This window comes from Triticum aestivum, chromosome 1B (genome assembly GCF_018294505.1).
Source record: "Triticum aestivum cultivar Chinese Spring chromosome 1B, IWGSC CS RefSeq v2.1, whole genome shotgun sequence".
NCBI classification, from domain to species: domain Eukaryota; kingdom Viridiplantae; phylum Streptophyta; class Magnoliopsida; order Poales; family Poaceae; genus Triticum; species Triticum aestivum.
The window spans coordinates 551,181,229-551,253,317 of NC_057795.1; the positions used below are offsets into that span (position 1 = coordinate 551,181,229).

A 72,089-nucleotide genomic window follows, 5' to 3' on the forward strand; every position below is an offset into this window, starting at 1 on the left:
AACAAACAAAATAATGTTATGCATGTGTAATGAGCCGTTGGAGTGTCTTGCTCATTATTGTTTTGTTCCCTCCTGGAGCTGACACGACCTTCAGGCTCGCCAGAAGCGATATATAGACAAGCTCCCAAAACCATGGTCCGTGGTACTTAGGTCCTCCCATATTGCACCACAAACCAAGGTTTTTTTTTCTTACAAAAATCAGATCAAGCATTTACACCAGGTGAAAATGGCGTTACAAAAGCTCGTATCCTGGAGACTAGTGGAGTGGGTTATTTCATATCCTAGAATCAGCGCGAGCTGGTCCCGTGCACCTTGAGTAGGAGGTTCATGATATCGTTCAATGGAAATTTAATGACTAACCAAAAATTTCGACGACTTCAACATGTAAAGCTCAATTAATGGTGGCAGCTCTAACCTCCATGAATAAGGCAATTGGAAAGCATGGGTATCTCCAAAATATAAAATTCTTCGGTTGGTTTCCAATGTAAAATGGAGTGTAGGCCGTTGTCCGTCTTGAAAAGCAGAGGTTGGTCAAATTGTGGCCTATGCCATCCACGCAAGAGTTGGTCTCATATTGTTAAAAAAAAGTACCGGTATACACTGAGGTTGTAGAGGTTGATAAAGGCATGGCTAGGTTTCGAGTACCTAGATTTGTCTTCATGGGCAACTCAACAATCCATCAAAAATTGGTTGATAAACATGTCGAGTCGAGATGTGATAAATCAAAAAATCAATGTCATCCCTCATTACGATCACCATGGACCACTCGGAATAAATAAAATGCATACTTTTTTTTGGAAGAAGTCAACACCTCCGCCCTTCATATTGTCGACCATCAAGAGCGTTGCCAATGGTTGGGTTATTACGATTGCGAAACACTTGAGTAAGATCATGGGGCAAGAAGGGGGACATTTTTTTGTCGTTGTTTCTTCTTTTGAATAAAATCTTTGTCATTACTATGTTTTGCCTCCATTTTAGAAAGAAAAACAGTGTGAGTCGTCTACCAGTTTGCCTCGTAGGTGATGTCATCTAACTTAGGCACCACCAAGGATTGTGTGGCCCTAGGAACGCTAATACTCCCTCTTTTCCGGTTTATAGGGCTTATCTCAAAATTTTAGTTTTTCCATTTTATAAGGCTCAATTTGGTTGTTTCCCATCATATGTTCAGATTCCAAGGTGCATTAAATCATTGCATGCAAGTATTAAGAAAAAATTGACCAATGCATGTAATTTATGCATGCATGCATTGCTATTAATGCATTGGTAAACATATTTTTTTGAGAAAAACAAGAGCATTAATTGGGTGCTTTTGCAAACTATAAAAAGTATTCCACCACTCACCATCTACCTTGGTTGGTGAGATTTTTGAATTGAGCCTTATAAACCGGAAAGGAGGGAGTATATGTGCAAGTTTCTAACTCAAGCTCGATGCAGTCGATATACCGATATTGGCGCTATATGTTGCAAATATATCAAATACTTTTGTAAATATTGTTTCACATGTACCACCAAAATTTTGTTCAAAAATATTATGTATTTACAACTTTATGAAATTCTCTAAGGCGCGCATAATGTTTTTTAGATACACATATACAACATACTTCTTTTATAGTAGAGTAATGATTTCACGAGTCTTTATTAAAGTTTCTTTCTCTATAAACCATTTAATAAAGTTGAAATAATTTATTTTTCATGTTGAGGCATTGACGTAGTACATTTTTCTTACTAAAAAAGGCTGGTTGAACAAGAATAATATATCTACACATTGTATGATATATTATCAGGTTTTCACCAACTGATACGCCGAAGCCAAAGCGGTACAAATGCGATATCTCATAGTAAAACCTCATATGCGCAACGCGGTGTCTCAAAAGGGCCAAGGGAACAACATTTTCCACAAAAACCAGATATGTTGAAACAACGCATGTTATACGAGGCTAAATTTCATGTTTTAACCCTTTTGGCTAACAAATTCAGGATCTGACCCCCCTCTGAAAATATTTTGGGATCTGACCATTTTTCCTATCGCTAGGGCTCATGGCGGTAGGCTTGCATGTCCTACCGCCATGCTCCCTGGCGGTAGGCCTGTAGGCGTCTGACGGCCGTCTGCTCGCGCTGACGTGGAAAAGGGCCTACCGCCATGGATCATGGCGGTAGGGTACTGAACCCTACCGCCAATGGGGGGATGTTTCTCGCCAAGGTCTGTGGCGGTAGGGTCTGGGCATTTATAAATAGCACAGCCGCCGCCCGCCCCACCCCACCCGCTTATCCCCCACTCAGCCACCTCCTTTCTTTTTCCTCTCGCCCCCTCTCTCATCTGCTTCACTCCCCCCCCCCCCCGGATCTTCTTCATTACTTCACCATTTTTGCGGATCGAGATGCATCTTGCTCCAGAAACGTAAGCTCCTCCCATCCCACCAATTACTTTGAGTCAAATCACTCCCCCTTTTTGTAGCCTAACAATGATTTATGTGTTCATGTTCATGTCAAAAATCATAATGAACCCTCGTTTAGTTGTTATGATGAAACTAGGTGATTGCATCTAGATAATACAAATTAGGTGATGATCCTAGGTGATTGCATCTAGAAAATTGATTTTTTTTTGACCAAATGATGAACCCTAATTCATAGTTTCTAGGTTTAGATTTTTTGTAAGGTGATGAACCCTAATTGATTTTTCTAGATAATACAAGTTAGATTTAGAATTTTTGACCATATGATGAACCCTAGGTTTAGGTTTTTGACCATATGATGAACCTTTAGATTTTTTTTGTACATGGTGAAACTTAGTTTGTGTGATGCATCCATATGTTTAGGTACCCGACCTTCCCCGAGCACACCTCGTCTGCCATGCCGCTGCCGTACGTGTACGAGTCCTTCCCCAAGCTGCTGCAGTCGGTGGGATCTGTCTCAAACGAGGTCCTAGAGGCGACGAGGGCAAGGCGGTGGCAGGATAGGGCATTGCGGATCTTCGACGATGTCAACTGTTGGACGCAGAGTTTGAAGGAGTGGAAGCGTGTGATGGCAGAGATGGAGGCAGATCCAAATATCTCCCGTCTCCGCCGGGAAGAGACCATTGAAGCTGTCAAACAGCACTCCAACTGGGAGCTGCGCAATTTAGGCCGGAGAATCTACTTCGAGAGCACCGCGGAGGAGAGAGCCAGGATGCCGCCCACAAATGTATCGGCTTTCGACATCATCAACTGGGCAAGAGCGGAGGCGAAAACTCGAGCAGGCAAGGCAAGGTGGGAGTGCATGAACGGTCGGATGCCGACCAGCGTTCCGCCTCCGCCTGAACCGGTGGATCCGCTGCCTTATCTGTTTTCACGGCCAGGCCTAACATACGAGGAGATCTAAACTTGTCTAAAGACTTGTTACACTGTTTGTTGGCTATTTGCTACTTATGAAACTAATTGCCATTAGTTGGGGTTGTCAATATGGAAAAGTTTGCTTTTTGCTACTTATTAAACTATGTGGACGTGTTTGCTATCTGGCCCCTTTATTAAATGTGAGCTCATATTTTGGTATCTGTGAAACTTTGTGAAACCTGTGATTTACAAAACAAACAAACAGTAAAACTTGTAAAATACCAAATCCACAAGACCTCCACAGTCAAACTTGTAAAAAACCAAATCCACAGGACCTACCGCCAAGCCATCTGGCGGTAGGATATCAAAACATACCGCCATGACCCATGGCGGTAGGCTCTTTTCCACGTCAACACGAACAGACGGTCGTCAGTCGCCGTTAAGGGACCTACCATCATGCTCTGTGACCGTAGGACGTGCAAGCCTACCGCCACGAGCCATAGCGGTAGGCAAAAAAGTCAGATCCCAAAATATTTCAGGGGGTCAGATCCCGAATTTGTTAGGCAAAAGGGTCAAAACATGAAATTCTGCCGTTATAGGAGTGCCCAGAGCCCCAGAGCAGTTTGTCCGGACAAGAACTGAATCGCAACAGCGATAGCGGAAGCAGCATGGACCTCCAGGCTACAAGTAGCTAGCCAGGCGGCCAGGCCACTGCGCCAGCACGGGACGAGCTGAGGCAAGAGGGGGACCGAGACAGGCGTGCGTGCGCGCGCGTGAGCGTAAAGGCTCCCGGCCGGCCATCTGATCAACCTGTGGAACATCGGGGATCAACACAGCGCAAGTGCTCTTGCACATACTCCTAGTAGTATGCACTTGCATTGCATAGGGTAACTACAAGTTGATGAGATGACACGGAGTGTGATATATACTACAATCATACGACGTACCGGTGGATTTGGATCGCATTCACCATCCTTAGAGGTCAGAGCCAGCTAGAGCAACTTCAATGGGGCGACCCATTTTATCCCCCGCTGTTCGTTTGGATCAGCACGGACAGAAAATGCGGCCCAACGCGCCGACCCAAACGGGCGCGCGTCTGCTTTTCGTCCACGGGCCACCCATTCCCATCCCATTTTTGAGCCGGATTTGCGTCGGCGCAGACACGCGACGGACGCGCGCAGCTCGCCCCTCTTCTCCCCCGGGCCCGCTGATCTGTGTCACATCGCCCTTCCCAATCCAACAGCAACCCTCGCCCTCCTCCTCCGTCGCCGACGCCATCGCCCATTTTTTTGCCGGCGAGTGTGCCAGCTGCCAGGGCCTCCACATCCGCCCAGCTACGCCGCCCACTCCCACGTCGCCCGCCGCCGCCGTCTTGCCGTCGGGAGCCGACTGTTTCCTAACCCCCGCGCCCCTCCCACCACACAGCCGCCCCCGACCAAGAAGCCGCCTCGCCGCCCGGCCAGATCCTCACTGGCACGCTCGTTGGACGCCGACAGGACATCAGCTGGTCCGTGCACGCCGCGACTCCCTTTGCCGGCCTTCTTCTTCGCCGAAGCCCGCAAGCTGTTCGACAGTTTGCCAAGGTACAAAATGGACTCCGCCGACAAGTTCTTTTTTCACAATTTCCTTTGCGACTCTGACGATTCGTCCTCCGATGACGAGGAGTAGACATTGGCTGCCGTTGGTCCATCACCACCTCAACAACCAGCGGCCATTGTTCCATGGCTCCATTCTGGGCCACCTTCCGGCGTTGAATCGCAACCGAGAGAACGGGCATTTCCTTCTTTGGAAGGACTACTTTGATACAACAAACCCGTTGTTCAAACATCAAAAATTCCACTGCCGTTTCCGTATGAGTAGGCATGTCTACAACCGTATTAGAGAGGGGGTGGTCGGCTATGATGACTATTTCGAGTGCAAAGAGGATGCCGTTGGCAAGATTGGTTTGTCCTCTTATCAGAAATGCACTGCCACCACCCGAATGCTTGCATACGGAGTGCCCGGTGATCTCATTGACGAGTACGTCCGTATGAGCGAGTCTACTTGCCTAGAGTCCCTGTATAAGTTCTGCAAGGCTGTATGCTGTGTTTGGCCCTGAGTACTTGAGAGAGCCGACTGCTGAAGATACAACCCGTTTGTTGGCGATGAATGCCAGCATGGGCTTCCCAGGGATGCTTGGTAGTATAGACTGCATGCACTGGGAGTGGAAGAACTGCCCTTCTGCTTGGCAAGGGCAATATAAGGGCCATGCCAGGGCTTGCGCTGTTGTACTTGAGGCCGTGGCTTCTCAAGATCTCTGGATCTGGCACTCTTTCTTTGGCATGGCCGGATCACACAATGATATCAACGTGCTTCAGCGCTCGCCAGTGTTTGCTAGGCTTGCCGAAGGCAACAACCCACCGGTGAACTTTACTGTCAACGACCACTCCTACGACAAAGGTTACTATCTGGGTGACGGTATCTATCCTCAGTGAACCACTATTGTCAAGACAATACCCAACCCTGTCGGAGAGAAGAGGAAAAGATTTTCCCAAGAGCAAGAGAGTGATAGGAAGGATGTCGAGCGTACCTTTGGTGTTTTGCAATCCCGATGGGGCATCGTTCGGTATCCTGCTAATACCTGAAGCATGCAGAAACTGTGGGAGGTGATGACTGCTTGTGTGATCATGCATAATATGATCGTAGAAGACGAGCGCCCGGAACGTCTGTATGATCAAGGCTTTCAGTTTCATGGTGAGAATGTTGTGCCTGAGTATGGAGTAGCGGCAATGTTTGAACAATTCACCCAATTTCATGAAGACATGCGTGATTGGGAAACTCACGTGCAACTACAAAATGATTTGGTTGAGTATATGTGGGCTCATGTTGGCAACCAATAGATGCATCATCTTTTATTCGTTTTGCAAAACTATGTGAGAGCTATGTGAGACCTTTTTATTTTCATTTTGCTTGTAATAAACTATGCTATTTTATTCAGTCCAAAATGATATTTTTTTGAACTATGCAATCATGCAAAAAAATAGGCAGCCACGCCGGCACATATGGGTCGGCGCGTTGGGCGCCCTGCCGACCCATATCTAAAACAGGGCGGATGCCGGCGGGCGGCCGACCCAAACGGACAAAAAGCAGACGAAATCGCCGTCCGTTTGGGTCGCCCCATTGAAGTTGCTCCTATAGCTCGCTCGATCACCACACATTAGGCCAACTCCACTGCGTGACCCCATCCTGTCCGCGCGCGTTCGTTTGGGGGTAAAACGGACGAACCAGACGACCCAGCGCGCGGGAGCAAACAGACTTTTGTCCATTTTATGTTCGCTTTCGACCCATCCCGGCCCAAGTTTGCGCCGCTTTTGGGGTGAAACGAAAACCACGCGGACGCGCCGGCCGTCTGCGCGTGTCCTCCCCTGGCCCGCCCGTCGGTGCCATAGGGACGCCTTTTTCTATCCGCCCCCTCCCTCCCTCCGGCCGCACCCCCCCTCACTCTTCTCCACTCTTCCCCTCGCCGCCTCCGCCGCTGCAATGGCAGCTGTGCAGCTCGGACGCGTGCTCGCCCAACCCCTTCCCCTCGGCGCCGCCGAGCTACCCAACCACGGCCACCTGGTTTGTGCAACCGCCGGCCGGATTTGGGGCGGATCCGGTCGGTCTTGAGCTCGCCCGGCTGCGGGAGGCCGTGTCGCGCCATGGACTGGCCGGGCACATCGCCGGAAGGCCCTGGTAGGGCCGCAAGGCCACATGCAGGCAGTGGCTCCTCCTCTAGCCGCTCGGATCTGCAACATTGATGGTCCGCCGGCAAATACATGAATGGCGGTCGGCGGGGCTCGGTGCTTGCCCAAAAGCTCGTCGGCGCACCGTTTCCACTCATTAAGTGCGATCACTGCCCAAAGAAGGTCGTGCGCTACGTGTCTACAACGCCGGAACATGCCGGATGGGTGTTCATCAAGTGCTTAAACGATGTGGTATGTGCTCTTTTTAGCTTCGGTTCGTTCTAGATTTGACTAGTTGTGCCAACTTCAAATTTTATTGTGTATCATGGATGCTAGTTTTGGTATTAGGAAAAAGAGTACATCGATATATTGATAGAGCGCAATTTAATAGATGTTCGTGCACTTTTAGCTAGCATAGAGACTGTAGCTGAGACAAGTGCACTTGTTGCTAGATTAGAGGCTAGACACGAGACTAGGTGTGAGGAAGCAACATCGACTTCTTTAGACTCGAAGAAGAAAGAAGCATGCAGGATCGAGCCTCCTCCGCAGATCAAAAATGAGTGCATCGAAAAGGCACTAACCCAACTCAAAGGAGCAGTTATGGAATTTGGATATCTTCGAAAATGTATTCTTGTGGTTCTTGTTTTATTTGGTCTTGCTTTTCTAGTCAAAATTTGATGATGTATTCCCATGTACCAAAAATGAATGATAAAAGAAGTTAAGGGCTTGCAAAGAAAAATGTACGCGGGCAGGATGCGGTCGGGATGCGTCCGCGCGCTGGGCGCACGACCACCGTATCCCAGAAACTGCCCGGACATGACCCATTGCCCTACCCAAACGGACAGAATCCGGGAAAAACGGACGTCCGCTTGGGTCGCGCGGTGGGGTCGCGCGGACGTCCGTTTTGCCCGGATTCTGTCCATTTGGGTAGGGCAATGCGGTCGTGTCAGGGCAATTTCCGGGATGCGGTGGCCGTGCGCCCTGCGCGCGGACGCATCGCGGCCGCATCTTGTCCGCGTGCACATTTCTTTGCAAGTCCTTAAACTTTTTTCATCATTCATTTTTGGTATATGACAATACATCATCACATTTTGACTAGTAAAGCAATGCCAAAGAAAACAAGAACCATAAGAATACATTTGAGAAGATACCCAACTTCCATAACTGCTCCCTTGAGTTGGGTTAGGGCCTTCTCGATTCGCTCATTGTTGATCTGTGGAGGAGGCTCGACGTTACACCCTCCTTTCTTCTTCAAGCCAGAAGTCGATGCTGCTTCCTCACACTTAGTATCGTGCCTAGCCTTTAATCTAGCAACAAGTGCACTTGTCTCATCTACATCCTCTAGGCTAGCTAAAAGTGCACGAACATGTACTAAATTTTGCTCTATCAATATATCGATGTACTCTTCTTCCCAATACCAAAACTTGCATCCATTCTACATAATAAAACTTAAAGTTAGCACAACTAGTCTAATCTGATAGCACAAACCAAAGCTAAAAAGAGCACATACCCCATCGTTTAAGCACTTGATGAACACCCATCCGGGATGTTCCGGCATTGTAGACACGCGGCGCACGACCATCCTTGGAGAGTGGTCGCACTTGATGAGGGGCAACGGTGCGCCGATGAGTTTTTGGGCAAGCACCGAGCCCGGCCGGCCGCCATTCGTGTATCTGTCGGCGGACCACTGACGGTGCAGATCCGAGCGGCTAGAGGACGAGCCACTGCCTGCATGTGGCCTTGCGGTGCCCGGCCAGTCCATGGCGCGGCCCGGCCTCCCACAGCCGGGCGAGCTCAAGAGCGACCGGATCTGCCCCAAATCCGGCCGGCGGGTGCGCAAACCAGGTGGTCGTGGTTGGGTAGCTCGATGGCGATGAGGGGAAGGGGATGGGCGAGTGCGCGTCCGAGTTGCGGCTGCAATGGCAGCGACGGCGGCAACGGCAGCGAGGGGAAGGGTGGAGTGGGGTGCGGCCGGAGGGAGGAAGGGGGGCGGATAGAAAGATGCCCGTCCTGTGCCACCGACGGGCGTGCCAGGGGAGGACACGCGCAGACAGCCGCGCGTTCGCGTGGTGTCCGTTTCACCTCAAAAACGGCACAAATTTGGGTTGCGGATGGGTCGAAAGCGGACACAAAACGGACAAAAGTCCGTTTGCTTTCGCGCGCTGGGTCGTCCGGTTTTTTCCGTTTTACCCCAAACGAACGGGCCCGGACAGGATGGGGTCGTGCGGTGGAGTTGACTTTATGGGTTTGAAGATGAAGGGAAAACGAGGAGGAGTGAAATCTAGGCCAGACAGGGCAACCGATGGGAGCCAATTAGGTTAGAGATCGAAGGAAACGATCGTATGCGCTTTGAATACAAGCACTGTTTTCGTCAGCTGGACCACGTTTGTCGATTATATAGCGTACAGTATTCTGGATTTCTGGTGGCTAGGCACGCAGAAGGGCGTCCACGAGAATATGAGCAGGACAGTGGCAAGATCAGCGAGGGGCGCTGTAGTTTTCACCAGAGCGTGATGCGCACCTGCTTTGCGTGAAATGCTCGTGCCAAGTGCCCAGCGCTCCTGGTGTGGTAGGGTAGGCTAGCCTGCAGGCAGGAGACCGCATGCTCAAACTTTCCGCCGGAAAACGCACGCGCGCCGGGCCGTCGCCGTCGGTGTCAGGTCGGTAACTAGTCGACACTGCTAGCTAGCGTTGTTCTGTTCGCTTGACTCTTGTCCAGTGTGCTGCGCGTGTCCGCGACAGGACCTGGATCGCAGGCTGCGGCGCCGCCCGGCCCCCGGCACGGACCTACAGCGGCGGATTGCTAGCCTAGCCTAGCCAAGCCAAGCCAAGCCAGTGCGCCAGCGGGGGCAAGGAGGGGCGGGCCGGTCGAGGAAGCGAGGGGGACCGAGACAGGCTACGGTGTCCGCGCGTGCACGAGAGTCTCGTGCAAGAGCCGGCCGGAGCGCGCGCTCTGGCAGCGGGCGGTTGGGCCGGATCGGAGCCAACGGCCTTTTTACATCGGAGTTGGGCGACGCGTGGACGCGTTTGTACGATTGGGTGCCTCGCAGGCAGAGCAGGGGATGCCGACACGACTTGCTTGGCCGCTGCTGCAGGCAGAGCGCCGCGCGTTTGGCTGGACCGGCGGGTGGCGACTGGATCGTACAGTACTTACTTCTGGCATGACCTCGCTCCAGCCCCACCTGGGTGCCCAGCGTAGGTACGTCCACCCACAAACCCCGATCTGGAGCGGCGGAATACAGGGAAAACGCCGGCTTTTTCACGTCGGCCATGCCACCCGTAGCCTTTTACTATTTCACCGACGTACAAGAGCATCTACAATCCTGCTCGTCTAATTTGGGGCAGACTCGGCCGGGTGCGTCGGCGATCACTCATGGTACACCCCATTTGCCTCTGTCCACAACCGCATCCCGTATGCCCGCATCCAAATCCATACAAAAGCATGCAAGGTACGTAAATCAGCATCCAAAAGCATAAACACATAAATCGGAATCAGATAGGACAATCCAACGTAGATAACTTCATACAACTCGATCCAAAAGGGCCGCTGGAGCTCATCACTTAACTAAAATGCAAGATTAAAAAGTAGTTAAACATAGGGAGCCGAGCAGAGCCACTTCTGTAAAATAGGGTCTAGTTTCAAGGCCGGTCATGAGAGTTTGGGGGCCCGGGGTGAAACTAAAATTTAGGGGCCCTTAATACTAGTAGGAGGTGCATGACTTGCATGCATATAACTATACAATCACTTCTTTGTGTTTAATTCGTGTTTGATTTTGAAAAATATAGGTTTTTGGGAAGGATGGATTCTAAAAGGCAGAAAGACAAAATTAGAAAATGTGTGGTACATATCATAACTTTATTCATTTTACAGGAATCCAAAAATCTTGAATTTGCAATGATGTGAGCGAATGCGCATACGATCACATAAGACAATCCGTAAGACAACTAAACTCAAATGAAGATAAAATGTAGAAGAAGTCCTGCAATGATTCGTATGGGAATATTTCAGTCAAATATAAGAATCCTTTGGGTTTAAAATCTGTACCCCAGTACTATAAACTAAAATCCAATCACATCGATCCAATTAATCTCAAACTCCATTTTCTTAATGAAAATGGGGGTCGTGTAGCCCCTTTGCTTGAATTGATCCAATTAATTATTAGTAATAGACACGGTTGAATTTTTTTAGGATGATGACCATTTTGTATAGCTCAAAGTGGTTGAATTTCGTAATGATAATATGATATACCTTAGATTGGCGTCGGCCGGTCGGTGATCCGGCGCTAGGCGACGGCTGCCTCTCATGGTCGGCGCTCAAAGTTGTAGTCTAGCCACCCGAGCGTGTGTTCATTCAGCGGCTACATACCAGAGAGGGGTTCATCTACGTTGGCCTGGCTCGCGATTCATGAATTCGCGAGATCGGAGTGATAGGTTTGTTGGTTGAGTTGGTTAGGTGGACAGTGGTATCCCCAACCCATCAGGGTTCAAATCCTGATGCTCGCATTATTCTTGGATTTATTTCAGGATTTCCGGCGATGCGCTTTCAGTGGGAGGGACGTTCTCGTCGACGACGAGGCGCCTACAGTGACTTCGTAAATCTCAAGATGATATGCCGGCTCAGTCTCTCGGAGGTGCTCATAAGGGTAGGGTGTGCGTGTGTGCGTTCATAGGATGAGTATATGCGCGTGTATATGAGCGTTTGTGTCTGTACTGATGCTCAAAAAAAACTTGAAATAGCAAAATAGGGAATTGGGGATTGTAAAGATCTTTTGTTAAAAAAGATCATAGCGACCAGAAGGAAAGAACGATCCTGATTCCCCTACAATCGTGGGCTATCTACGTACACGCAGTACTTCCGTTTGAGCAGAGCGATTTGCGTGCATAGCTTTTTTTTTCAAAAACTACTCCGTATTTGCGTGCATAGCTACCTAGCGGCGCAGAGCCTGCTACCTTACGTACATGCAGTAATTTCGTTTCAACGCTAGCTGGGCGTGTTGACATGATCTTTGGGCTACTTCGTACCTGGGTGGGGGCCCCCTCGACTTGGGGGCCAGGGCAGCCCCTCAGATCCGGCCCTGTTTATTTGCATATATTGTATTTGTATGTGTATACGTATGTAATTTAATCATCTATATACTGAGACGTGAGATAGATGTAACCCCACGCAAAATCCTAAACCTATCTGTTCTAACTTGGTATCAGTTAGCCTCCCGGGCCGCCGCACGCATCCCTCCGCCGCCATGATCCATCCGTCGCAACCGCACGCCGCCTCGTTCCGCGCCGCTCTCCAACCCCGTCGGCGCCATCACCTCGCGCGCGGCCGCCTCGGTTTCCGCCGCACTCGCCGTCTCGGTGATCTCCGTCCGTCTTGGCCGCCACAACTTCATGCCGTGGGGGGGCATCGCCGGCACCGTCCTCGCCGGCGCCAACCTCCATGGCTACCTCGACGGCACTACAGCGGCACCCGACAAGACCATCGCCGTGGGAATTGGCGATGCCGCGACGTCCGCGGCCAACCCCGCGTACCACCATTGGTGGACTCAAGATCAGAAGGTCAAGGGCCTTCTCCTCACCTCCATGGATGAGGATATCGCCTTTCGGCTCATTAGCTGCGGGACGGCGCAGGCGGTATGGACGGCCGTCGGTGCCATGTTCGACGCGCAGAGCCGCGCCAACGTTCGTCATATCCGTCGTCAACTCCAGACGCTGAGGAAGGAGGAGATGTCCGCGGCTGAGTACATGAACAAGATGAAGGCCCTCGTCGACACCATGGCAGCCGCCGGCTCTCCGATCCGTGATGATGAGCTCATTGATCACATCCTCACAGGACCCGGCTCCGCCTACAACTCCATCGCCGCCTCCCTGGGTGTAAGTAACGCAACTATGCCCTACTCCAGCTTCTACTTGCCCGTTTTGTCGTTCGAAGCATTGCAGGCTCAGCAGAGTGCGGCGGATGGGTGGTCTCCCTCTGCCAACGCCATGACCCGCTCGGGCTCCTACGTCAACGACGGACGTGCACCCTACTCGGAGCCCTATCCCTCGCATGGTGGGGGTTGCCCGGCCGATGCGAACGGCCTGCCGGGGCAACGCCGCAAAGTCGGCAATGGCGGCCCCAACGGCGGCCGCGATCGCAACCCTGGCTACACCGGCAACGGTCGGCAAGGGGGCGGGGGAAATGACGGCAACAATGGTGGTGGTGGTCGTCGCAACAATTGTTGGCGCCCCAGGTGTCAAATCTGCAAGAACTAGGGTCATGAGGCCGATGAGTGCCGCAAGCGCTATGACCAAGACCACAACACTCGCCCCGCCAACTCCGCATCCACCAACACCATCGACTATCCTTGGGTGATGGATACCGGGGCTACAGATCACCCGACGAGTGATCTTGAGCGTCTCCAGGTTCATGAGCGCTATGATGGCAAGGACCAGGTTCAGGCGGCCAATGGTGTAGGTTTGTCTATTTCACACATTGGTCATCCCCGCTTACCCGGTTCATCCCTAAAACAACACAACATTCTTCATGTTCCACACATCAGCCAACATCTTCTTTCTGTCTATCGCCTTGTTTGTGATAATGACGTGTTTGTTGAGTTTCACCGTCGTTTTTTCTTTGTTAAGGACAAAGCAACCAGGCGCGTCATTCTTCAAGGTAGAAGTCAGGGGAGTCTACCCGATTCCCTTTGCTCGTGCATTGTCCTCATCATCTCTCCATGCATCATCCAGTGTCTGCGTTTCGTCATCGCAATGGCATCAGCGTTTAGGTCACCTACACATAATGTGGTCACCTCCATTGTTCGGACCCATGATCTCCCATGTTCTAGTTCAAATAACTCACCACTAGTGTGTGATGCCTGTCAGCGTGCTAAAAGTCATCAACTACCGTATTCTACGTCTTATCATGTCACTACTGTACCTCTTGAATTAATACACTTAGATGTTTGGGGTCTCAATATTGCTTCTTGGGGGGGGGGGAGGGTACAAGTATTATGTTAGTTTTGTTGATGACTACATGCATTTCACTTGGATTTATTTGCTTAAACACAAGTTTGATGTTGAGCAAGTCTTCTATAATTTTCAGGCTCATGTCGAACGCCTTTTGGATTGTAAAATCAAGGCCGTTCAGTCTGATTGGGGTGGTGAATAGCACAAGCTCCATTGCTATTTTCAACGCACATGCATCTCTCACCGTGTGTCATGTCCACATACGTATCACCAAAACGGTATTGCCGAGCAAACACCGTCATTTGGTCGAGACCGGCCTTGCCTTACTTGCACACTCATCTCTCCCACACCGGTTTTGGGATGAGGCTTTTCTTATGGCATGTTACCTCATCAACCGTATGCCCATTATGGTTCTCAACAAGGACACACCCTTGTTTCGCCTGTTTCATGTTCAGCCCAATTATTCCTCTCCTCGGATTTTTGGGTGTGCTTGCTGGCCTAGTCTTCGCAAGTACAATGCTCGCAAGCTTAAGTTCCACTCCAAGATGTGCATATTCCTTGGCTATAGCCCTCTGCATAAGGGCTATAAGTGTCTTGATCGCACCTCGGGGAGGATCTATATTTCTCGTGACGTTGTTTTCGACGAGACAATTTTTCCTTACTCCAACCATGGTGTTTCGGTTGACATTGCTTCTCTTGAGCATGCCCTCACATTTCCATCTAATGAACCGGTTTCGGATGTCCATGTGCTGAAATACGACATGTCATATTTGTCATTAACTTGTTACCTGCAAGCGATGTTGCTTTGTTGTCTTCTCAGGAAACCGTCGCTACACCTACGCCCGATGGTGTGATCGACATGCATGCCACGCCTCCCGAGGCTGGCCCATCTCCCTCGCCCGCTGGTGAGTCCGCGGCCTCGGCCGGATTGCCGGCTGCGTCCCCTGCAACGCCTGGTTCAGCGCAGCCCACTACTTCGGTCTTGGCTGGGTCGCCGACCGCGTCTCCCGTGCTGTCGTCTCCGCCCGGCTCTCCCGTGTCACCTGGACCGGCCCAGCCCACCGCGTCACCCCGGCCCGTGTCGCCTGTCGCTGAAGAGACTTCAGCCGCGACACCACTGGTCGGGTCTCCGTCGCTGCCACCACCATCTACCGGCGATGCAGCTCATGGGCATACCATGGTGACATGTCACCATGATCATACGCGCAAGGACAAGACATACACCGATGGCATGGTTCGGTATGACTCTCGTCGGTGTGCATTCTTTGCCGTGCCAACTTCTCATCGTGATGCACTTGGCGAACCCGCTTGGCGTGCCGCCATGTCTGAGGAATTTTTCGCTCTTCATCACATGAACACATGGGTGTTGTGTTGGGGAACACAGTAATTTCAAAAAAATCCTACGATCACGCAAGATCTATCTAGGTGATGCATAGCAACGAGAGGGGAGAGTGTGTCTACGTACCCTCGTAGACCGAAAGCGGAAGCGTTTCAATAACACGGTTGATGTAGTCGAACTTCTTCGAGATCCAATCGATCAAGTATCGAACATATGACACCTCCCACTAGTGCAGAACCGGGCCGTATCACAGGTTCATAAGACCCTTTAGTGTCGGTTCTGTAACCGGCACTAAAGGGTGGAGACTAAAGCCCCCCTAGTACCGGTTCAACATGAACCGCCAGTAAAGGGCCCCCACGTGGCACGGGCCAGGGAGACCTTTAGTACCAATTGGTAACACCAACCGGGACTAAATGATTTTTTTTCTGAAATAAAGCAAAAACAGCCCACCTACTGGGCCGGCATGACCTGCATACGACTAGAAACCCAACCTTTAGTTGGGCCAGGATGCAGGCATGTACGGCCCAGTAGGCCCCACAGGAAAGAAGACTTGCAATAGGCCCACAAAGGCCTGCTTAGAGAGGAGCTCGACATGGTAGCCGCAGTGGGGATTATAAAATAGTGCGAGCTCCTCTCAACTAGCAAGGTGGGACTAAACATTGTGCACTGCAGGCAGCGCACCCCTTTAGTACCGGTTGGTGGCACAAACCCATACTAAGGGGGGGGGGGTCTTTAGTATCGGTTGGAGCCACCAACCGTACTAAAGGCCACCACATCTTCAGTACCAGTTCGTGGCACGAACCAGTACTAAAGGTTCGCCACGAACCGGTACTAATGAGCGCCGCCCGCCTAGCCATTGAAACTGGCACTAAAGGTCACATTAGTGCCGGTTCAATTACAAACCAGGACCAATGAGCTTCACATTAGGCCCTTTTTCTACTAGTGTCCGCGTTCAGCACACGTTCAGCTCGATGAAGTCCCTCGTGCTCTTGATCCAGTTGACAATGAGGGTGAGTTCCGTCAGCACGACGGCATGGTGACGGTGATGATGATGCTACCAGCGCAGGGCTTTGCCTAAGCACTACATTGGTATGATCGAGTTGTGTAACTGTGGAGGGGGCACCACACACGGTTGGGAGAGAAACTTGTGTCTTTGGGGCGCCCCCTGCCCACGTATATAAAGGAGGGAGGGAGGGAGGCCGGCCCCTAGGGGTGTGCCTAGAGTATGGAGTCCTACTAGAACTTCCAAGTCCTGAATCCCTTTCCCTTTTGGAGTAGGAGAGAAGGAAAGAGGGAAAGAGAGAGGGAGTAGGAAAGGGCAAGGGGGGCGTCGCCCCCTTCCCTAGTCCAATTCGGACACATGGGGGGGGGGGGGCGCATGCCACCTCCCCTTTGGCCTGCCTCCTCCTTTCTCGTATGGCCCAATAAGGCCCATTACTTCTCCCGGTGAATTCCCGTAACTCCCCGGTACTACGAAAAATACCCGAATCACTCGGAACCTTTCCGATGTCCGAATATAGCCTTTCAATATATGAATCTTTACGTCTCGGCCATTTAGAGACTCCTCGTCACGTCTATGATCTCATCTGGGACTCTGAACAAACTTCAGTCATCAAAACACATAACTCATAATACAAATCGTCATCGAACGTTAAGCATGCAGACCCTACGGGTTCGAGGAGTATGTATCCATGACCGAGACACGTCTCCGGTCAATAACCAATAGAGGAACCTGGATGCTCATATTGGCTCATACATGTCCTACAAAGATCTTTATCGGTCAAACCGCATAAAAATATACATTGTTCCCTTTGTCATCAGTATGCTACTTGCCCGAGATTCGATCGTCGGTATCGTCATACCTAGTTCATCTCGTTACTGGCAAGTCTCTTTACTTGTTCTGTAATGCTTCATCCCGTAACTAACTCATTAGTCACATTGCTTGCAAGGCTTATAGTGATGAGCATTACCGAGAGGGCCCAGAGATACCTCTCCGAAACACGGAGTGACAAATCCTAATCTTGATCTATGCCAACCCAACAAACACCTTCAGAGACACCTACAGAGCATCTTTGTAATCACCCATTTACGTTGTGACGCTTGATAGCACACAAGGTGTTCCTCCAGTATTTGGGAGTTGCATAATCTCATAGTCTGAGGAACATGTATAAGTCATGAAGAAAGCAGTAGGAATGAAACCGTAACGATCATAATGCTAAGCTAACGGATGGGTCTTGTCCATCACATCATTCTCCTAATGATGTGATCCCATTCATCAAATGACAACACATGTCTATGGTTAGGAAACATAATCATATTTGACTAACGTGTGAGTCTAGTATAGGCATACTTGGGACACTATGTTTTGTCTATGTATTCACACATGTACTAAGTTTCCGGTTAATACAATTCTAGCATGAATAATAAACATTTATCATGAAATAAGGAAATAAATAATAACTTTATTATTGCCTCTAGGGCATATTTCCTTCAGTCTCTCAATTGCACTAGAGTCAATAATCTAGTTCACATCACCATGTGATTTAACACCAATAGTTCACATCTATATGTGATTAACATCCATAGTTCACATCACCATGTGACCAACACCCAAAGGGTTTACTAGAGTCAATAATCTAGTTCACATCGTTATGTGATTAACACCCAAAGAGTACTAAGGTGTGATCATGTTTTGCTTATGAGGGAAGTTTAGTCAACGGGTCTGTCACATTCAGAGCCGTATTTTTTTTTGCAATTATTCTATGTCTACAATGCTCTGCATAGAGCTACTCTAGCTAATTGCTCCCACTTTCAATATATATCCAGATTGAGACTTGGAGTCATCTGGATTGGTGTAAAAGCTTGCATCGACATAACTCTTTACGACGAACTCTTTATCACCCCCATCACCGAGAAACATTTCCTTAGTCCTCACTAAGGATAATTTTGACCGTTGTCCAGTGATCTCCTATCAGATCACTATTGTACCCCCTTGTCAAACTCATAGCAAGGTACATAATAGGTCTGGTACACAACACAATATACTTTATAGAACCTATGACTACGGCATAGGGAATGACTTTCATTCTCTTTCTATCTTCTGCCTGGTCGGGTTTTGAGTCTTACTCAACTTTACACCTTGTAATATAGACAAGAAATCCTTCTTTGACTGATCCATTTTGAACTCTTTCAAAAACTTGTCAAGGTATTTACTCATTGAAAAATCTTATCAAGCGTCTTTACCTATCTCTATAGATCTTGATGCCCAATATGTACGCAGCTTCACCGAGGTCTTTCATTGAAAAACTCTTATTCAAGTATCCCTTTACGCTATCCAGAAATTCTATATCATTTCAATCAACAATATGTCATCCACATATAATATTAGAAATTGTACAGAGCTCCCACTCACTTTCTTGTAAATACAGGCTTCTCCAAAATTCTGTATAAAACCATATGCTTTGATCATACTATCAAAGCATTTATTCCAACTCCGAGAGGCTTGCACCAGTCCATAAATGGACCGCTGGAGCTTGCACACTTTGTTAGCACCCTTTGGATTGACAAAACCTTATGGTTGCATCATATACAACTCTTCTTCCAGAAATCCATTCAGGAATGCAGTTTTGACATCCATCTGCCAAATTTCATAATCATAAAATGCAACAATTGCTAACATGATTCAGATAGACTTAAGCATCACTACGGGCGAGAAAGTCTCATCGTAGCCAACTCCTTGAACTTGTCGAAAACCTTTTGCGACAAGTCAAGCATTGTAGATAGTAACACTACTATCAGCGTCCGTATTCCTCTTGAAGATCCATTTATTCTTAATGGCTTGTCGATCATTGGGTAAGTCCACCAAAGTCCACACTTTGTCCTCATACATGGATCCCATCTCAGATTTCATGGCCTCAAGCCATTTCACGGAATCTGGGCTCATCATTGCTTCCTCATAGTTCGTGGGTTCATCATGGTCTAGTAACATGACTTGCAGAATAGGATTCCCGTACCACTCTGGTGCGGATCGTACTCTGGTTGACCTACGAGGTTCGGTAGTAACTTGATCTGAAGTTTCATGATCATCATCATTAGCTTCCTCACTAATTGGTGTAGGAATCACTGGAACTGATTTCTGTGGTGAACTACTTTCCAATTCGGGAGAAGGTACAACTACCTCATCAAGTTCTACTTTCCTCCCACTCACTTCTTTCGAGAGAAAACTCCTTCTCTAGAAAGGATCCATTCTTAGCAACGAATATCTTGCCTTCGGATGTGTGATAGAAGGTGTACCCAACATTTTCTTATGGGTATCCTATGAAGATACATTTCTCCGATTTGGGTTCGAACTTATCAGGTTAAAGCTTTTTCACATAAGCATCGCAACCCCAAACTTTAAGAAATGGAAACTTTGGTTTCTTGCCAAGCCACAGTTCATAAGGCACCGTCTCAACGGATTTTGATGGTGCCCTATTTAATGTGAATGCAGTTGTCTTTAATGCATAACCCCAAAACGATAGTGGTAAATCGGTAAGAGACATCATAGATTGCACCATGTCCAATAAAGTGCGGTTACGATGTTCGGACACACCATTACGCTGTGGTGTTCCAGGTGGCGTGAGCTGTGAAACTATTCCACATTTTTTAAATGAAGGCCAAACTCGTAACTCAAATATTCTCCTCCACGATCAGATCGTAGAAACTTTATTTTCTTGTTACGATGATTCTCCACTTCACTCTGAAATTCTTTGAACTTTTCAAATGTTTCAGACTTGTGTTTCATTAAGTAGATATACCCATATCTGCTCAAATCATCTGTGAAGGTCAGAAAATAACGATACCCACCACGAGCATCAACACTCATTGGACCGCATACATTGGTATGTATTATTTTCAATAAGTCACTAGCTCGTTCCATTGTTCCGGAGAACGGAGTTTTAGTCATCTTGCCCATAAGGCACAGTTCACAAGCCTCAAATGATTCGTAATCAAGTGATTCCAAAAGTCCATCTTTATGGAGTTTCTTTATGCGCTTTACGCCGATATGACCCAAACGGCAGTGCCACAAATAAGTTGCACTATCATTATCAACTTTGCATCTTTTGGCATCAATACTATGAATATGAGTATTACCACGATCGAGATTCAATAAACCATCAACATTGGGTGTATGACCATAGAAGGTTTTATTCATTAAATAGAATAACAAATATTCTCTGTCTTAAATGAATAACCTATTGCAATTAACATGATCTAATTATATTCATGCTCAACGCAAACACCAAATAACATTTATTTAGGTTTAACACTAATCCCGAGAGTATAGGGAGTGCTCAATGATGATCATATCAATCTTGGAACCACTTCCAACACACATCGTCACTTCATCCTCAACTAGTCTCTATTTATTCTGCAACTCCTGTTTCGAGTTACTAATCTTAGCAATCGAACAAGTATCAAATACCCAGGGATTACTATGAGCACTGGTAAGGTACACGTCAATAATATGTATATCAAATATACCTTTGTTCACTTTGTCCTTCTTATCCGCCAAATATTTGGGGTAATTCCACTTCCGGTGACCATTTCCTTTGTAGTAGAAGCACTCAGTTTCAGGCTTAGGTCCAACTTTGGGCTTCTTCACGGGAGTGACAACTTGCTTGCCATTCTTCTTGAAGTTCCCTTTCTTTCCCTTTGCCCTTTTCTTTAAACTAGTGGTCTTGTTTAATCATCAACACTTGAAGCTCTTTCTTGATTTCTACCTTCGTCGATTTCAGCATCACAAAGAGCTCAGGAATCATTTTCGTCATCCCTTGCATACTATAGTTCATCACTAAGTTCCATTAACTTGGTGATGGTGACTAGAGAACTTTGTCAATCACTATCTTATCTGGAAGATTAACTCCCACTTGATTCAAGTGATTGTAGTACCCGTACATTTTGAGCACATGCTCACTAGCTGAGCAATTCTCCTCCATCATTTAGGCAAAATACTTGTCAGAGGTCTCATACCTCTTGACACGGGCATGAGTCTGAAATACAAATTTCAGCTCTTGGAACATCTCATATGCTCCGTGATATTTCAAAAAAGTTTTTGAAGTCCCGGTTCTAAGCCGTAAAGCATGGTGCACTAAACTATCAAGTAGTCATCATATTGAGCTAGCCAAACGTTCATAACGTCTACATCTGCTCCTGCAATAGGACTGTCACCCAGTGGTGCATCAAGGACATAATTCTTCTGTGCAGCAAGCCAACAATGAGGATACACCTCAGATCACGGACCCAGTCTGCATCATTGCTACTATCATCTTTCAACTTAGTTTTCTCTAGGAACATATAAAAAACATAGGGAAGCTATAATGCAAGCTATTGATCTACAACATAATTTGCAAAATACTATCAGGACTAAGTTCATGATAAATTAAAGTTCAATTAATCATATTACTTAAGAACTCCCACTTAGATAGACATCCCTCTAGTCATCTAAATGATCACATGATCCAAATCAACTAAACCATGTCCGATCATCACGTGAGATGGAGTAGTTTACAATTGTGAACATCACTATGTTGATCATATCTACTATATGATTCACGCTCGACCTTTCGGTCTCCAGTGTTTTGAGGCCATATCTGCATATGTTAGGCTCGTCAAGTTTAACCTGAGTATTCTGCGTGTGCAAAACTGGCTTGCAACCGTTTTATGTGAACGTAGAGCCTATCGCACCCGATCATCACATGGTGTCTCGGGACGAAGAACTGTCGCAACAGTGCATACTCAGGGAGAACACTTATACCTTGAAATTTTAGTAAGGGATCATCTTAGAATGCTACTGCCAAACTAAGCAAAATAAGAATATAAAAGATAAACATCACATGCAATCAAAATATATGACATGATATGGCCATCATCATCTTGTGCCTTTGATCTCCATCTCCAAAGTACCATCATGATCTCCATCATCACTGGCATGACACCATGATCTCCATCATCTTGATCTTTATCAATGTGTCATCACATGGTCGTCTCGCCAACTATTGTTTTTGCAACTATTGCTATTGCATAGCGATAAAGTAAAGCAATTATATGGCACTTGCATCTTATGCAATAAAGAGACAACCATAAGGCTCCTGCCAGTTGCCGACAACTTTAACAAAACATGATCATATCATACAACACATCATGTCTTGACCATATCACTCACAACATGCCCTGCAAAAACAAGTTAGACGTCCTCTACTTTGTTGTTGCAAGTTTTACGTGGCTGCTATGGGCTTATAGCAAGAACCATTCTTACCAACGCATCAAAACCACAACGATTTTTCGTCAAGTGTGATATTTTAACCTTCAACAAGGACCGGCCGTAGTCAAACTCAATTCAACTAAAGTTGGAGAAACATACACCCGCCAGCCACCTAAGTGCAAAAGCACGTCGGTAGAACCAGTCCCATGAACGCGGTCATGTAATGTCGGTCCGGGCCGCTTCATCCAACAATACCGCCGAATCAAAGTAAGACGTTGGTGGTAAGCAATATGACTATTATCGCTCATAACTCTTTGTGTTCTACTCGTGCATATGGCATCTACTCAGAGACCTGGCTCGGATGCCACTGTTGGGGAACGCAGTAATTTCAAAAAATCTCCTATGATCACGCAGGATCTATCTAGGTGATGCATAGCAACGACAGGGGAGAGTGTCTCCATGTACCCTCGTAGACCGAAAGCGGAAGCGTTTCAATAACGCGGTTGATGCAGTCAAACTTCTTTGCGATCCAACCGATAAAGTACCGAACGTACGGCACCTCCGCGTTCAACACACGTTCAGCTCGATGAAATCTCTCGTGCTCTTGATCCAGTTAAGGACGAGGGTAAGTTCCGTTAGCATGATGACATGGCAACAATGATGATGATGCTACCGGTGCAGGGCTTCGCCTAAGCACTACGATGATATGATCGAGGTGTGTAACTGTGGAGGGGGCATCGCACCCGGTTGGGAGAGAAACTTGTGTCTTTGGGGTGCCCCCTGCCCACGTATATAAAGGAGGGAGGTAGGGAGACCGGCGCCCTTTACGCCTAGAGTATGGAGTCCTACTAGAACTTCCAAGTCCTAGTAGGAATCCCTTTCCCTTTTGGAGTAGGAGAGAAGGAAAGAGGGAAAGAGAGAGGGAGTAGGAAAGGGCAAGGGGGCGTCGCCCCCTTCCCCTAGTCCAATTTGGACCCATGGGGGGGCACGCACTAGCTCCCCTTTGGCCTTCCTCCTCCTTTCCCGTATGGCCCAATAAGGACCATTACTTCTCCCGGTGAATTCCCGTAACTCCCCGGTACTCCGAAAAATACCCGAATCACTCGGAACCTTTCCGATGTCCGAATATAGCCTTCCAATATATGAATCTTTACGTCTCAACCAATTCGAGACTCCTCGTCACGTCTGTGATCTCACCCGGGACTCCAAACAAACTTTGGTCATCAAAACATATAACTCATAATACAAATCGTCATCGAACGTTAAGCGTGCGGACCCTACGGGTTCGAGAACTATGTAGACATGGCCGAGACACATCTCCGGTCAATAATTAATAGAGGAACCTGGATGCTCATATTGGCTCATACATGTCCTACAAAGATCTTTATCGCTCAAACCGCATAAAAATATACATTGTTCCCTTTGTCATCGGTATGCTACTTGCCCGAGATTCGATCGTCGGTATCGTCATACCTAGTTCATCTCGTTACTGGCAAGTCTCTTTACTTGTTCTGTAATGCTTCTTCCTGTAACTAACTCATTAGTCACATTGCTTGCAAGGCTTATAGTGATGAGCATTACCGAGAGGGCCCAGAGATACCTCTCCGAAACACGGAGTGACAAATCCTAATCTTGATCTATGCCAACCCAACAAGCACCTTCGGAGACACCTATAGAGCATCTTTATAATCACCATTTATGTTGTGACATTTGATAGGACACAAGGTATTCCTCCAGTATTCGGGAGTTGCATAATCTCATAGTCTGAGGAACATGTATAAGTCATGAAGAAAGCAGTAGGAATGAAACCGTAACGATCATAATATTAAGCTAACGGATGGGTCTTGTCCATCACATCATTCTCCTAATGATGTGATCCCGTTCATAAAATGACAACACATGCCTATAGTTAGGAAATATAACCATCTTTGATTAACAAGCTAGTCTAGTAGAGGCATACTAGGGACACTATGTTTTGTCTATCTATTCACACATGTACTAAGTTTCCGGTTAATACAATTCTAGCATGAATAATAAACATTTATCATGAAATAAGGAAATAAATAATAACTTTATTATTGCCTCTAGGGCATATTTCCTTCATGTTGGTGCCTCGGCCTCCCGGTGTTAATGTTGTGGGTTGCAAGTGGATTTTTAAGACCAAGCATCATCCGGATGGTTCTATCGACAAGCACAAAGCTCGCCTTGTTGCTCACGGTTTTACTCAACAACGAGGAATAGACTATGGAGATACTTTCAGTCCAGTGGTGAATGCTGCCACGATTCGTCTGGTCCTCTCTCTTGCAGTGTCCCGCGGGTGGAGCCTTCTACAGAGTGACGTGAGTAATGCCTTTCTCCACGGTTTTTGGCTGAAGATGTCTACATGCAGCAGCCCCCTGGTTTTGAGGATGCTCGTTATCCCTCTCATGTGTGCAAACTCCAGAGGTCCATCTACAGGCTCAAATAGTCGCCTCGTGCCTGGTATGCTCGGTTGAGTAAGCGTCTCTCACAGCTTGGTTTTGTTGCCCCCAAAGCAGATGCGTCCTTGTTCATCTTTTCAGATGGTGCTATTCAGGTATACATGGTGGTGTATGTTGATGATATTGTGATTGCTGGTTCTACACCTGCTGTGGTTGATCGCCTAGTGCAGTCCTTGTCTGCTAGTTTTTCCATCAAAGACTTGGGTCGGCTGGAGTACTTCCTTGGATTGGAAGCGTCCTTTCATTCAGGGGGCATGACATTGACGTAAAAGAAGTATGCGCTGGATCTTCTTCCTCGCGTCAACATGGAGAACTGCAAGTCCACTTCCACTTCACTTCTACATCTGAGAGCCTCTCACATCACAGTGGTGCACTGCTGAGTACTGATGACTCTTTTAGGTATCGCAGTGTAGTTGGAGCACTCTAGTATTTGACACTCACCCGTCCCGATATCACCTTTGCTGCGAACAAAGTGTGTCAGTTTCTTTCTCAGCCTACGGAGATTCATTGGGAAGCAGTCATGCATATCTTGAGGTATGTCAAAGATATGCTAGACACATGACCACACATTCGTAAGTCCCGTTTTACTGGAGTCAGTATATTCTCCGATGCATTCTTGGTAGGCTGTGTTGATGACATGCATTTCACGGGTGGCTTTGTTGTGTTTGTTGGAACCAATCTTATATCTTGGAGTTCAAAGAAGCAGCCTATAGTCTCGAGATCTAGCATCGAGGCAGAGTATAAGGCATTGGCAAATGGCACGGCTGAAGCCATTTGGTTATACTCAGTTCTCACAAAACTTGGAGTTACACAACAGCGCACACCCATATTGTGGTGTGATAATTTAGGGGCAACCTACCTGATGGCAAACCCAGTGTTTCATCCTCGGACCAAACACATTGAGATTGACTTCCATTTTGTTAGGAAACGAGTAGCTGCAGGTGCATTGGAGGTCAGGTTCATTTCAACAGATGATCAGCTAGTGGATGTATTTACTAAACCCACTACTTTCAGATGCTAGACCGCTTCAGAACCAATCTGAATCTTGTATGTAGTTCAGATTGAGGGGGCATGTAATAGTTTGCATATATTGTATTTGTACGTGTATACATATGTAATCTGATCATCTATATATTGAGATGTGAGGTGGATGTAACCCCCCCCCACAAAACCCTAAGCATATCTATTCTAACTACTTCCCTGCCGGCCACTATGGAAGGCGATGCGGAGCACAAGCTCCATCCTGTCTGGTGTGGACAACCTCAAGGTGTCTGTAGTGAGCTTAGACCAGTTGATCGAGTTGGAACGCTGCAAGATCCGCTTTTGTCCATTGGCAGAGGGGAGGGGAGAGGAATGTGGGTGTGGGTGTGTGGGGGGGGGGGTAGTGGAGCGGAGAGGTCGAGAGAGTGCGGTTTTACTAGGGTTCCGTAGTCTGGCTAGGATATTGCTACCTCTTGAGCACTGCGTTGGATTTCCCTGAAGAGGAGAGGATGATAAAGTAAAGTAGCGTAAGTATTTCCCTCAGTTTTTGAGAACCAAGGTATCAATCCAGTAGGAGATCACGCACGAGTCCCTCGTACCTACACAAAACGATAGGTACTCGCAACCAACGCGATTAGGGGTTGTCAATCCCTTCACGGTCACTTACGAGGGTGAGATCTGATAGAGATGATAAATAATATTTTTGGTATTTTTCATATAGAGATGCAAAGTAAAAAAGTAAAAGGCAAAGTAAAAAACAAAGCAAGTAATAAAGTAATGGAGATTGATATGATGAGAATAGACCCCGGGGCCATAGGTTTCACTAGTGGCTTCTCTCAAGAGCATAAGGATTCTATGGTGGGTGAACAAATTACTGTTGAGCAATTGATAGAAAAGAGTATAATTATGAGATTATCTAGGTATGATCATGTATATAGGCATCACGTCCAAAACAAGTAGATCGAAACGATTCTGCATCTACTACTATTACTCCACTCATCGATCGCTATCCAGCATGCATCTAGAGTATTAAGTTAAAAACAGAGTAACGCCTTAAGCAAGATGACATGATGTAGAGGGATAAATTCATGCAATATGATAAAAACCCCATCTTGTTATCCTCGATGGCAACAATACAATACGTGCCTTGCAACCCTTTTTGTCACTGGGTAAGGACACCGCAAGATTGAACCCAATGCTAAACACTTCTCCCATTGCAAGAACTACCAATCTAGTTGGCCAAACCAAACGGATAATTCGAAGAGACTTGCAAAGATAACTCAATCATACATAAAAGAATTCAGAGAAGAATCAAATATTATTCATAGATAAGCTGGATCATAAACCCACCATTCATCGGTCTCAACAAACACACCGGAAAAAACAAGATTACATCGAATAGATCTCCACAAGAGAGGGGGAGAACATTGTATTGAGATCCAAAAAGAGAGAAGAAGCCATCTAGCTACTAGCTATGGACTCGAAGGTCTGAAGTAAACTACTAACACTACATCGGAGAGGCTATGGTGTTGATGTAGAAGCCCTCCGTGGTAGATGCCCTCTCCGGCGGAGCTCCGGAATAGGCCCCAAGATGGGATCTCGCGGATACAGAAAGTTGCGGCGGTGGAATTAGGGTTTTGGCTCCGTATCTGATCTGACGGGGGTACGTAGGTATATATAGGAGGAAGGAGTACCTCGGTGGAGCAACAGGGGGCCCACGAGGTAGGGGGCGCGCCCAGGGGGGGGGCGCCCTCCACCCTCGTGACCGCCTCTGGCACTTCTTGGAGTAGGGTCCAAGTCTCTTGGATCACGTTCGGTGAGAAAATCATGTTCCCGAAGGTTTTATTCCGTTTGGACTCCGTTTGATATTCTGTTTCTTCGAAATACTGAAATAGGCAAAAAACAGCAATTCTGGGCTGGGCCTCCGGTTAACAGGTTAGTCCCAAAAATAATATGAAAGTGGAAAATAAAGCCCAATATAGTCCAAAACAGTAGGTAAAGTAGCATGGAGCAATAAAAAATTATAGATATGTTGGAGACATATCAAGTATCCCCAAGCTTAATTCCTGCTCGTCCTTGAGTAGGTAAATGATAAAAAAGAATTTTTGATGCGGAGTGATACTTTGGCATAATTTCAATGTAAATCTTCTTAATTGTGACATGAATATTCAGATCCGAAAGATTCAAGACAGAAGTTCATATTGACATAAAAGTAATAATACTTCAAGCATACAAATTAAAGCAATCATGTCTTCTCAAAATAGCATGGTTAAAGAAAGTTATCCCTACAAAATCATATAGTCTGGCTAAGCTCTAACTTCATCACACAAAGTATTTAATCATGCACAACCCCGATGATGAGCCAAGCAATTGTTTCATACTTTAGTAATCTCAACCTTTTTCAACTTTCACGCAATACATGAGCGTGAGCCATTGACATAGCACTATAGGTGGAATAGAATGGTGGTTGTGGAGAAGACAAAAAGGAGAAGATAGTCTCACATCAACTAGGCGTATCAACGGGCTATGGAGATGCCCATCAATAGATATCAATGTGAGTGAGTAGGGATTGCCATGCAACGGATGCACTAGAGCTATAAATATGTGAAAGCTCAACAAAAGAAACTAAGTGGGTGTGCATCCAACTTGCTTGCTCACGAATACCTAGGGCACTTTTGAGGAAGCCCATCATTGGAATATACAAGCCAAGTTCTATAATGAAAAATTCCCACTAGTATATGAAAGTGACAACATATGAGACTCTCCATCATGAAGATCGTGGTGCTACTTTGAAGCACAAGTGTGGAAAAAGGATAGTAGCATTGTCCCTTCTCTCTTTTTCTCTCATTTTTTTATTGCCACTCTTTTTTTTCGTCTGGAGTCTCATCCCGACTTATGGGGGAATCATAGTCCCCATCATCCTTTCCTCACTGGGACAATGCTCTAATAATGATGATCATCACACTTTTATTTTTCTTACAACTCAACAATTACAACTTGATACTTAGAACAAAATATGACTCTATATGAATGCCTCCGGCGGTGTACCGGGATATGCAATGAATCATGAGCGACATGTATGAAAATTATGAAGGTGGCCTTGCCACAAATACAATGTCAACTACATGTTCATGCAAAAAGCAATATGACAAAAGTAATGCATGTCATATGAACGGAACGGTGGAGAGTTGCATGGCAATATATCTCGGAATGGCTATGGAAATGCCATGATAGGTAGGTATGGTGGCTGTTTTGAGGAAGGTATATGGTGGGTGTATGATACCGGCGAAAAGTGCGTGGTATTAGAGAGGCTAGCAATGGTGGAAGGGTGAGAGTGCGTATAATCCATGGACTCAACATTAATCAAAAGAACTCATGCACTTGTTGCAAAAATTTAGAATTCATCAAAAACCAAAGCACTAAACGCATACTCCTAGGGGGATAGATTGGTAGGAAAAGACCATCGCTTGTCCCTGACTGCCACTCATAAGGAAGACAATCAATAAATAAAATTGTGCTCCGACTTCATCACAAAGCGGTTCACCATATGTGCATGCTACGGGAATCACAAACTTCAACACAAGCATTCTTTAAATTCATAATCACCCCAACTAGCATTGCTTTGATATTATCACCTCCATATCTCAAAACAATTATAAAGCATCAAACTTATCTTAGTATTCAATGCACTCAAAAGAAAGTTTCACAAATCTTGAATACCAAGTATATTAACATTAAGCAAATTACCATGCTATTATCAACTCTCAAAATAATCTAAGTGAAGTATGAGAGATCAATAGTTTCTTTAAAACAAATCCACCACCGTAATCTAAAAGATCTAGGTGAAGCACTAGAGCAAAAATTATTACGCTCAAAAGATATAAGTGAAGCACTATGAGCAAAACTATCAAGCTCAAAAGATATAAGTGAAGCACATAGAGTATTCTAGCAAATTACAAATCATGTATGGATCTCTCAAAAGGTGTGTACAGCAAGGATGATTGTGGCAAACTAACAAGCAAAGACGCAAATAATACAAGACGCTCCAAGCAAAACACATGACATGTGGTGAATAAAAATATAGCTCCAAGTAAATTACCGATGGATGTAGACGAAAGATGGGATGCCTTCCGGGGCATCCCCAAGCTTTGACTTTTTGGTGTCCTTGGATTATCTTGGGGGTGCCATGGGCATCCCCAAGCTTAGGCTCTTACCACTCTTTGTTCCATAATCCATCAGAAAAATTCACCCAAAACTTGAAAACTTCACAACACAAAACTCAATAGAAATCTCGTGAGCTCCGTTAGTAAAAGAAAACAAAAGACTACTTTAAAGTACTATAATTAACTCATTCTTTATTTATATTGGTGTTAAACCTACTGTATTCCAACTTCCTTATGGTTTATGAACTAGTTTATTAGCCATAGATGCATTGAAATAAGCAAACAACACACAAAAAACAGAATCTGTCAAAAACAGAACAGTCTGTAGTAATCTGTAACTAACGCAAACTTATGGAACTCTAAAAATTCTACCAAAATAGGAAGTACTGGACAATTTATTTATTAATCAGCATCAAAAATAATCAATGCAAAAGCCCGTTACTGTGATTTATTTAATTTTTTCTCCTGAGCGCAAAGTTTCTGTTTTTCAGCAGAATCAAATCAACTATCATCATAGCTTATCCTATAGATTCTACTTGGCACAAACACTAATTAAAACATAAAACCAAATCTAAACAGAAAGTATAAACAAAATTTAACACTAAACAGGAACAAAAACAAAAAACAAAAAATAAAATTGGGTTGCCTCCCAACAAGCGCTATCGTTTTACGCCCCTAGCTAGGCATTGATATTTCAATGATGGTCACAAGAAAGACAAGAATTGAAGCACAAAAGAGCATCATAAAACACGTGATAAACACATCTAAGTCTAACATACTTCCTATGCATAGGAATTTTATAGGCAAACAAATTATCAAGGCAAGCAAAAACTAGCATATGCAAGGAGGCGGAAAGAAACAATAGCAATCTCAACATAACGAGAGGTAATTTATTATCATGAAAATTTCTACGACCATATTTTCCTCTCTCATAATAATTACATGTGGGATCATAAGCAAATTCAACAAAATAGCTATCACATAAAATATTTTCAGCATGATCCACATGCATGCAAAGTTGACACTCTTTCGAAATAGTGGGATTAACATTAACTAAAGTCATGACCTCTCCAAACCCACTTTTATCAAAAATTTCATAAGATTGAATATTCTCCAAATATGTGGGATCTAGAGTTGACACTCTTTCAAACCCACTTTCAATATTATTACAAACAATATTATCAATCTCATATTCATCATGGGGATTAAATAAATTTTCAAAATCTTAAGAAGAATCACCCCAATCATGATCGTTGCAACAAGTAGTAGACATAGCAAAACTAGCATCCCCAAGCTTAGGGTTTTGCATATTATTAGCACAATTGACATCAAGAGAATTTGTAGTAAAATCATTTAAATCATGCTTTTCGTTGAGGGAGCTATCAAGCATGGGTGCAATAGCAATGATCTCATTTTTAACATAAGGAACTATAGCAAATTCATCTTCATAAATATTGGCTTCATGGCCACAAGAATAGCAAGCATCATGTTGATCAAGTGATATTTCAATCAAATCATCGGAATCATCATTATCTATAGATTCATGCATATCATTATTTTCTTCCAAAGCAACAGTCATTCTTTCAATAAATTCTTGGACATAGACATTATGAGCAAGGTTTTCATTGCAATATTTAAGTATGACGGAATTTTCAGATTTGTTGAGAGTAAAATCATACTTTTCAATCAAAGAAGCAACTTCATGAGCACCCTTAAAAACGACAAATTCTTCAATTTGTTCGATATCATAGTAACTATAAACACCCTTTGCATAAGAAGATAAGATTTCATTATCATTGAACTCGCATAGGTAGGGAAGGTGTTTTTAGGGTTCTTAGAGCAACAAGTAAAATCACACATTTCACAAAGATTCCAAGCATAGCATAGCAAACTATTTATATGATTCCATAAGAGTCTCCCTTTTTCAGATAAACGATGACGCACAAAATGAGCATGCCCATCTAAAGATTTCCCATCAACTAGGCTAGTTGGGGTTTCAGCACGAGCGCATAAGGATCGAAGATGATCTAAGTAGAACACTTTAAGTGGATCCATATCAATAGATTTTTAGCAAGCAAAGATGCAAGCATATAGAAGGCACAAGGGAACACAAACAAAGATACATACAGGAAGAAGGCGAACGAAAAAGAGAGGGTGAATAAAACGGCAAGGGTGAAGTGGGGGAGAGGAAAACGAGAGGCAAATAATGTAATGCGAGAGATAGGGATTGTGATGGGTACTTGGTATGGTTGACTTTTGCGCAAACTCCCTGGCAACGGCGCCAGAAATTCTTCTTGCTACCTCTTGAGCACTGCGTTGGATTTCCCTGAAGAGGAGAGGATGATGTAGTAAAGTAGCGTAAGTATTTCCCTCAGTTTTTGAGAACCAAAGTATCAATCCAGTAGGAGATCACGCACGAGTCCCTCGTACCTACACAAAACGATAGCTACTCGCTACCAACGCGATTAGGGGTTGTCAATCCCTTCATGGTCACTTACGAGGGTGAGATCTGATAGAGATGATAAATAATATTTTTGGTATTTTTGATATAGAGATGCAAAGTAAAAAGTAAAAGGCAAAGTAAAAACAAAGCAAGTAATAAAGTAATGGAGATTGATATGATGAGAATAGACCCGGGGCCATAGGTTTCACTAGTGGCTTCTCTCAAGAGCATAAGTATTCTACGGTGGGTGAACAAATTACTGTTGAGCAATTGATAGAAAAGCGAATAATTATGAGATTATCTAGGTATGATCATGTATATAGGCATCACGTCCAAAACAAGTAGATCGAAACGATTCTGCATCTACTACTATTACTCCACTCATCGACCGCTATCCAGCATGCATCTAGAGTATTAAGTTAAAAACAGAGTAACGCCTTAAGCAAGATGACATGATGTAGAGGGATAAATTCATGCAATATGATAAAAACCCCATCTTGTTATCCTCGATGGCAACAATACAATACGTGCCTTGCAACCCTTTCTGTCACTGGGTAAGGACACCGCAAGATTGAACCCAAAGCTAACACTTCTCCCATTGCAAGAACTACCAATCTAGTTGGCCAAACCAAACGGATAATTCGAAGAGACTTGCAAAGATAACTCAATCATACATAAAAGAATTCAGAGAAGAATCAAATATTATTCATAGATAAGCTGGATCATAAACCCACAATTCATCGGTCTCAACAAACACACCGCAAAAAGAAGATTACATCGAATAGATCTCCACAAGAGAGGGGGAGAACATTGTATTGAGATCCAAAAAGAGAGAAGAAGCCATCTAGCTACTAGCTATGGACCCGAAGGTCTGAAGTAAACTACTCACACTTCATCGGAGAGGCTATGGTGTTGATGTAGAAGCCCTCCGTGGTAGATGCCCTCTCCGGCGGAGCTCCGGAACAGGCCCCAAGATGGGATCTCGCGGATACAGAAAGTTGCGGCGGTGGAATTAGGTTTTTGGCTCCGTATCTGATCTGACGGGGGTACTTAGGTATATATAGGAGGAAGGAGTACGTCGGTGGAGCAACAGGGGGCCCATGAGGCAGGGGGCGCGCCCAGGGGGGGGCGCCCTCCACCCTCGTGACCGCCTCTGGCACTTCTTGGAGTAGGGTCCAAGTCTCCTGGATCACGTTCGGTGAGAAAATCATGTTCCCGAAGGTTTTATTCCGTTTGGACTCCGTTTGATATTCTGTTTCTTCGAAATACTGAAATAGGCAAAAAAACAGCAATTCTGGGCTGGGCCTCCGGTTAACAGGTTAGTCCCAAAAATAATATGAAAGTGGAAAATAAAGCCCAATATAGTCCAAAACAGTAGGTAAAGTAGCATGGAGCAATAAAAAATTATAGATATGTTGGAGACGTATCAAGTATCCCCAAGCTTAATTCCTGCTCGTCCTCGAGTAGGTAAATGATAAAAAAGAATTTTTGATGCGGAGTGATACTTTGGCATAATTTCAATGTAAATCTTCTTAATTGTGACATGAATATTCAGATCCGAAAGATTCAAGACAAAGTTCATATTGACATAAAAGTAATAATACTTCAAGCATACAAATTAAAGCAATCATGTCTTCTCAAAATAGCATGGTTAAAGAAAGTTATCCCTACAAAATCATATAGTCTGGCTAAGCTCTAACTTCATCACACAAAGTATTTAATCATGCACAACCCCGATGACGAGCCAAGCAATTGTTTCATACTTTAGTAATCTCAACCTTTTTCAACTTTCACGCAATACATGAGCGTGAGCCATGGACATAGCACTATAGGTGGAATAGAATGGTGGTTGTGGAGAAGACAAAAAGGAGAAGATAGTCTCACATCAACTAGGCGTATCAACGGGCTATGGAGATGCCCATCAATAGATATCAATGTGAGTGAGTAGGGATTGCCATGCAACGGATGCACTAGAGCTATAATATATGAAAGCTCAACAAAAGAAACTAAGTGGGTGTGCATCCAACTTGCTTGCTCACGAAGACCTAGGGCACTTTTGAGGAAGCCCATCATTGGAATATACAAGCCAAGTTCTATAATGAAAAATTCCCACTAGTATATGAAAGTGACAACATATGAGACTCTCCATCATGAAGATCGTGGTGCTACTTTGAAGCACAAGTGTGGAAAAAGGATAGTAGCATTGTCCCTTCTCTCTTTTTCTCTCATTTTTTATTGCCACTCTTTTTTTTTCGTCCGGAGTCTCATCCCGACTTATGGGGGAATCATAGTCCCCATCATCCTTTCCTCACTGGGACAATGCTCTAATAATGATGATCATCACACTTTTATTTTTCTTACAACTCAACAGTTACAACTTGATACTTAGAACAAAATATGACTCTATATGAATGCCTCCGGCGGTGTACCGGGATATGCAATGAATCATGAGCGACATGTATGAAAATTATGAAGGTGGCCTTGCCACAAATACAATGTCAACTACATGTTCATGCAAAAAGCAATATGACAAAAGTAATGCATGTCATATGAACGGAACGGTGGAGAGTTGCATGGCAATATATCTCGGAATGGCTATGGAAATGCCATGATAGGTAGGTATGGTGGCTGTTTTGAGGAAGGTATATGGTGGGTGTATGATACCGGCGAAAAGTGCGTGGTATTAGAGAGGCTAGCAATGGTGGAAGGGTGAGAGTGCGTATAATCCATGGACTCAACATTAATCAAAAGAACTCATGCACTTGTTGCAAAAATTTAGAAGTCATCAAAAACCAAAGCACTAAACGCATACTCCTAGGGGGATAGATTGGTAGGAAAAGACCATCGCTCGTCCCCGACTGCCACTCATAAGGAAGACAATCAATAAATAAATTGTGCTCCGACTTCATCACAAAGCGGTTCACCATATGTGCATGCTACGGGAATCACAAACTTCAACACAAGCATTCTTTAAATTCATAATCACCCCAACTAGCATTGCTTTGATATTATCACCTCCATATCTCAAAACAATTATCAAGCATCAAACTTATCTTAGTATTCAATGCACTCAAAAGAAAGTTTCACAAATCTTGAATACCAAGTATATTAACATTAAGCAAATTACCATGCTATTAACAACTCTCAAAATAATCTAAGTGAAGCATGAGAGATCAATAGTTTCTTTAAAAAAATCCACCACCGTGCTCTAAAAGATCTAAGTGAAGCACTAGAGCAAAAATTATTACGCTCAAAAGATATAAGTGAAGCACTATGAGCAAAACTATCAAGCTCAAAAGATATAAGTGAAGCACATAGAGTATTCTAGCAAATTACAAATCATGTATGGATCTCTCAAAAGGTGTGTACAGCAAGGATGATTGTGGTAAACTAACAAGCAAAGACGCAAATAATACAAGACGCTCCAAGCAAAACACATGACATGTGGTGAATAAAAATATAGCTCCAAGTAAATTACCGATGGAAGTAGACGAAAGATGGGATGCCTTCCGGGGCATCCCCAAGCTTTGACTTTTTGGTGTCCTTGGATTATATTGGGGGTGCCATGGGCATCCCCAAGCTTAGGCTATTACCACTCTTTGTTCCATAATCCATCAGAAAAATTCACCCAAAACTTGAAAACTTCACAACACAAAACTCAATAGAAATCTCGTGAGCTCCGTTAGTGAAAGAAAACAAAAGACTACTTTAAAGTACTATAATTAACTCATTCTTTATTTATATTGGTGTTAAACCTACTGTATTCCAACTTCCTTATGGTTTATGAACTAGTTTATTAGCCATAGATGCATTGAAATAAGCAAACAACACACAAAAACAGAATCTGTCAAAAACAGAACAGTCTGTAGTAATCTGTAACTAACGCAAACTTATGGAACTCTAAAAATTCTACCAAAATAGGAAGTACTGGACAATTTATTTATTAATCAGCATCAAAAATAATCAATGCAAAAGCCCGTTACTGTGATTTATTTAATTTTTTCTCGTGAGCGCAAAGTTTCTGTTTTTCAGCAGAATCAAATCAACTATCATCATAGCTTATCCTATAGATTCTACTTGGCACAAACACTAATTAAAACATAAAACCAAATCTAAACAGAAAGTATAAACAAAATTTAACACTAAACAGGAACAAAAACAAAAAACAAAAAATAAAATTGGGTTGCCTCCCAACAAGCGCTATCGTTTTACGCCTCTAGCTAGGCATTGATATTTCAATGATGCTCACAAGAAAGACAAGAATTGAAGCACAAAAGAGCATCATAAAACACGTGATAAACACATCTAAGTCTAACATACTTCCTATGCATAGGAATTTTATAGGCAAACAAATTATCAAGGCAAGCAAAAACTAGCATATGCAAGGAGGCGGAAAGAAACAATAGCAATCTCAACATAACGAGAGGTAATTTATTATCATGAAAATTTCTACGACCATATTTTCCTCTCTCATAATAATTACATGTGGGATCATAAGCAAATTCAACAAAATAGCTATCACATAAAATATTTTCAGCACGATCCACATGCATGCAAAGTTGACACTCTTCCGAAATAGTGGGATTAACATTAACTAAAGTCATGACCTCTCCAAACCCACTTTTATCAAAAATTTCATAAGATTGAATATTCTCCAAATATGTGGGATCTAGAGTTGACACTCTTCCAAACCCACTTTCAATATTATTGCAAACAATATTATCAATCTCATATTCATCATGGGGATTAAATAAATTTTCAAGATCATAAGAAGAATCACCCCAATCATGATCATTGCAACAAGTAGTAGACATAGCAAAACTAGCATCCCCAAGCTTAGGGTTTTGCATATTATTAGCACAATTGACATCAAGAGAATTTGTAGTAAAATCATTTAAATCATGCTTTTCGTTGAGGGAGCTATCAAGCATGGGTGCAATAGCAACGATCTCATTTTTAACATAAGGAACTATAGCAAATTCATCTTCATAAATATTGGCTTCATGGCCACAAGAATAGCAAGCATCATGTTCATCAAGGGATATTTCAATCAAATCATCGGAATCATCATTATCTATAGATTCATGCATATCATTATTTTCTTCCAAAGCAACAGTCATTCTTTCAATAAATTCTTGGACATAGACATTATGAGCAAGGTTTTCATTGCAATATTTAAGTATGACGGAATTTTCAGATTTGTTGAGAGTAAAATCATACTTTTCAATCAAAGAAGCAACTTCATGAGCACCCTTAAAAACGACAAATTCTTCAATTTGTTCGATATCATAGTAACTATAAACACCCTTTGCATAAGAAGATAAGATTTCATTATCATTGAACTCACATAGGTAGGGAAGGTGTTTTTAGGGTTCTTAGAGCAACAAGTAAAATCACACATTTCACAAAGATTCCAAGCATAGCATAGCAAACTATTTATATGATTCCATAAGAGTCTCCCTTTTTCAGATAAACGATGACGCACAAAATGAGCATGCTCATCTAAAGATTTCCCATCAACTAGGCTAGTTGGGGTTTCAGCACGAGCGCATAAGGATCGAAGATGATCTAAGTAGAACACTTTAAGTGGATCCATATCAATAGATTTTTAGCAAGCAAAGATGCAAGCATATAGAAGGCACAAGGGAACACAAACAAAGATACATACAGGAAGAAGGCGAACGAAAAAGAGAGGGTGAATAAAACGGCAAGGGTGAAGTGGGGGAGAGGAAAACGAGAGGCAAATAATGTAATGCGAGAGATAGGGATTGTGATGGGTACTTGGTATGGTTGACTTTTGCGCAAACTCCCTGGCAACGGCGCCAGAAATTCTTCTTGCTACCTCTTGAGCACTGCGTTGGATTTCCCTGAAGAGGAGAGGATGATGTAGTAAAGTAGCGTAAGTATTTCCCTCAGTTTTTGAGAACCAAAGTATCAATCTAGTAGGAGATCACGCACGAGTCCCTCGTACCTACACAAAACGATAGCTACTCGCTACCAACGCGATTAGGGGTTGTCAATCCCTTCATGGTCACTTATGAGGGTGAGATCTGATAGAGATGATAAATAATATTTTTGGTATTTTTGATATAGAGATGCAAAGTAAAAAGTAAAAGGCAAAGTAAAAACAAAGCAAGTAATAAAGTAATGGAGATTGATATGATGAGAATAGACCCGGGGCCATAGGTTTCACTAGTGGCTTCTCTCAAGAGCATAAGGATTCTACGATGGGTGAACAAATTACTATTGAGCAATTGATAGAAAAGCGAATAATTATGAGATTATCTAGGTATGATCATGTATATAGGCATCACGTCCAAAACAAGTAGATCGAAACGATTCTGCATCTACTACTATTACTCCACTCATCGACCGCTATCCAGCATGCATCTAGAGTATTAAGTTAAAAACAGAGTAACACCTTAAGCAAGATGACATGATGTAGAGGGATAAATTCATGCAATATGATAAAAACCCCATCTTTTTATCCTCGATGGCAACAATACAATACGTGCCTTGCAACCCTTTTGTCATTGGGTAAGGACACCGCAAGATTGAACCCAAAGCTAAGCACTTCTCCCATTGCAAGAACTACCAATCTAGTTGGCCAAACCAAACGGATAATTCGAAGAGACTTGCAAAGATAACTCAATCATACATAAAAGAATTCAGAGAAGAATCAAATATTATTCATAGATAAGTTGGATCATAAACCCACAATTCATCGGTCTCAACAAACACACCACAAAAAGAAGATTACATCGAATAGATCTCCACAAGAGAGGGGGAGAACATTGTATTGAGATCCAAAAAGAGAGAAGAAGCCATCTAGCTACTAGCTATGGACCCGAAGGTCTGAAGTAAACTACTCACACTTCATCGGAGAGGCTATGGTGTTGATGTAGAAGCCTTCCGTGGTAGATGCCCTCTCCGGCGGAGCTCCGGAACAGGCCCCAAGATGGGATCTCGCGGATACAGAAAGTTGCGGCGGTGGAATTAGGTTTTTGGCTCCGTATCTGATCTGACGGGGGTACTTAGGTATATATAGGAGGAAGGAGTACGTCGGTGGAGCAACAGGGGGCCCATGAGGCAGGGGGCGCGCCCAGGGGGGGGCGCCCTCCACCCTCGTAACCGCCTCTGGCACTTCTTGGAGTAGGGTCCAAGTCTCTTGGATCACGTTCGGTGAGAAAATCATGTTCCCGAAGGTTTTATTCCGTTTGGACTCCGTTTGATATTCTGTTTCTTCGAAATACTGAAATAGGCAAAAAACAGCAATTCTGGGCTGGGCCTCCGGTTAACAGGTTAGTCCCAAAAATAATATGAAAGTGGAAAATAAAGCCCAATATAGTCCAAAACAGTAGGTAAAGTAGCATGGAGCAATAAAAAATTATAGATATGTTGGAGACGTATCAAGTATCCCCAAGCTTAATTCCTGCTCGTCCTTGAGTAGGTAAATGATAAAAAAGAATTTTTGATGCGGAGTGATACTTTGGCATAATTTCAATGTAAATCTTCTTAATTGTGACATGAATATTCAGATCCGAAAGATTCAAGACAGAAGTTCATATTGACATAAAAGTAATAATACTTCAAGCATACAAATTAAAGCAATCATGTCTTCTCAAAATAGCATGGTTAAAGAAAGTTATCCCTACAAAATCATATAGTCTGGCTAAGCTCTAACTTCATCACACAAAGTATTTAATCATACACAACCCCGATGATGAGCCAAGCAATTGTTTCATACTTTAGTAATCTCAACCTTTTTCAACTTTCATGCAATACATGAGCGTGAGCCATTGACATAGCACTATAGGTGGAATAGAATAGTGGTTGTGGAGAAGACAAAAAGGATAAGATAGTCTCACATCAACTAGGCGTATCAACGGGCTATGGAGATGCCCATCAATAGATATCAATGTGAGTGAGTAGGGATTGCCATGCAACGGATGCACTAGAGCTATAAATATGTGAAAGCTCAACAAAAGAAACTAAGTGGGTGTGCATCCAACTTGCTTGCTCACGAAGACCTAGGGCACTTTTGAGGAAGCCCATCATTGGAATATACAAGCCAAGTTCTATAATGAAAAATTCCCACTAGTATATGAAAGTGACAACATATGAGACTCTCCATCATGAAGATCGTGGTGCTACTTTGAAGCACAAGTGTGGAAAAAGGATAGTAGCATTGTCCCTTCTCTCTTTTTCTCTCATTTTTTATTGCCACTCTTTTTTTTCGTCCGGAGTCTCATCCCGACTTATGGGGGAATCATAGTCCCCATCATCCTTTCCTCACTGGGACAATGCTCTAATAATGATGATCATCACACTTTTATTTTTCTTACAACTCAACAGTTACAACTTGATACTTAGAACAAAATATGACTCTATATGAATGCCTCCGGCGGTGTACCGGGATATGCAATGAATCATGAGCGACATGTATGAAAATTATGAAGGTGGCCTTGCCACAAATACAATGTCAACTACATGTTCATGCAAAAAGCAATATGACAAAAGTAATGCATGTCATATGAACGGAACGGTGGAGAGTTGCATGGCAATATATCTCGGAATGGCTATGGAAATGCCATGATAGGTAGGTATGGTTGCTGTTTTGAGAAAGGTATATGGTAGGTGTATGATACCGGCGAAAAGTGCGTGGTATTAGAGAGGCTAGCAATGGTGGAAGGGTGAGAGTGCGTATAATCCATGGACTCAACATTAATCAAAAGAACTCATGCACTTGTTGCAAAAATTTAGAATTCATCAAAAACCAAAGCACTAAACGCATACTCCTAGGGGGATAGATTGGTAGGAAAAGACCATCGCTTGTCCCTGATTGCCACTCATCAGGAAGACAATCAATAAATAAAGTTGTGCTCCGACTTCATCACAAAGAGGTTCACCATATGTGCATGCTACGGGAATCACAAACTTCAACACAAGCATTCTTTAAATTCATAATCACCCCAACTAGCATTGCTTTGATATTATCACCTCCATATCTCAAAACAATTATAAAGCATCAAACTTATCTTAGTATTCAATGCACTCAAAAGAAAGTTTCACAAATCTTGAATACCAAGTATATTAACATTAAGCAAATTACCATGCTATTATCAACTCTCAAAATAATCTAAGTGAAGTATGAGAGATCAATAGTTTCTTTAAAAAAAATCCACCACCGTAATCTAAAAGATCTAAGTGAAGCACTAGAGCAAAAATTATTACGCTCAAAAGATATAAGTGAAGCACTATGAGCAAAACTATCAAGCTCAAAAGATATAAGTGAAGCACATAGAGTATTCTAGCAAATTACAAATCATGTATGGATCTCTCAAAAGGTGTGTACAGCAAGGATGATTGTGGCAAACTAACAAGCAAAGACGCAAATAATACAAGACGCTCCAAGCAAAACACATGACATGTGGTGAATAAAAATATAGCTCCAAGTAAATTACCGATGGATGTAGACGAAAGATGGGATGCCTTTCGGGGCATCCCCAAGCTTTGACTTTTTGGTGTCCTTGGATTATATTGGGGGTGCCATGGGCATCCCCAAGCTTAGGCTATTACCACTCTTTGTTCCATAATCCATCAGAAAAATTCACCCAAAACTTGAAAACTTCACAACACAAAACTCAATAGAAATCTCGTGAGCTCCGTTAGTGAAAGAAAACAAAAGACTACTTTAAAGTACTATAATTAACTCATTCTTTATTTATATTGGTGTTAAACCTACTGTATTCCAACTTCCTTATGGTTTATGAACTAGTTTATTAGCCATAGATGCATTGAAATAAGCAAACAACACACAAAAAACAGAATCTGTCAAAAACAGAACAGTCTGTAGTAATCTGTAACTAACGCAAACTTATGGAACTCTAAAAATTCTACCAAAATAGGAAGTACTGGACAATTTATTTATTAATCAGCATCAAAAATAATCAATGCAAAAGCCCGTTACTGTGATTTATTTAATTTTTTCTCGTGAGCGCAAAGTTTCTGTTTTTCAGCAGAATCAAATCAACTATCATCATAGCTTATCCTATAGATTCTACTTGGCACAAACACTAATTAAAACATAAAACCAATCTAAACAGAAAGTATAAACAAAATTTAACACTAAACAGGAACAAAAACAAAAAACAAAAAATAAAATTGGGTTGCCTCCCAACAAGCGCTATCGTTTAACGCCCCTAGCTAGGCATTGATATTTCAATGATGCTCACAAGAAAGACAAGAATTGAAGCACAAAAGAGCATCATAAAACACGTGATAAACACATCTAAGTCTAACATACTTCCTATGCATAGGAATTTTATAGGCAAACAAATTATCAAGGCAAGCAAAAACTAGCATATGCAAGGAGGCGGAAAGAAACAATAGCAATCTCAACATAACGAGAGGTAATTTATTATCATGAAAATTTCTACGACCATATTTTCCTCTCTCATAATAATTACATGTGGGATCATAAGCAAATTCAACAAAATAGCTATCACATAAAATATTTTCAGCACGATCCACATGCATGCAAAGTTGACACTCTTCCGAAATAGTGGGATTAACATTAACTAAAGTCATGACCTCTCCAAACCCACTTTTATCAAAAATTTCATAAGATTGAATATTCTCCAAATATGTGGGATCTAGAGTTGACACTCTTCCAAACCCACTTTCAATATTATTACAAACAATATTATCAATCTCATATTCATCATGGGGATTAAATAAATTTTCAAGATCATAAGAAGAATCACCCCAATCATGATCATTGCAACAAGTAGTAGACATAGCAAAACTAGCATCCCCAAGCTTAGGGTTTTGCATATTATTAGCACAATTGACATCAAGAGAATTTGTAGTAAAATCATTTAAATCATGCTTTTCGTTGAGGGAGCTATCAAGCATGGGTGCAATAGCAATGATCTCATTTTTAACATAAGGAACTATAGCAAATTCATCTTCATAAATATTGGCTTCATGGCCACAAGAATAGCAAGCATCATGTTCATCAAGTGATATTTCAATCAAATCATCGGAATCATCATTATCTATAGATTCATGCATATCATTATTTTCTTCCAAAGCAACAGTCATTCTTTCAATAAATTCTTGGACATAGACATTATGAGCAAGGTTTTCATTGCAATATTTAAGTATGACGGAATTTTCAGATTTGTTGAGAGTAAAATCATACTTTTCAATCAAAGAAGCAACTTCATGAGCACCCTTAAAAACGACAAATTCTTCAATTTGTTCGATATCATAGTAACTATAAACACCCTTTGCATAAGAAGATAAGATTTCATTATCATTGAACTCACATAGGTAGGGAAGGTGTTTTTAGGGTTCTTAGAGCAACAAGTAAAATCACACATTTCACAAAGATTCCAAGCATAGCATAGCAAACTATTTATATGATTCCGTAAGAGTCTCCCTTTTTCAGATAAACGATGACGCACAAAATGAGCATGCCCATCTAAAGATTTCCCATCAACTAGGCTAGTTGGGGTTTCAGCACGAGCGCATAAGGATCGAAGATGATCTAAGTAGAACACTTTAAGTGGATCCATATCAATAGATTTTTAGCAAGCAAAGATGCAAGCATATAGAAGGCACAAGGGAACACAAACAAAGATACATACAGGAAGAAGGCGAACGAAAAAGAGAGGGTGAATAAAACGGCAAGGGTGAAGTGGGGGAGAGGAAAACAAGAGGCAAATAATGTAATGCGAGAGATAGGGATTGTGATGGGTACTTGGTATGGTTGACTTTTGCGCAAACTCCCTGGCAACGGCGCCAGAAATTCTTCTTGCTACCTCTTGAGCACTGCGTTGGATTTCCCTGAAGAGGAGAGGATGATGTAGTAAAGTAGCGTAAGTATTTCCCTCAGTTTTTGAGAACCAAAGTATCAATCCAGTAGGAGATCACGCACGAGTCCCTCGTACCTACACAAAACGATAGCTACTCGCTACCAACGCGATTAGGGGTTGTCAATCCCTTCATGGTCACTTATGAGGGTGAGATCTGATAGAGATGATAAATAATATTTTTGGTATTTTTGATATAGAGATGCAAAGTAAAAAAGTAAAAGGCAAAGTAAAAAACAAAGCAAGTAATAAAGTAATGGAGATTGATATGATGAGAATAGACACGGGGCCATAGGTTTCACTAGTGGCTTCTCTCAAGAGCATAAGGATTCTACGATGGGTGAACAAATTACTATTGAGCAATTGATAGAAAAGCGAATAATTATGAGATTATCTAGGTATGATCATGTATATAGGCATCACGTCCAAAACAAGTAGATCGAAACGATTCTGCATCTACTACTATTACTCCAGTCATCGACCGCTATCCAGCATGCATCTAGAGTATTAAGTTAAAAACAGAGTAACGCCTTAAGCAAGATGACATGATGTAGAGGGATAGATTCATGCAATATGATAAAAACCCCATCTTGTTATCCTCAATGGCAACAATACAATACGTGCCTCGCAACCCTTTCTGTCATTGGGTAAGGACACCGCAAGATTGAACCCAAAGCTAAGCACTTCTTCCATTGCAAGAACTACCAATCTAGTTGGCCAAACCAAACGGATAATTCGAAGACTTGCAAAGATAACTCAATCATACATAAAAGAATTCAGAGAAGAATCAAATACTATTCGTAGATAAGTTGGATCATAAACCCACAATTCATCGATCTCAACAAACACACCGCAAAAAAGAAGATTACATCGAATAGATCTCCACAAGAGAGGGGGAGAACATTGTATTGAGATCCAAAAAGAGAGAAGAAGCCATCTAGCTACTAGCTATGGACCCGAAGGTCTGAAGTAAACTACTCACACTTCATCGGAGAGGCTATGGTGTTGATGTAGAAGCCCTCCGTGGTAGATGCCCTCTCCGGCGGAGCTCCGGAACAGGCCCCAAGATGGGATCTCACGGATACAGAAAGTTGCGGCGGTGGAATTAGGTTTTTGGCTCCGTATCTGATCTGACAGGGGTACTTAGGTATATATAGGAGGAAGGAGTACGTCGGTGGAGCAACAGGGGTCCCATGAGGCAGGGGGCGCGCCCAGGGGGGGCGCCCTCCACCCTCGTGACCGCCTCTGGCACTTCTTGGAGTAGGGTCCAAGTCTCCTGGATCACGTTCGGTGAGAAAATCACGTTCCCGAAGGTTTTATTCCGTTTGGACTCCGTTTGATATTCTGTTTCTTCGAAATACTGAAATAGGCAAAAACAACAATTTTGGGCTGGGCCTCCGGTTAATAGGTTAGTCCCAAAAATAATATGAAAGTGGAAAATAAAGCCCAATATAGTCCAAAACAGTAGGTAAAGTAGCATGGAGCAATCAAAAATTATAGATACGTTGGAGACGTATCAGATATTTGTGCAACAGGGGTGGGGACGACATGGCCCATACTGGGCCAGTTCGGTGTGGACAAGCTTGAGGAGTCCGTAGTGAGCTTAGACCAGTCAATCGAGTTGGAACCGTTGCCGGATCCGCTTCTGGCCATGGCAGAGGGAAGGGGAGAGGAAGGGAGGGGGGAGACGGTAGTGGAGTGGAGAGGTCGAGAGAGTGCGGTTTTCCTAGGGTTCGGTCGTCGGGCTGGGATATTTGTGGGGATAGGGGTGGGGACAGTATGGCCCATACTGGGCCGGTCCGATGTGGCGGCGATGTACGGGAATGTCTGACCTACCCATATCTGCCCCAAATATGGGCTGGGTATGGAAGTTGTCGGACAGATCATACATTTGGGCGGCATTTGGGGAGGCCGGTTGGATGGCATATTTTGATCCGATCAGTGGCCGGGCAGGCCGCCTGATCGTTTTGGTGAGTATCCACCGTTCAGTTGTAGATGCTCTAATAAGCTTTTAACCTAGGGGCAATCAGTTGACCACGTTGCCAAATGTTCATCAACAACTCAAGCTTTCCAGGGAAATACTTAGTCTCCATACTCACACGTCTCCGAAGCTACCAACCAGTCGGTTGACAGCTCCAAATCTTGAGAAAATTGTGAGAAAACCCAAGGGCAACTCCAATACCGCGCATCAAAACGCTCTCGGATGTCTGGAATGCCTTGTACAAACACATTTGGTCATCCAATGTCGTGCACCAAACGTCCAAAGACCGGTCCAGACGTTTGAATCTCACAAACCGAAAACAAGGCCGGAGGAGGTTTGCGAACGTCAGTACCTCTGCCATGTAGGCATGTGACAACCCGAACCACCCAAAAGCCCATATCTCTTGTTTCGCTTCAACAAGCAATCCGCTCTCTGCATCTCATTCATGTCGGTCTAGAGTGTATGTGATCGGTCACCGCCATATGTCGGACAAATGGAGCGACATTCACACCAGTGCATGGGCGATAATGGATCCCCTCGACACAGGCCTTGGCAATTGTAGATCTTCTTGCCCGCTATTCCATTCACCATAATCCGAGTGGAGGAGTTTGCCAACAGACCACAAAATCCATGCTCACCATTTTTATCCAAAACCCATTTCTATGCAACACTTCAAGTAGGAACGACCACTGTACCGAATCGAAGGCCTTGGAAATATCTAATTTTAGGAGGAATTCCGGTACCTTGAGCGCGTTTAAACATCGAGCCGTGCATCAGATGAGCATAAAGTTACCATGAAGGGATCGTCCCTTGATGAAAGTGCTCTGATGTACTCCCACCAGATTGGGCAGCTCATCTGCCAATCTTTTCGATATGACTTTGTCAAAGATTTTGACTGCAACATGCACCAGGCTAACCAGTCGATAGTCTCATAGCTGGACTACCCCATCTCCCTTAGGAAGTAGGGAGACAATTTCCTTATTGATTGCAGGCAACCCTCTCATGCCATCACTGTAGAAGGGTCTAGGGCCCTCATGAGGTCATACTTGATGATGTACTAACATGTGGCGTAGAACCAGCCGGTGAATCCATCCGTCCCTGGAGCCTTGTCCTTTGGCATCGACATAACCACCTTTTCCACCTCATCAAATGTAAAGGGTATTTTCAGATGGGATAGATCCATGGAGAGAACCTATAGCAATAGACCTCTCCAAGGAGCAAAGGCCTAGGAGTACACTCCGGCGCCGAGCCAAAGATTGCACCTTCATGTTACAAGTGTAGTCAAAACATTTTTTTTTTTGCGAAAAAACTTCCAATCTATTCATCTTCAATCATGGCAGTACAATGAACACCAGAAATAAAAATTAAATCCAGATTCGTAGACCACCTAGCGACGAATACAAGCACCGAAGCGAGCCGAAGGCGCGCTGCCGTCAGCGCCCCTCCATCACCGGAGCCGGGCACAACTTGTTGTAATAGACAGTCGGGAAGTCGTCGTGCTAAGGCCCCATAAGACCAGCACCCCAGAACAACAACCGCCGCCGATGAAAAATAACGTAGATCGGAAGGATCCAAACCGAAGACACATGAACATGGACGAACAACGACGGGATCCGAGCAAATCCACCAAAGATAGATCTACCGGAGACACACCTCCACACGCCCACCAACGATGCTAGACGCACCGCCGGAACGGGGGCTAGGCGGGGAGACCTTTATTCCATCTTCAGGGAGACACAAACCCTAACAAGATTGAAAAAAACGACTAAAAACGGAGCCCTCTCGCCGGCCCTTGCCAGGATCCACCGCGCCTCCATGATCCTAGGGCCACCGGAGACGAGGCGGACCTGCGCCGGCGCCGGCGAGAGGCACGGACCCTAACTTCCTTCTCTGGCGGTGGCGAGCATGTTGGTGGAAGAACTTTGTATTTGCATCCCCTTTGCGAAGCAATAATAGCCTTGATCTCTGTCTACCAATAAACCTCTCCTGGGAGCAAAGGGCTAGGAGTTTGCGTAGAAATAATTAGCAAAAAAAATCTTTACTACTCTCATTGTAAAGAAATATAACTGTGTTTAGATCACTAGTTTGAAATATTATATAAGAAAAAGGTACGCAGAAAAATGATCGAACGCTAAGATGTTGTCAAAGCGCGGGACCAGAGGACTGTAACGGAGGACTCGTGCACAGATCCTCAGGTTGTCCGTTGCCATGTCAGTTTTTGTCCGCTACTGTAGAGCGCACAGTACGTGGCTTTCTCGGCCCGATGGAGTACATGCATACCACCCAGCTCAGTGCCGTTTGCTGATACGCCTAAATTGTCAGCTAGTGTAGCGTAGTATACGATTGTCGCCGGATATTTAGGTCGCGAAAGGGTTCCGCGTGTGTTCCCTTCTCGGCCGATCACGCGCCTCGAGCACCCTCAACGGTGGGCCCGCGCAGCACTGGCCATATTATGGTGGGCCCAGTAAAACGGCCAGTGCCAGGTATACACTCCTGAGCAGGACAGTTCTCAAGTTTCTCAAAAAAAAAAAGCAAGACAGTTCTCAAGAAATATTCTAATCACGAAAGAGTTCACAGCGCATTGCCTTTTGCGGACGAACACTCGGCAGGCTCCCGTCGCGTTCAGAGGCCCCAGCCTACAGGGCGGGGCCGTGTGTCAGCGAGGTCCATGTAGTTGTACGGCGGGGCGGGTAAGGGAGGGCGGGCGGTGAGAAAAGGGCGGGGCGCACGGGTGGCAGCCCCAGTTGGTTCCGCCTTTGGCGTCAGCGGGGGCCCCTCGCGGTGACGGCAATCCGACCCATGCAAGCGCGGCACGTCACGGATTATTATCTCCGCATTGATCTCTGCTTTTGTTCCCAATCGCATTAACCCAACCCCTCTGTGCCTGCTACTGGGTTTCCTGCCCCGCCTGGTATCTGATTCCCCTCGCGCTTCTTGTCACTCGCTAGACTCACTCCAACAAGTGCACACAAGTGCTTGGAGACAAAATCACATGTGCCCGGACAAACGCATCTGCGAATGGCGATATTGCTTTGTCCTGCGCGTGATTAGAACAACTCCAGGAGAGTCGCCATAATCCCGAGCTCCATATCCATGTGACATATTCGCAATATTCACTTTGCTAGCTAGAGTTGCTCATACTCTTATCAGGGTATTTTTTTTTTAGTAGGGACCAAAGTTCACCCTACAAAATTTTGGCTAACCAAACATTTGGTGGGACAAGCTTGCGCAAGAACCAAACATACCCTAAATGTCTTAGTTAATCACACATATCTTGGTTGGACTAGTTGCCATTCTTCCTTTCTTCCGTCGCGGCTAAAATTTCAAAGGTACAATCATGCAAGTCTTTAGTCATTGCACATCACAACGACAAACATACAATTGTTGAAGTATATGTTAATCTATGCCCAATGAAGTCCAAGAAGCATCTAAGAGAAAACAAAAACTATTGAAAGCCATATGCACTATCTTTATTTAGCATGTGTTGTCAGACTTTATCGGTTATGATGGTTCATGGCGAGGGCTGTATTGCACTCTGCCTGCTGTGGGTTTTATTAATTTAAAGTTGTGCGCTCCTTGCTCCTTCTCATTCTAAAAAAGACGCCATATGTGATACCGCTCTTTGTGAAGTGCCATGCTTGTAGATATTGATCGAGCGCACCTTCTTATTTAATAACTTTGTATGAAAAGAGGTTTCACGAGTCAATCTTAAAACTAATTAAAGATGCATGACATGTTTTCTCCTGAGTTAAATGGTCAAACCACATTTGAAATATGGGATCTAAATTAAAAGGACCACATCCTTGGAGTTGGTATGTAATTTGAGCATTCGCCTTAATTAAATATTGAGCACCTATCCCCGCAAAAAGTACTACTGAAAGCTTATGCTACCAATAGGTCTGATTGACATCAAAAGTAATGCTGATCATAAAGATTTGCATATCACAAAAGATGTAGTAGAAGAAAACTCATTAATCAGTTGCACATATAACAATGATGAACCATAAATATTCCAGCAAAACAAAATTAATTTCATAGCAAGACTAGCAGCACAATTATTTTTTTAAAGACGCGGATCCTCTCTCTCTCTCTCTCACACACACACACACACACACACACACACACACACACACACACACACAACCCTACCCTATGAGCAACTTCGAGAAACCGAGCCAACATATCTCGGTACAAGCACCTCGTAGTCGACGGGCATGCCATAAAATTGAAAGAATAGCGCCGGAGAGACTAAAATAATTCCTGGAAATATTTGAGTACACGTGTCAAGCCTAGGATTTGAAACCGGATGGGTTAATTTCATCACAAGGAATCTAACTGCTTAAGCTAACTTAATTCGCACTAGAAGCATAATTGACAAGCCAATCTTCTTGTAGCTAGCTAGTACTTGTAATAAAATAGATGGCTCAACAGAAAGTGTGTTGTCAAACTTCTTGTAAACTTTGACTTATCGGTCGAAAATAGGCATCAACATATTGGCGATAAAAAGTAAAAAGATATACTTGCAATATCAAAGTTTGCTTTTTTTAATAAACTTTTTTCAGTAAAAGGTAGTCAAAGCAAGATGACGGGTCGTGTGCCCCATATTAAAGATATTTTAGTGTCTCCATATATCAATCTAGGGAGTATATTTTAGACACATAACGGCATCATCACTGGGTAGACGTAACATATTACACCCCCACCTGACCATGCATTATCCAAGGCGCCTCTCCACCCACATTGCACACCGTCCCTTTCTCACTGCGTATGTGAGGAGAGGAGTTTGAGTAACCTCTCAACACTGTTCATATAAATAAATCCACAGGTTTACTACCACTTCTATCCACTGTCCTTTCATGGCTCCTAAAAGTAGAAACCAGAACCACCCGCCGTCCTGCACTCTCCAGCCTCCGTTACAAATGCGCGAGAGCTCGGCCAAATCAGCACACTCCGCCCTCCTTTCCCTTTCATCTCCTGTGTGAACATCAACCACCACAGGAAGAAGTCGCCTCCTCCGCAGCCCATACTTTGCTAGATCGATCTTGGTCATGGAGAAGACGCAGTGCGGTTCCAAGGGCATTGCTCACCGAGCCTCGGCGGCCAGCGGCTCAGGCAAGCACAAGCGGAAGGGCGGCGGCGGAGGAGGAGCCGGCAAGCCGATCAAGGTGGTGTACATCTCCAACCCGGTGCGGGTGTCGACCAGTGCGGCGGGCTTCCGCGCGCTCGTGCAGGAGCTCACCGGCCGCAACGCCGACCCGTCCAAGTACACCGGCAGCGCCGCCGCCGACGGCGGCGAGAGCAGCGCGGGGAGCCCGGCCGGGCCGCAGATGGGCCCCGCGCCCAGCCCCGGCAGCACGGCGGAGTCATCGGAAGGCGCCGCCGCCTGCAGCCACAACGTCCCGGCCACAACAGCGCCGGCGGGCTACGGGTACGAGGAGGAGGAGGACAGCTTCCCTCCGCAGCTGATCGACAACAGGTACTCCGTCTTCTCGCCGCCGACGTTCCTCTACGGCTCGCACAACGAGTGGTGATCGATCTGAGATCCATCTATCCATCCAAGTTCGCCGAGCCCCCGCAGCAGAAAGATGTATGTATCGCGCTTAATTGCATGAGGGGTACTCGTATCATATGTCATGTGTGCATGTGCGTTCGATTCTAGCAGCTAGTAGCTACTCCCTCCGTTCCAAAATAGATGACTCAACTTTGTACTAGAGTTAGTACAAAGTTGAGTCATCTATTTTGGAACGGAGGGAGTAGGTAACTTAGTAACTAAAATTAAATTGTGTATTATTGCTCCAGATTGGTTTATACTCCACTGTGGCAAAATTGTAGCCAGCACTCTACCCCTTTTCTGTGAGTGAGAAATGTGTCCTGTTAGATTTTGTGGGTTGCCAACCATTATTTGCATCCACATTGCAAATCATCATCGATTAAGTAAGTATTGGGGTGTTTGAGACAGAGGGGATCGGATTCTTTTTTTTTTTCTATCAGTTTCAAAACTGATTTAATGGTTTTTGATTTCATGCACGGTGGAGCGACACATGTACACAAAAAGGACCGGCTAGAAAGATTGCCTTTGATGCAAAGCTTGCTTTTGGCATGCATAGCTTGCAGTGTGCCAGTGATATATGTCGCCACCACATTGGTGTCAACATGGCAAAGCCGCAAAGGCCTATTTCTAGCTTAGCTCTGAGGGGCTTGCAGAATTAGGATGCATACGTGTCCCTCACTCCGACGCTCCACTGGGAGTAATGTATATGCCTCTCATGCCAAGATGCGCATGCATGGTTTAGTTTTTGGGATGCTAATAACATCAGTGTAACTTTAGTGCTATAATTTGCTTTTTTAGGAAGAGTACTCTTTTAGAACGATATAATCTTAGTACTATAACTATCCAAAAATATAGAACCAAATAACCGCATTGACATATTCCAGAACTTCCAAAGAAAATGGGTACGTGCTGTGCAGCATAGTGCAAATATTGATGATCATCATGTAGACTTAAGTTGACCATTAGGCCACGCAGTTGTGCAGCATGATCTAATAGCCGTTGCTGATTAGTGGTAAAGAGGACCCACCAAATTAGTGGGGAGGTTTTCCTACTGAAATTTTATTGTAGCATATGTCTTTTTGTTGTGATGACTTTTAACACAGAATCACTCTTTTCATTGTACAATATACTACTATGAAACTGGTGTCAGTGTGATTTACTTAGTTTTGTCCTTTGGGGATTCACTAAGGGGGAAAATTGTACTATTAATGAGTATAGTTAACATTATCTTCTAGGTTTTGAGGACAAGTGAGGTATACTCCTTCTGAGTATAGTTTACATGATGAGTAATAAACTTAAGACTTTGAGCTAAGGGTTTGTACTGTTTAATTATGTAGCTGGAGCTACTTATATGCTTCATTCTTGAAAATTGTAGAAGACAATAACGTAATAAGCGAGCCTGATTATATATTTGCGTCTAATCAACCCTTCTTAGTATACGTGCACATATTTGCTATAACATGATTACATTGTCCATATCTCAGGCTAGAAGTCATACACAGCCGATACATTCACTTCAATCACCAAGATCAAGCTTCTGGTCTAAATGATATCTAATTTGCAAACTTTAGAAAAGATAATTATGGAAGAGTTGAGTTTTTTTTTTGCGGGAAAGGGAAAAGTCCAGTTAATTCGAGGGATTTGGCAGTTTTATGACAAGTTTTCAGGGAGCAGCTAGCTAGTACATTTGCCTGTATATACTAGTAACCTTGCATATGCAAATTACGTTTGAGTAGAATAACATAATCATTATAAAAAATAAAATTGTTCTCTTGGCATTTAACTGTAAACATTCTTACCATTTTAAGTTCCCCTCTTGTCTTGAAATTGTTGCCTTAGACGAAACAATGTATAAACATGTATATGTGCACACATTTTAATAAATAATAGTAACATGCATACTGCAAAGGGGAAAAAGTCTTAAGCTTGCACATGTATGGATTATCTTTGAATTTCAACTTAAGTTTACAGTAACATCATTTAAAAAGTTAGAAAGGATGCACTTCCCAAGAGCGAAGACAAGGATACTAGAATTGCAAAGAAGTGCTTCCTCCATTTTTCTATTAGTAGTGCATCTATCATGAATGCATGCATTGCCTCGCCTTGTCTCGATTTCCAGATATACACACCGTAATGTGGAGAAGTAAAAAGATAAGACATGATCAATTATGAAAAGGAGGGAGTATCATGAAAGAATAGACTACGAGACTATGAATTTAGAATCATGAATTTGCATTGAGAATTTTGATGGCTTATATCAAAACTAGCCCATCCTCAACTCTTCTTTTGTATTATTACAAGAATATGGTTAAAAAATGATGATCGCTAATGCATGTGGCTTGAGAGCTAAAATTTGGAAACGATTTTTTTAAAGATGCACCACGTTAATGACAAGTTATGTAAGCACAAAAATAGTAAGTCGTCAAGTAAGCAAAACAAGTTAGGAAATAACTTAGGTAATTAATAAGTACAATAAAGAGGCTACAAGTATAAGAGTGATTAGGATATGGTATAGCGTATGTCGATAACCATTGGATGTAATGATATTAAATAATTTGGAAAGTTCGGTCCAATTGTATCCTATCTTAACTCTTTTTTTGGCATATTATGCTTATGATGTTGGAAGGAGATTTTGATAGTGAATATTCTAGTGTGTCAAGACCGCGTAGAGTGATTAGTCTAGCAATACTGTTTGCGTAATGAAACTTAAATGACCTAATGCCTTGCAGATTTTAGTATCTGGCATTTATTCTTGTTTGTGTACATTACCCTCATTGCGATGTAGCGGTGAAATCAATATACTCGATTTATCAATCCAAATGGTATAATTAAGTATGTGTTTAATTTGGACCTTGTGTTGCAACTTTGGTAGTGATGATCCTTATCATTAACGGTATATGGAAAGAGCGTGGTTAACAATATAGCCAGGTTTATTTACATATTATCTCCATGTAATTTATATCTATCATTAGTAACCAATCATACAATGAGTTAGGTGCTCATGAGATCCCGTTCCTCCCATTTTTCCTTATGGATAATGGGCCACCGATAGAAGGGGGCCCACCCGTGTTGTTAATGGGCCACCGACGGAAGAGCATCCGGGGTGTTGTAAACCCATCTAGTATATATATATGACCCACATGCAATCGCAATGGACAACCTATAACCACATTCATATTATAGGAAATAAAAGAAACCACTAGTTAAATATTAAGCTAGTCGCTGGATCTGTGTGAAGCTTGCTTCTCCCGCTCGTCGACGACGCATGAAAAGATCCTAGAGATGGAAGTCCAATGGCGTCGGAGTAGCTCAAATCTGGTTCAACCACCATTCTCCGCCATCCCGGTGAAACCTAGGTGGAGGGAGGGCGCCAGAGCCTCAGGAGGCGATGAAGCTTGGAAAAAGTACACACTAGGTGGGGGGATCCCTCCATCTGATCAAGGATATACGTTAAAGCTACGGTGAATGCCGACCACTGGATTAGGAAGTCAAGAGACGCGGGATGGTGCACGTTATCGAGAGAGGCCAGGTAGCCCTGGTCAAGGGAGGTGAGGAGCCACCTATGTCGAGGGAAGCGAGATGACATACATAGGATGTGTTATGTTGTGATCCAAATTCAAGTATAAAGATAAGGGCTAACTTGTCGGAGGCTTGTGCCGAAGCAGAGCGTAGCAAAGTCTAAAGTTAGCCCATGTGGTCCGCCCCCATCAAGGATGCCTAGGGTGTGTGTGTGGGGGGGTGGGGGGTGGGGGGGGGGGGGGGCGGAGGCGAAGCCCCACTAAGTTGTGGATTAGTATTGACCTAGGTCACCTGTGTTAAGCCGTCGCACGGGAGAAGTTGATCAGTTGTGAATCCCGGACGTTTGTAACCTCCCTCGATATAGTGAAGATTTGTTGGCCGGCGTCCGTGCTTTTCCCTTTCGTGTTGGAGGGGTTTCTAAGTTAAAATCCTTGTGTCCCTGTGTTTGATTTCGTTCTTCGTCGTGTTCGATTGCGTGTTGTATCTCTAACGAGACGTACAATACAAAAAAGGACACATCTGTGACATTTTGGACCAAATGATTTTTTTCTGTCATACTTATGACACTTCTATGACGATAGTTGTGACAAAACCCGGTATCATCTTAGATGTGGTGGGCTGCTACTTCTATGACAAAAAATCATGACAGAAAATGGGCTTTTCATCCGGGGCGGGCCGGAGACGAAGCTGCATGACATTCTTTGGGTCGTCCATGACGAAAAAACCCATGGTAGAAGCGATGGCGAGGAAAATTTCGGGAAGTTCCCGGTTACGGTGGGTGGTCGGGGGCCGAGCGATGCGCGTTTCTCTCGTACACGTATGCGCGTGTGTGCAAGGCGTTGGGCTCTAACTGAACCCGAGCGAGGCGTTGGGCTCTAACTGAACCCGAGCGATTGCACTAGCTACGTTACTGAACCCGAGTGATTCCTTCGCTACTGCTGCTAACAGAAGCCGATCGAACCCTGCTGCCTCCTTACCTTGATGAACAGTGAGCGTTGTTGGGGGGTGGGGGGTTGGATGAACAGTTCCCAGTGGGGGTGGATGAACAGGACCCCGATCGAGCCGGTTGGGGCTGGATGAACAGGACCTCGTGGAGGGCTGGATGAACAGGACGACCCCGTGGAGGGCTGGTTGAACAGTAGCCGGTGGAGGGCTGGATGAACAGTAGCCCATGGAGGGGTGGTTGAACAGTAGCCCATGGAGAGGGCTGGTTGAACAGTAGTCGGTGGACTAGCGCACGGTGGAGGCTAGATGAACAGGAGCCCGTGGATGAACAGTCGCAGTTGGAGCCTGGAGGAGGTCGACGGTGGATGAACAGTAGCCCGTGGAGGCTGGAGGAGGTTGACGGTGGAGATGAACAGTATCCCATGGAGTCCCGTTTTGCGGTACGCCACACCCCTCCCGATGAACAGGACCCCTGTTTCGACCATAGCACTCCAACACAAGTCCGTTTCCTCCGTTTTGCGGTACGCCACACCCCTCCCGATCAACAGGACCCCGTTTCGACCGTAGGAGGTCCAACGGAAGTCCGTTTCCTCCATTTTGCGGCACGCCAGACCCCTCTCGATGATCTGGATCCTGTTTCGACCATGGCTGGTCGAACACAAGGTCGTTTCCTCCGTTCTGCGGTACACCAGGCCTCGTTTCCATCGGCTGTTCCGTCCAAGCCCTCCCGATGAACACGACGACGTCCGTTCCAACCCAGCCGGTTGGCTCCCCATGAACACGACGACGACGCAGTTTCTCCATTCCGACCCAACCATGTACACGAGCCCTGGCCGTACGTATGCACGAGTAGGCGTTCGAGACCCCGCCCGTATGTACGCATGTGGCCGTATTTACTTTCTTGCACCCTAGCCGCTGTACATACGTGTACATGCTACGTGCGCGCCTCTACTACGACACAGGCGTGCCTCTACATCGACCAGTATGTACGTACACGTTAGCGACCAGAATGGAAACACTACGTACGCTTCGACCAGGTGGGTCCCGACTGTCAGGCACTTCCTTGCGTGCGAAGATGTAGCTAGTGGGTCCCAACAGTTAGGGAACGAACCATTTTTTTTGCCCGTATATGGACGCACTTCTTTGCATGCAAAGATGTAGCTGGTAGGTCCCAGTAGTCAGGGGGAAACATTTTTTTCGCGAAATATGGTTGCCCATCCGGTGGGTCCCTGCTGTCAGGTGGAGAAATCATTATTTTCCGCGTAATAAGGAGGCACTTCCTTGCTGCAGCCGTGGACCCAGCTCTCAGCCTCTCCACGTACAGTGCTCTTCCGATGGAAGTCGTTCCTTGACCACGTTGACCACGCCGCGCCGAGAGCACTAGGGTGATGGATGACAGCGAGGCCTAGGAAGGGGACGACGTGGAGCCGGGGAAGATGCGGCAGTGGATGCCCACACGGGGAGGAGTACGAGGTTTCACTGGTTCGGCTTCGATGTGAGGCTGCCGTCGCCACAGAATAACAGGGGGTGTGGGTGAGTGGAGGGATGGCCTGGCCAGTGGTGGGAGTAGTAGGGGGCGGTGAGGCCTCCACGACAACACAGCCGACCACGGGATGCAGGAGCAGGCGGCACAACCGGTGCTGCTTTAGGCGGTTGGAGCAAGAGTACCAGAGATTGAAGAAGCACTACGACCGTTGGATGGACATCGTACGTGTTAGGGAACGTAGTAATTTCAAAAAAATTCTACGCACATGCAAGATCATGGTGATGCATAGCAACGAGAGGGGAGAGTATTGTCCACGTACCCTCGTAGACCGAAAGCGAAAGCGTTATGACAACGCAGTTGTTGTAGTCGTATGTCTTCACGATTGACCGATCCTAGTACCGAACATACGGCACCTCCACGATCTACACACGTTCAGCTCGGTGATGTCCCACGAACTCCGATCCAGCAAAGTGTCGAGGGAGAGTTTCGACAGCACGACGGCGTGATGACGATGATGATGATGCTACCGACGCAGGGCTTCGCCTAAGCACCGCAACGATATAACCGAGGTAGATTATGGTGGAGGGGGGCACCGCACACGGCTAAGAGAGATCAGTGATCAACTTGTGTGTTCTGTTGTCCTTTGGGGTGTCCCCCGCCCACGCATATAAAGGAGGGAGGAGGAGGAGGCCGACCCTAGAGGGGGCGCGCCAAGTGTGGGGAGTCCTACTAGGACTCCCAAGTCCTAATAGGATTCCCCTTTTCCTTTCTGGAGTAGGAGAGAAGAAAGAGGGAAAGAGAGAGGGAGTAGGAAAGGGCAGGGGGGGGGGGGCGCCGCCCCCTTTCCCCTAGTCCGATTTGGACCCATGGGGAGGGGGCTCCTTCCCTTTGGCCTGCCTCCTCTATTCCCGTATGGCCCAATAAGGCCCAATACTTCTCGCGGCGAATTTCCGTAACTCTCCGGTACTCCGAAAAATACCGGAACCACTAGGAGCCTTTCCGATGTCCGAATATAGCCTTCCAATATATCGATATTTACGGCTCGACACTTTCGAGGCTCCTCGTCATGTCCCCGATCTCATCCGAGACTCCGAACAAACTTCGGTCATCAAATCACATAACTCATAATACAAATCGTCACAGAAAGTTAAGCATGCAAACCCTATGGGTTCGAGAACTATGTAGACATGACAGAGACTCATCTCCGGTCAATAACCAATAGCGGAACCTGGATGCTCATATTGGCTCCTACATATTCTACGAAGATCTTTATCGGTCAAACCGCATAACAACATACGTTGTTCCCTTTGTCATCGGTATGTTACTTGCCCGAGATTCGATCGTCGGTATCTCAATACCTAGTTCAATCTCGTCACCGGCAAGTCTATTTACTCGTCCTGTAATGCATCATCCCGCAACTAACTCATTAGTCACATTGCTTGCAAGGCTTATAGTGATGTGCATTACCGAGAGGGCCCAGAGATACCTCTCCGACAATCGGAGTGACAAATCCTAATCTTGATCTATGCCAACTCAACAAGTACCATCGGAGACACCTGTAGGGCACCTTTATAATCACCCAGTTATGTTCTGATGTTTGGTAGCAAACAAATGTTCCTCCGGTATTCGGGAGTTGCATAATCTCATAGTCATGGGAACATGTATAAGTCATGAAGAAAGCAATAGCAATATACTAAACGATCTAGTGCTAAGATAACGGAATGGGTAAAGTCAGTCACATCAATCTCTAATGATGTGATCCCGTTAATCAAATGACAACTCATGTCTATGGCTAGGAAACTTAACCATCTTTGATTCAACGAGATAGTCAAGTAGAGGCATACTAGTGACACTCTGTTTGTCTATGTATTCACACATGTACTAAATTTCCGGTTAATACAATTCTAGCATGAATAATAAACATTTATCATGAAATAAGGAAATAAATAATTGTTGGAAATATGCCCTAGAGGCAATAATAAAAGGATTATTATTATATTTCCTTGTTCATGATAATTGTCTTTTATTCATGCTATAATTGTATTATCCGGAAATCGTAATACACGTGTGAATACTTAGACCACAACATGTCCCTAGTGAGCCTCTAGTTGACTAGCTCGTTGATCAATAGATAGTCATGGTTTCCTGACTATGGACATTGGATGTCGTTGATAACGGGATCACATCATTAGGAGAATGATGTGATGGATAAGACCCAATCCCAAGCATAGCACAAGATCGTGTAGTTTGTTTTGCTAGAGCTTTTCCAAATGTCAAGTATCTCTTCCTTAGACCATGAGATCGTGTAACTCCCGGATACCGTAGGAGTGCTTTGGGTGTACCAAACGTCACAACGTAACTGGGTGACTATAAAGGTGCACTACAGGTATCTCCAAAAGTGTCTGTTGGGTTGACATGGATCGAGACTGGGATTTGTCACTCCGGATAACGGAGAGGTATCACTAGGCCCACTCGGTAGTGCATCATCATAATGAGCTCAAAGTGACCAAGTGTCTGGTCACGGGATCATGCATTACGGTACGAGTAAAGTGACTTGCCGGTAACGAGATTGAACGAGGTATAGGGATACCGACGATCGAGTCTCGGGCAAGTAACATACCGTCTGACAAAGGGAATAGTATACAGGGTTGCTTGAATCCTCGACATCGTGGTTCATCCGATGAGATCATCGAGGAGTATGTGGGAGCCAACATGGGTATCCAGATCCCGCTGTTGGTTATTGACCGGAGAGCCATCTCGGTCATGTCTGCATATCTCCCGAACCCGTAGGGTCTACACACTTAAGGTTCAGTGACGCTAGGGTTGTATGAATATGAGTATGCAGCAAACCGAATGTTGATCGGAGTCCCGTATGAGATCCCGGACATCACGAGGAGTTCCGGAATGGTCCGGAGGTAAAGAATTATATATAGGAAGTGCTGTTTCGGCCATCGGGAAAGTTTCGGGGTCACCCGGTATTATACCGGGACCACCGGAAGGGTCCCGAGGGTCCACCGGGTGGGGCCACCTATCCCGGAGGGCCCCGTGGGCTGAAGTGGGAGGGGAACCAGCCCCTAGTGGGCTGGTGCGCCCCCCTTGCCCCCCCTGCGCCTAGGGTTGGAAACCCTAGGTGGGGGGGGGGGGCGCACCACTTGCCTTCGGGGGCACTCCACCCCCTGGCCGCCGCCCCCTTGGGAGATTGGATCTCCCAGGGCCGGCGCCCCCCCTGGGGGCCTATATAAAGGAGGGCAGGGGGGAGGGCAGCCGCACCCTTGTGTCTTGGCGCCTCCCTCCCCTGCTACACATCGTCCTCCTCCCGCAGCAGCTTGGCGAAGCCCTGCCGGAGTTCTGCTGCATCCACCACCACGCCGTTGTGCTGCTGGATCATCATCAACCTCTCCTTCCCCCTTGCTGGATCAAGAAGGAGGAGACGTCATCCGCTCCGTACGTGTGTTGGACGCGGAGGTGCTGTCCGTTCGGCACTTGGTCATCGGTGATTTGGATCACGGCGAGTACGAGTCCATCATCACCGTTCTCTCGAACGCTTCCGCATGCGATCTACAAAGTGGTATGTAGATGCAATCTCTCTCCCATGACTCGTTGCTTAGATGAACTCATAGATGGATCTTGGTGAAACCGTAGGAAAAAATTTAATTTTCTACAACGTTCCCCAACAGTGGCATCATGAGCTAGGTCTATGCGTAGTTCTCTATTGCACGAGTAGAACACAATTTTGTTGTGGGCGTAGATCTTGTCAACTTGCTTGCCGCTACTAGTCTTTTCTTGCTTCAGCGGTATTGTGGGATGAAGCGGCCCGGACCGACCTTACACGTACGCTTACATGAGACAGGTTCCACCGACTGACATGCACTAGTTGCATAAGGTGGCTAGCGGGTGTCTGTCTCTCCCACTTTAGTTGGAGCGGATTCGACGAAAAGGGTCCTTATGAAGGGTAAATAGAAGTTGACAAAATCATGTTGTGGTTATTCGTAGGTAAGAAAACGTTCTTGCTAGAACCCAATTGCAGCCACGTAAAAGATGCAACAACAATTAGAGGACGTCTAACTTGTTTTTGCAGCAATTGTCATGTGATGTGATATGGCTAGAAGTTGTGATGAATGATGAATGATATATTGTGATGTATGAGATCATGTTCATGTAATAGGAATCACGACTTGCATGTCGATGAGTATGACAACCTGTAGGAGCCATAGGAGTTGTCTTTATTTTTGTATGACCTGCGTGTCATTGAAGAACGCCATGTAAATTACTTTACTTTATTGCTAAACGCGTTAGCCATAGAAGTAGAAGTAGTCGTTGGCGTGACAACTTCATGAAGACACGATGATGGAGATCATGATGATGGAGATCATGGTGTCATGCCGGTGACGAAGATGATCATGGAGCCCCGAAGATGGAGATCAAAGGAGCTATATGATATTGGCCATATCATGTCACTATTATATAATTGCATGTGATGTTTATTATGTTTATGCATCTTGTTTACTTAGAACGACGGTAGTAAATAAGATGATCCCTTATAATAATTTCAAGAAAGTGTTCCCCCTAACTGTGCGCCGTTGCTAAAGTTCGTCGTTTCGAAGCACCACGTGATGATCGGGTGTGATAGATCCTTACGTTCACATACAACGGGTGTAAGACAATTTTACACATGTATAAACACTTAGGGTTGACTTGACGAGCCTAGCATGTACAGACATGACCTCGGAATACAAGAGACCGAAAGGTCGAACATGAGTCGTATAGAAGATACGATCAACATGGAGATGTTCACCGATGATGACTAGTCCGTCTCACGTGATGATCGGACACGACCTAGTCGACTCGGATCGTGTAACACTTAGATGACTAGAGGGATGTCTAATCTGAGTGGGAGTTCATTAAATAATTTGATTAGATGAACTTAATTATCATGAACTTAGTCTAAAACCTTTGCAAAATATGTCTTGTAGATCAAATGGCCAATGCTCATGTCAACATGAACTTCAACGCGTTCCTAGAGAAAACCAAGCTGAAATATGATGGCAGCAACTATTCGGACTAGGTCCGGAACCTGAGGATCATCCTCATAGCAGCCAAGAAAGATTATGTCCTAGATGCACCGCTAGGTGAAGCACCCATCCCAGAGAACCAAGACGTTATGAACACTTGGCAATCACGTGCTGATGATTACTCCCTCGTTCAGTGCCGCATGCTTTACAGCTTAGAACCGGGGCTCCAAAAGCGTTTTGAGCGACACGGAGCATATGAGATGTTCGAGGAGCTGAAAATGGTTTTTCAAGCTCATGCCCGGGTCAAGAGATATGAAGTCTCCGACAAGTTCTATAGTTGTAAGATGGAGGAAAACAGTTCTGTCAGTGAGCACATACTCAAGATGTCTGGGTTGCACAACCGCCTGTCCCAGCTGGAGATCAACCTCCCGGACGAGGCGGTCATTGACAGAATCCTTCAGTCGCTCCCACCAAGCTACAAGAGCTTTGTGCTGAACTACAATATGCAGGGGATGGTGAAGACCATTCCTGAAGTATTTTCAATGCTGAAGTCAGCCGAGGTTGAAATCAAGAAAGAACATCATGTGTTGATGGTCAATAAGACCACTAAGTTCAAGAAGGGCAAGGGTAAGAAGAACTTCAAGAAGGACGGCAAAGATGTTGCCGCGCCCGGTAAACCAGTTGCCGGGAAGAAGTCAAAGAATGGACCCAAGCCTGAGACTGAGTGCTTTTATTGCAAAGGGAAGGGTCACTGGAAGCGGAACTGCCCCAAATACTTAGCGGACAAGAAGGCCGGCAACACTAAAGGTATATTTGATATACATGTAATTGATGTGTACCTTACCAGTACTCGTAGTAACTCCTGGGTATTTGATACCGGTGCCGTTGCTCACATTTGTAACTCACAGCAGGAGCTGCGGAATAAGCGGAGACTGGCGAATGACGAGGTGACGATGTGCGTCGGGAATGGTTTCAAGGTCGATGTGATCGCCGTCGGCACACTACCTCTACATTTACCTACGGGATTAGTTTTAAACCTCAATAATTGTTATTTAGTGCCAAGTTTGAGCATGAACATTGTATCTGGATCTCGTTTGATGCGAGATGGCTACTCATTTAAATCCGAGAATAATGCTTGTTCTATTTATATGAGAGATATGTTTTATGGTCATGCCCCGATGGTCAATGGTTTATTCTTAATGAATCTCGAACGTAATGTTACACATATTCATAGTGTGAATACCAAAAGATGTAAAGTTGATAACGATAGTCCCACATACTTGTGGCACTGCCGCCTTGGTCACATTGGTGTCAAGCGCATGAAGAAGCTCCATGCTGATGGACTTTTAGAGTCTCTCGATTATGGATCATTTGACACATGCGAACCATGCCTCACGGGTAAAATGACCAAGACTCCGTTCTCCGGAACAATGGAGCGAGCAACCAACTTATTGGAAATCATACATACTGATGTGTGTGGTCCATTGAGCGTTGAGGCTCGCGGAGGATATCATTATGTTCTCACTCTCACTGATGACTTGAGTAGATATGGGTATGTCTACTTGATGAAACACAAGTCTGAGACCTTTGAAAAGTTCAAGGAATTTCAGAATGAAGTAGAGAATCAACGTGACCGAAAGATAAAATTCTTACGATCGGATCGTGGAGGAGAATATTTAAGTAACGAATTTGGTACACACTTAAGAAAATGTGGAATCGTTTCACAACTCACGCCGCCTGGAACACCTCAGCGTAACGGTGTGTCCGAACGTCGTAATCGCACTCTATTGGATATGGTGCGATCTATGATGTCTCTTACCGATTTACCGCTATCATTTTGGGGATACGCTCTAGAGATAGCTACATTCACTTTAAATAGGGCACCGTCTAAATCCGTTGAGACGACACCGTATGAATTATGGTTTGGGAAGAAACCTAAGCTGTCGTTTCTAAAAGTTTGGGGATGCGATGCTTATGTCAAGAAACTTCAACCTGAAAAGCTCAAAGCCAAGTCAGAAAAATGCGTCTTCATAGGATACCCCAAGGAAACCATTGGGTATACCTTCTACTTAAGATCCGAAGGCAAGATCTTTGTTGACAAGAACGAATCCTTTTTGGAAAAAGAGGTTCTCTCGAAAGGAGTAAGTGGGAGGAAAGTAGAACTCGATGAAGTACTACCTCTTGAAACGGAAAGTAGTGCAGCTCAGGAAAATGTTCCTGTGGTGCCTACACCGACTGGAGAGGAAATTAATGATGATGATCAACGTACTTCGGATCAAGTTGCTACTGAACTTCGTAGGTCCACAAGGACACGTTCCGCACCAGAGTGGTATGGCAACCCTGTCCTGGAAATCATGTTGTTAGACAACGGTGAACCTTCGAACTATGAAGAAGCGATGGCGGGCCCAGATTCCAACAAATGGCTAGAAGCCATGCAATCTGAGATAGAATCCATGTATGAAAACAGAGTATGGACTTTGACTGACTTGCCCGATGATCGGCGAGCGATAGAAAACAAATGGATCTTTAAGAAGAAGACGGACGCGGATGGTAATGTCACCATCTATAAAGCTCGACTTGTCGCTAAGGGTTATTGGCAAGTTCAAGGGATTGACTATGATGAGACTTTCTCTCCCGTAGCGAAGCTTAAGTCCGCCCGAATCATGTTAGCAATTGCCGCATACTATGATTATGAGATATGGCAGATGGACGTCAAAACGGCATTCCTTAACGGTTATCTTAAGGAAGAGCTGTATATGATGCAACCGGAAGGTTTTGTCGATCCTAAGAATGCTAACAAAGTATGCAGGCTCCAGCGATCCATTTATGGGCTGGTGCAAGCATCTCGGAGTTGGAACATTCGCTTTGATGAGATGATCAAAGCGTTTGTGTTTATGCAGACTTATGGAGAAGCCTGCGTTTACAAGAAAGTGAGTGGGAGCTCTGTAGAATTTCTCATATTATATGTAGATGACATACTTTTGACGGGAAATGATATAGAATTCTTGGACAACGTTAAGGCCTACTTGAATAAGTGTTTTTCAATGAAGGACCTTGGAGAAGGTGCGTACATATTAGGCATCAAGATCTATAGGGATAGATTGAGACGCCTCATAGGTCTTTCACAAAGCACATACCTTGATAAGATTTTGAAGAAGTTCAAAATAGATCAGCACAAGAAAGGGTTCTTGCCTGTATTGCAAGGTGTAAGATTGAGCTCGGCTCAATGCCCAACCACGGAAAAAGATAAAGAAGAGATGAGTGTCATCCCCTATGCCTCAGCCATAGGATCTATTATGTATGCCATGCTGTGTACCAGACCTGATGTAAACCTTGCCGTAAGTTTGGTAGGAAGGTACCAAAGTAATCCCAGTGAGGAACACTGGACAGCGGTCAAGAATATCCTGAAGTACCTGAAAAGGACAAAGGACATGTTTCTCGTTTATGGAGGTGACGAAGAGCTCATCGTAAAGGGTTACGTCGACGCTAGCTTCGACACAGATCTGGATGACTCTAAGTCACAAACCGTATACATGTATGTGTTGAATGGTGGAGCAGTAAGCTAGTGCAGCTGCAAGCAGAGCGTCATGGCGGGATCTACATGTGAAGCGGAGTACATGGCAGCCTCGGAGGCAGCGCATGAAGCAATTTGGCTGAAGGAGTTCATCACCGACCTAGCAGTCATACCCAATGCGTCGGGGCCGATAAAACTCTTTTGTGATAACACTGGAGCTATTGCCCTTGCCAAGGAGCCCAGGTTTCACAAGAAGACCAGGCACATCAAGCGTCGTTTCAACTCCATCCGTGAAAATGTTCAAGATGGGACATAGATATTTGCAAAGTACATACGGATCTGAATGTCGTAGATCCGTTGACTAAACCTCTTCCGCGAGCAAAACATGATCAACACCAGAACTCTATGGGTGTTTGATTCATCACAATGTAACTAGATTATTGACTCTAGTGCAAGTGGGAGACTGTTGGAAATATGCCCTAGAGGCAATAATAAAAGGATTATTATTATATTTCCTTGTTCATGATAATTGTCTTTTATTCATGCTATAATTGTATTATCCGGAAATCGTAATACACATGTGAATACTTAGACCACAACATGTCCCTAGTGAGCCTCTAGTTGACTAGCTCGTTGATCAACAGATAGTCATGGTTTCCTGACTATGGACATTGGATGTCGTTGATAACGAGATCACATCATTAGGAGAATGATGTGATGGACAAGACCCAATCCCAAGCATAGCACAAGATCGTGTAGTTCGTTTTGCTAGAGCTTTTCCAAATATCAAGTATCTCTTCCTTAGACCATGAGATCGTGTAACTCCCGGATACCGTAGGAGTGCTTTGGGTGTACCAAACGTCACAACGTAACTGGGTGACTATAAAGGTGCACTACAGGTATCTCCGAAAGTGTCTGTTGGGTTGACACGGATCGAGACTGGGATTTGTCACTCCGGATAACAGAAAGGTATCACTGGGCCCACTCGGTAGTGCATCATCATAATGAGCTCAAAGTGACCAAGTGTCTGGTCACAGGATCATGCATTACGGTATGAGTAAAGTGACTTGCCGGTAACGAGATTGAACGAGGTATAGGGATACTGACGATCGAGTCTCGGGCAAGTAACATACCGTCTGACAAAGGGAATAGTATATGGGGTTGCTTGAATCCTTGACATCATGGTTCATCCGATGAGATCATCGAGGAGTATGTGGGATCCAACATGGGTATCCAGATCCCGCTGTTGGTTATTGACCGGAGAGCCATCTCGGTCATGTCTGCATATCTCCCGAACCCGGAGGGTCTACACACTTAAGGTTTGGTGACGCTAGGGTTGTATGAATATGAGTATGCAGCAAACTGAATGTTTTTCGGAGTCCCGGATGAGATCCCGGACGTCACGAGGAGTTCTGGAATGGTCCGGGGGTAAAGAATTATATATAAGAAGTGCTGTTTCGGCCATCGGGAAAGTTTCGGGGTCACCCGGTATTGTACCGGAACCACCGGAAGGGTCCCGGGGGTCCACCGGGTGGGGCCACCTATCCCGGAGGGCCCCGTGGGCTGAAGTGGGAGGGGAACCAGCCCCTAGTGGGCTGGTGCGCCCCCCTTGGCCCCCCTGCACCTAGGGTTGGAAACCCTAGGTGGGGGCGGGGGGCGCACCACTTGCCTTGGGGGGCACTCCACCCCCCTGTCCACCGCCCCCTTGGGAGATTGGATCTCCCAAGGCCGGCGCCCCCCCTGGGGGCCTATATAAAGGAGGGCAGGGGGAGGGCAGCCGCACCCTTGTGTCTTGGCGCCTCCCTCCCCTGCTACACCTCGTCCTCCTCCCGCAGCAGCTTGGCGAAGCCTTGCCGGAGTTCTGCTGCATCCACCACCACGCCGTTGTGCTGCTGGATCATCATCAACCTCTCCTTCCCCCTTGCTGGATCAAGAAGGAGGAGACGTCATCCGCTCCGTACGTGTGTTGAACGCGGATGCGCTGTCCATTCGGCACTTGGTCATCGGTGATTTGGATCACGGCGAGTACGACTCCATCATCACCGTTCTCTCGAACGCTTCTGCACGCGATCTACAAAGTGGTATGTAGATGCAATCTCTCTCCCATGACTCGTTGCTTAGATGAACTCATAGATGGATCTTGGTGAAACCGTAGGAAAATTTTTAATTTTCTGCAACATTCCCCAACAATAATAACTTTATTATTGCCTCTAGGGCATATTTCCTTCAGTCTCCCACTTGCACTAGAGTCAATAATCTAGTTCACATCGCTATGTGATTTAACAACAATAGTTCACATCACCATGTGATTAACACCCATAGTTCACATAGCCATGTGACCAACACTCAAAGTGTTTACAGAGTCAGTAATCTAGTTCACATCATCATGTCATTAACACCCAAAGAGTACTAAGGTGTGATCATGTTTTGCTTGTAAGAGTAGTTTAGTCAACGAGTCTGCCACATTCAGATCCGTATGTGTATTTTGCAAATTTCTATGTCTACATTGCTCTGCATGAAGCTACTCTAGCTAATAGCTCCCACTTTCAATATGTATCTAGATCGAGACTTAGAGTCATCCAGATCAGTGTCAAAGCTTGCATCGATGTAACTCTTTATGATGAACTCTTTATCACCTCCATAACCGAGAAATATTTCCTTATTCCACTAAGGATAATTTTGACAGCTGTCCAGTGATCTACTCCTAGATCACTATTGTACCCTCTTTCCAAACTCCTGGTGAGGTACACAATAGCTCTGGTACACATCATATCATACTTTATAAAACCTATGACTGAGGCATAGGGAATGACTTTTCATTTTCTTTCTATTTTCTGCCATGGTCGGGTTTTGAGTCTTACTCAACTTCACACGTTGCAACACAGGAAAGAACTCCTTCTTTGACTGTTCCATTTTGAACTACTTCAAAATCTTATCAAGGTATGTACTCATGGAAAAATCTTATCAAGCGTCTTGATCTATCTCTATAGATCTTGATGCTCAATGTGTAAGCAGCTTCACCGAGGTCTTTCTTTGAAGAACTCCTTTCAAACACTCCTTTATGCTTTCCAGAAAATTCTACATTATTTCTGATCAACAATATGTCATTCACATATACTTATCAGAAATGCTGTAGTGCTCCCACTCACTTTCCTATAAATACATGCTTCACCGCAAGTCTGTCTATATACTTTGATTAACTCATCAAAGCGTATATTCCAACTCCGAGATGCTTGCACCAGTCCATAGATGGATCGCTGGAGCTTGCACATTTTGTTAGCACATTTAGGATCGACAAAACCTTCTGTTTGCATCATATACAACTCTTCTTTAAGAAATCCATTAAGGAATGTAGTTTTGACATCCATTTGCTAGATTTCATAAAATGTGGCAATTTGCTAACATGATTCAGACGGACTTAAGCATCGCTATGAGTGAGAAGGTCTCATCGTAGTCAACTCCTTGAACTTGTCGAAAACCTTTGGCAACAAGTCGAGCTTTGTAGAAGATCCATTTATTTTCGATGGCTTGCCGATCATCGGGCAAGTCAACCAAAGTCCACACTTTCTTCTCATACATGGATCCCATCTCAGATTTCATGGCCTCAAGCCATTTCGCGGAATCTGGTCTCATCATCGCTTCCTCATAGTTCGTAGGTTCGCCATGGTCAAGTAACATGACCTCCAGAACAGGATTACCGTACCACTCTAGTGCGGATCTTATTCGGGTTGACCTACGAGGTTCGGTAGTAACTTGATCTGAAGTGTCATGATCATTATCATCAGCTTCCTCACTAATTAGTGTAGGGATCACAGGAGCTGATTTCTGTGATGAACTACTTTCCAATAAGGGAGCAGGTACAGTTACCTCATCAAGTTCTACTTTCCTCCCACTCACTTCTTTCGAGAGAAACTCCTTCTCTAGAAAGGATCCATTCTTAGCAACGAATGTCTTGCCTTCGGATCTGTGATAGAAGGTGTACCCAACTGTCTCCTTTGGGTATCCTATGAAGACACATTTCTCTGATTTGGGTTCGAGCTTATCAGGTTGAAGCTTTTTCACATAAGCATCGCAGCCCCAAACTTTAAGAAACGACAACTTTCGTTTCTTGCCAAACCACAGTTCATAAGGCGTTGTTTCAACGGATTTAGATGGTGCCCTATTTAACGTGAATGCAGCCGTGTCTAAAGCATAACCCCAAAACGATATGGTAAATCAGTAAGAGACATCATAGATCGCACCATATCTAATAAAGTGCGGTTACGATGTTCCGACACACCATTACGTTGTGGTGTTCCGGGTGGCGTGAGTTGCAAAACTATTCCGCATTGTTTCAAATGAAGACCAAACTCGTATCTCAAATATCTCCTCCACGATCAGATCGTAGAAACTTTATTTTCTTGTTACGATGATTTTCCACTTCACTCTGAAATTCTTTGAACTTTTCAAATGTTTCAGACTTATGTTTCATTAAGTAGATATACCCATATCTGCTCAAATCATCTATGAAGGTGAGAAAATAACGATACCCGCCGCGAGCCTCAATATTCATCGGACCACATACATCTGTATGTATGATTTCCAACAAATCTGTTGCTCGCTCCATTGTTCCGGAGAACGAAGTTTTAGTCATCTTGCCCATGAGGCATGGTTTGCAAGTACCAAGTGATTCATAATCAAGTGATTCCAAAAGTCCATCAGAAGGAGCTTCTTCATGTGCTTTACACCAATATGACCCAAACGGCAGTGCCACAAATAAGTTGCACTATCATTATCAACTCTGCATCTTTTGGCTTCAATATTATGAATATGTGTATCACCACTATCGAGATTCAGTAAAAATAGACCACTCTTCAAGGGTGCATGACCATAATAGATATTACTCATATAAATAGAACAACCATTATTCTCAGATTTAAATGAATAACCGTCTCGCATCAAACAAGATCCAGATATAATGTTCATGGTCAACGCTGGCACCAAATAACAATTATTCAGGTCTAAAACTAATCCCGAAGGTAGATGTAGAGGTAGCGTGCCGACCGCGATCACATCAACTTTGGAACCATTTTCCACGCGCATCGTCACCTCGTCCTTAGCCAATCTTCGCTTAATCCGTAGTCCCTATTTCGAGTTGCAAATATTAGCAACAGAACTAGTATCAAATACCCAAGCACTACTGCGAGCATTAGTAAGGTACACATCAATAACATGTATATCACATATACCTTTGTTCACCTTGCCATCCTTCTTATCCGCCAAATACTTGGGGCAGTTCCGCTTCCAGTGACCAGTCCCTTTGCAGTAGAAGCACTCAGTCTCAGGCTTAGGTCCAGACTTGCGTTTTTTCACTTGAGCAGCAACTTGCTTGCTATTGTTCTTGAAGTTCCCCTTCTTCCCTTTACCCTTTTTCTTGGAACTAGTGGTCTTGTTGATCATTAACACTTGATGCTCCTTCTTGATTTCTACCTCCGCAGCCTTTAGCATCGCGAAGAGCTCGGGAATTGTCTTATCCATCCCTTGCATATTATAGTTCATCACGAAGCTCTTGTAGCTTGGTGGCCGTGATTGAAGAATTCTGTCAATGACACTATCATCC

At 44.6% G+C, this 72,089-nt stretch overlaps 1 protein-coding gene across 1 annotated transcript; it reads left to right on the forward strand.

The window, feature by feature from the left end:
- Positions 1-51,311: 51,311 nt before the first annotated feature.
- Positions 51,312-52,138, forward strand: LOC123094660 (uncharacterized). The gene has a single exon (XM_044516620.1). It carries the CDS (start codon positions 51,512-51,514, stop codon positions 51,992-51,994), a length of 483 nt encoding a protein of 160 aa, XP_044372555.1. The 5' UTR covers positions 51,312-51,511; the 3' UTR covers positions 51,995-52,138.
- The last annotated feature ends 19,951 nt before the right edge of the window (positions 52,139-72,089 follow it).

What these genes read in the sequence shown, in the direction of transcription:
- LOC123094660 (XM_044516620.1), top strand. Translation starts at nt 51,512, where the DNA reads ATGGAGAAGACGCAGTGCGGTTCCAAGGGCATTGCTCACCGAGCCTCG.